At 36.2% G+C, this 72,089-nt stretch overlaps 2 protein-coding genes and 2 pseudogenes across 2 annotated transcripts; all 4 read left to right on the top strand.

Annotated features, from left to right (window-relative positions):
• The window catches only part of LOC122731940, a 26,129-nt pseudogene extending 7,420 nt beyond the window's left edge, over positions 1 to 18,709 (top strand).
• Positions 18,710 to 18,716: 7 nt separating this feature from the next.
• Positions 18,717 to 19,658, top strand: LOC122731939 (vomeronasal type-1 receptor 4-like). Its single transcript, XM_043972179.1, has one exon. It carries the CDS (start codon positions 18,717 to 18,719, stop codon positions 19,656 to 19,658), a length of 942 nt encoding a protein of 313 aa, XP_043828114.1.
• Positions 19,659 to 44,514: 24,856 nt separating this feature from the next.
• LOC122731938 (vomeronasal type-1 receptor 4-like) lies at positions 44,515 to 45,498 on the top strand. Its single transcript, XM_043972178.1, has one exon. The coding sequence runs from the start codon at positions 44,515 to 44,517 to the stop codon at positions 45,496 to 45,498; it is 984 nt and encodes a 327-aa protein (XP_043828113.1).
• An 11,924-nt stretch (positions 45,499 to 57,422) lies between these two features.
• On the top strand, positions 57,423 to 62,210 carry LOC122731936 (annotated as a pseudogene).
• The last annotated feature ends 9,879 nt before the right edge of the window (positions 62,211 to 72,089 follow it).

Raw genomic sequence — 72,089 nt, 5'->3', positions numbered from 1 at the left:
TCTTCTCTCACAATATGAATAATGTGAAAATATGTTTAACATATTATAATACATAAACTATATTAGATTGCTTCCTGCCTTTGGGAGTGGGGAGGAAAGTGAGGGTGGGAGAAAAATTTGGAACTGAAAATCTTACCAAAATGAATGTTGAAAAACTATCTTTACATGTAGTTGGAAAAATGAAATACAAGCCTATAAAAATATCTTGTTCTTTAAAAAACATTGATATAGGTTGAACATGTACAACAAAAACAAAACAAAACAAAACAACCTCATCTTAAGGAATAAAACTTAGAGAAATGAAAGAAAAGTCAGACAATTATTAAAAATGTCCAATATAATTGGTACATCTCTTAAAAAGGATACAAATTTCAAACTATTTAAGGTCTAAGAAATAAATATAGCTGAAATCATTAATGATAAAGGGTGTGTTTTTCTGCAGTTTAAATTTTGGGAAATTACTTTCCTCCTAATGATATATATATTTTTTTAGCTATTTTGAAAGTGGCAGACAGTGAAACTATGAAATGGGAAATATATATAAAGGACTATTCCTGATTCTACACTTTGTAACAGAAAATTACTGGTATTGCTCAGGGTATAATCAGTCTTTGATTATGAAAACTCTACATAATGGTCTTGGATATATGGATCAAATAACAATCTAGAATTAGTAATGACCTAAAAGCTTCCACAGTTGCAGAAATATTATGGGAAATGTAAAATGGAATTCATTTCAAGATCTATTCAGAACAAGATAAAGATTCTCAAAGAACAATGTTCCAAGAGAATATTATTGGCTCTTGCTGGAATTCAAAAGTGTTCAAATGCACTCTATAATCTGAAAGATGATCTATAACTGAAAAGCTTTAACCTAAGTCTGGAAAATATATTAGGGATACAGAAACTAGAAGAAGAATCTCACTGATACCAGCATAAGGCTTTTCTGGTACATTTGTAGAAATTTGATGGGAATGATGCCAATGGTTTTCTAATCTACCTACTCATGGTTGAACTAAAGTCACCATGATCCTTTCACCTATTTTTTTTTTTTGCTTTTTGAGGGAAGAGTGACTGTAGATATGACCAGTATGTCTATTAGTTGAGAAAAATTGAAAGAAACTTACTAACCAGTCATTTCATCACCAAAGACGGATTCTAAAAGAACTGCTTTTCAATTCATATACATTATCAGATATTTTGATAAGATGATAAAGTGCTCTTAAGAAATCTTAACATTCATAAGACATATAAGATGGCAGAAAGATGTAAAGTGACTACATACCTAGTTGCCAAGAGGCTAAGGAATTTGCCTATTTACAAAATAATCCTTAAAACTGGTTGGGCCCAATAAAAACAATTCAACAGAATCACATCCTGACAGTAAATAAATTAGTTAACCTCTGTAGTCAAGACATCATAAAATTATTAGAGAAAGTTCTTCCCTTGGTCCTCCTTATAACATTTTAAATGTAGGTCAAATCAAAACCCAAAACCAATTAAAAGAAAGCAATATATATATACAGAAGGATTAAGTTTTTAGCTATCACCTGAGAGTCCCATCTGCCTTAAATATTATCTATAACAAAATATAATTATTCTTCAAAATTGAGAATATCATGACCAATCTCTGACACATACACAGATATTTAGACAGATCTATATCAATAGATATATCCATAGATGAATACCTACATAAATATCTATTTCTATAAAGATCAACATAGTTGCAAATCCTAGATAAAGAAAAGAAGGAAAGAGAACCCAAGATCTACTTTACAAATAAAAATTTTTAATGAAACCATGGCAAAAAGCAATTTGTACATGAAGAAATCCACATATGCAGAAACATATACATGTATACATGAGCTGGTGTGACATTATATAGGTTGCTAGGCCTGGAATTAGGAACACCAGAGGTCAAATCTGAACTCAGAGACTTACTAGCTCTCCACCATGATTATGTTTCTCAACCTCTGCTTCAATTTCATCAACTATAATATGGATATGAAAATACCTATTTTGGTGATTGTAATAAGTATTAAATTTGATAATATTTGAAAATAGCATTTACCATAGTTCCTAGCACATTGGAGGTACTGAGAGAAATAATTATATCTCTCTTATATTAATGACCATGTACTTTTTGGGAGGTACAAGGTTTTCTCCTTTCTATCCCATGGTGATTAAAAAGGTTCAAGGGACAAAATCTTTGCATAATAATTAAAAGGTACTCATTTAGCTATCTCCCTTAGACCAAAAACAGTCATGGTGGCAGGCTCGAACTTATATGCACTTTCAAAAAGACATCTTCCCAAGGTGGTAATCAACTCTGATTTGTTAATAATTAATGAGAATGAATATTAAATAGATGGGCGAAACTTGAAATTTGATTATGTCACTTAGTTTTGAAGTTACCTCAAGCTAAGTTGACAGCTTGGTGGCACAGTAGATGAAGCACTGGTCTTGGAGTCAGGAGGACAGGAGTTCCAAACTAACCTCAGACATTTGACACTTATCAGCTATATGACCCTAGGTAAGACACTTAATCCCAATAGTTTCAAACACACAGGGCTATCTGCAGTCCTCCTGATGTACAACCTGCCACTGGAGCCATATGGCTATAGGGGAGAGAATGAGGCTGGTGACTTTACATAGCCCTCCCTTCCCCAAATCCAACTGAATACAAGTCATGAAATCACCCTGATGTCATGGTCCTCTTGGAACAAGGACAAACAACTACAACCACAATCACAACTACAATAACAACAGCAGTATCCAAGCTATGGTCAATCAATTCAGTGAATTTATCCCAAGCAAACCTGAGTAGAACACAATGGCTGCTCCACCTAGTTGGGGTCTGGATAGAGGAGAAGGTTAGCTCCACCTTTATACACAGAGGTCTTGAAATGGAGTTAAAAGAGAGGGGAAATTGAATCTCTGAAATCACTGGTTATTAATAATCATTTCTCAGTTTCTTCACTCATCAATCCACCTCTTGTAGGTAACTCAGCAACATGTGAAGGACATTGCTGATAATGAGATTAGATTAACTTTCTCCACAGTCTTGTTCAGAGTCCATCCAAGTTTGCATCCTCTTCCTCTTCTTTTTCCTCCTCTAACTCTTCCTTTGTCTATGTTAGGAAAAATATCCTTACATGTGGGTGCCCTTTTCAAAGGAAAGTAAATATTGATCTTTTATACTTTTCAATTTATCTTGGGGTTCAGAGACTAAATTTTTTCCTTTGCTGCTTATTATATAATTGTGATGTTTTTTTAACTGTGACAATTAAATCTTTTGTATCATGTAGGGTGTTATAAAAATATTTCTTGAAATATAACTATGAAAAACCAGGCTTTGATAAAGACCATTGTGATTCAAGTGGCGCACTGTGACTATACCTTTAAACCAAATCACTGGGGATCTCACTGACTGGCCAATAATAGACATCAGCCCAAACCTCACTTGATTCTTCCTTCCTGCTTGATTCTTTTGTGAAGGCAAATTAGACCATCTTTTACCTCAACTCTCACCTAGCCTTTGACTACTAAGTGTGAAGATGAGAACAATTTGTTCCAATGGCCATGAAGGAAACTAAAGAAGGTACTGTGGAGGACTGAGAGCTTGGTTAGACATTGAAATGCCAAACTTGTTTGTCACATCCTGAGCCATCACCGGTCATTTTGACTTTATCTTACCACTGGACTCTGATGAATTTGGAAGAGAAAGTGAGGCCAACAACTTCACTCCTCTGTGCCTCACTGAAATCCAATATATGCGTGAATCAAACCTATCTGGAAGTCCTGTGGTAACAGTCAAGTAATGAAAAAATCAGTATGGATATGCTGAGAGTCATAATTACAACCATACACACTGGTGATCCAGGGCATAATGTCATCTTCTCACTACATAGAAGCAACAGTGGAATTCAGCAGCTCCCTAGATGTCTGAATAGATTTTTTTTCACATAATAGTATTTCATTTTTCACAATTACTTGTAAAGATATTTTTCAACATTCATTGTTGTAAGGTATTGAGTTTTGGATTTTTGTCCCTCTCACCCTTCCATCCCCCATTCCCTAGACAACAAACAGTTTGATATAGGTTATAGAGTGCAATCATGTTAAACATATCTCCATGTTACTCAAGTTGTGAAAGAAAAACTAGGACAGAAGGGAAAAACAGCAAAAAAGTGAAAATAGTATACTTCAATCTTCATCCAGACTCCAAAGTTCTTTCTCTTGATAACATTTTCCATTTTGAGTGTTTTAGCCATTGTCTTGGATCATCTTATTACTGAGAAATTCTAAGTCCATCATAGCTGACGAATTGATTCAACTATTCTTGATAGCAAATTGGAACTTTGCTCAAAGGGCAATAAAATACTGCATCCCCTTTGATCCTGATGTACCACTCCTAGGTTTATATCCCAAAGACATCCTCAAAAAAGAGAAAAATGCCTATTTGTATAAATACATTTATAACAGCTCTTTTTTTGGTGGCTAAGAATTGGAAATCACAGGAATGTCCATAAGTTGGGGAATGGCTAAAAAAAACTGTGGTATATGATTGTGATGAAATATTACTGTGTTATAAGAAATGGTATGGGGGGCAGCTAGGTGGCTCAGTGGATAAAGCACCGGCCCTGGATTCAGGGGTACCTGAGTTCAAATCCGGCCTCAGACACTTGACACTTACTAGCTGTGTGACCCTGGGCAAGTCACTTAACCCCCACTGCCCTGCAAAAACAAAAACCAAAACAAAAAACCAAAACAAAAAAATAAATGGTATGCAGCATGATTTCAAATAGTCCTGGAAAGACTTGTATGAATTAATCTTAAGAAAAGTGAACAGGGGCAGCTAGGTGTCACAGTGGATAGAGCACCATCCCTGGAGTCAAGAGTACCTGAGCTCAAATCCGGCCTCAGACACTTAACACTTGCTAGCTGTATGACCCTGGGCAAGTCACTTAACTACAATTGCCTAACTAAAAAAAAAAGAAAAAAGAAAAAAGAAAAGTGAACAGAATGCTCCATACAGTGACAGCATTGTTATTTGATGAACTGTGAATGACTTAACTTTACTCAGCAATACGATGATCCGATACAATCTCAAGGAACGAATGATGGAGTAAACTATCCACCTCCAAATAAAGAAATGTTATTGAATGAACACAGACTGATTCATGCTATATTTTCATTTTCTTTCATTTTTAAAAATTTTATTCTTATACAAAATGACTAATATGCTAATATTTTACATAATTGCACATGTATTACATATATCTCACTGCTTACCTTTTCAGGAAGGGGGAAAGGCAGAGAGGGAGGAAGGGATAAAATTTGGAAATCAAAACTCTAAATAAAAATGTTTATTATGAAAAAAGTACAATTTACTAATTCTTACAATCTTTCTATGTAGAAGCTGCTATATCTTGTGAAATCCTAACTGTATTTCTTCAGTACATATTTTTTCCTTATTGTTTACAATATTTTCTCCTTAATCTTGGAATTTTGATATGTGAATATAATATTCCTATAAGTTCCCTTCCTACAGATTTTTTATTTCTATTTCTACACTTTCTTGTTCTAAAATTTCAGGGCAATTTTCCATAATAATGGTTTTTAATGTTATTTTTATATCAAGATCTTTTAAAAAAATAATTCAAATATTTCAATAATTCTCAAATTGTCTCTCCTTGATCTGTTCTCCAGATGAATTGTTTTTCTAATGATATGTTACAGATCTTGCATTTTTTCTAGTTGTATTATTTCTTGGTTCTTATGATTTAATTTTAATTGTCCACTTTTAGTTTTCAAGGATTTATTTTCTTCCTTAAGATTTCCTATCTCTTTTTTCCAATTGTTAACTTTCTTTTCATAGTTTTCCTGAATTTAAAATTTTTTTCTAATTCATTCTCTTTCCCCATTATTTAATTTTTATTTTCTTTTTAAGTTCTTCAAAGAGCTCTTTTTGGGCTTGTGACCATTTATTATTATTTGGGGTAGGAATAGGTTTTTTTAAAAAACCTTATGATCTTCTGAATATGAACCCAGATCTTCTTCAACATTAAAGTAGCTTTGTATGGTCAGGTACTTTTTACTTACTCATTTTTATTTTTTCTTATTTTATTTTTAATGGCTTGATATGATTATTGTTAATTTTTTAATTGTTTGATTCAGAGTTGTGGAAAATATTGTCCTAGGCCTCAGGTCCTCCTTTCCCTTTTTTATGAATTCTGTCCAGGGGATCAACTTCAGGGACTTTTCTCCTCCTCTTTTCTGTCACAGGGACCCAGGCAAGCAATCCGTAAAATATTCTTGGTCCCTGTCGTAATGCATTTACTTGACATGAACTCATTTCTCATTGTTCACAGTCTCAGCCCAGGTGACATCTGGTCAGCACAGCTAGCACTGTCTTCTGGAAACAGCAGGGGGTTTCTCAATCTTCACGCACTCAGCCATCTGATGTTTTCCATCTGAAAGTTTGTGGGATAAAGGTTCATGAATTTAAAGTTCCTGAGACTATGACATATAAGTTACTGAGGTACAATTTCTTGACGTCATGAATGACGAGAAAGTTAAGATGACATTTCTTGGAGCCTAGTCAAGATTCATTTGTTAATTCAGTGCAATTTGCTTAGAGGTATTTGTATTTCCCCCAGACCAAGCCATAGTCCCCAGAGTGTTCTCTTAGGTCCTTTCAAGATGTTTTAAGAGGACAACTGTTTTATACCTTTCTTTTTTGTTGGTCTATACTCATTTCATTGTGATGTTCTGTTTGTGGAGGACATCTGGAGAGCCTGAAAATTTCTGACCTACTCTACCATCTTCTCCTTTTTTTGGGGGGGGTGTTTGTTTTGATTTTTGTTAAACTTTCTGTCTTTCCCAAGGGCAATGAGTCAATCTCTCTTTACTTCTCCCATACTTTCCCCATCATGTTAAGTAAGGGATTCATTAAAAAAAAATGGTATTTTCTCAAGAGATTCAGGGTGGGGGGAGAGTAATGACAGGAATTTAACCTTAATATTGTGAACATAAAATGTGATATTAATAGTTCATCACTTTGAATAATGCAAATAATGTCATAATTCTAGTAATGTCCTGGCATTCCTACTCTTGAGACCTTTAATCTCAATTAGATTGGCTCCTCAACCCAAGACCTTCACCACAAACAAAGGCAGATCGAGTAAGATCAGCTAACAAAATTATTTTAATTGTTCTTGCAACTTTCCTTAATATTTTAGCCATGGATATGATGAAGATAGGAAACAGAATGTGCTAGTTTTCCTTGCTTGGATTGCCAGGAACAGCTGGTATATTATCACCAGGCCTCACTCCCCATTTGACACTAAACCCCTAATTTCCTTAATGAAAGTACAAAAAAGTCTTTAAGTTCTCTGGCTGGACATATCTGTCCCAAGACATGGGTAATCCAGGGTTGCATGGTGAACCATGAAGATTCTTATCTTGATAAAACATCCCTTTACCCCATACTATGAGTTATAATTATTTGAGAACTAATACTTATATAAATTAGGAACCCCAAAGCCAACCAGGTGGGAGAGTGGATTTAATGCGTTACTTTAAATCAAAAAATGAGAGTCAAAATAATAATTTGGTCATTTATGATCTCTAAATCCTAGACCAAATCACTTAACCCCCCTCATTCATCTTTTTCTTTCTATGCAATAGAGTTGTACATAGTAGATGGACTAATTAACTTAATTCAGTTTAGCCTTCAATTATATCCTTATTTATCTACTACTTGTTGTCAACTACTTGCATGTGCCCACTTCTTAAAAACAAAGTAAATGAAAAGAAAAACAAGCCATATACATCCATAGAGAAATATACACAATTAATATAGCCTGCCTATTCCTACGATGTGTTATCCTGTTTTTGTAAACAGCTAAAATCAAGACGAACATCCCAAATTTCATATAGAACCATTGCAAAAATAATGCATTAAGTAATTATTAATAGTAAAAAGAGATTCAATAATATTTTTTGGTGGAAAATTTACTAGGAACCACAGATTGTAAGAATTGGGGGCTCCACATATCAATGTTCAGACATCTCTATCTCCTTTTTTATTACATCCTTGAAAAGATTTTATTTCCTCCTTGCCCACTGTCAGGCAGAGGGGATGTTTTTTCCCTCACCCAATGTCAGGAGTTGCTCCTTTAAAGATTTTAATTGTTCATGTGTGATTGCTGATGGCAATTTTGCCTGAGACAAAGAGTTGCTCCTTCTTCAGACACATCCCATATTAACTCTTGCTGACTTTTGTTTTTGAAGTGACATGATAATTACAGCTCTGGGGAGAGCTGAGCTCAATAAAAGCTTCCTCTATAACTCCAGGCTTGGCCATCCCCAGAAATCACATGCATACACACATGCACACACAGACACACTTACTCCCACATACACACTCATACTCCCACATACAATACTATAGAAGCTATAGAAGCACAGATCAGACTATTGAGTGATTTCATGGATCACTCAGAGATCATTGGTCCTTAGAAAACTCATTTAGGAGAAAGGAATTACTTTTCTCAGTCCTTGAGATAAAGAAGAAATCTTGTAGATGAATACTCAATAGGTATGATTCTGTCCTTAAAATGCAGCAGAATATTCCCTTTACTAGGTACTTGTCTGGTGTCTCTGCCTCTGTTTCTCTCTCTACTGTGCTACCCAAACTGGTAAAGGAAGGGTAGGTATTTAGGTGCAGCACTCAGCAGGTTATGATTCTGATGCTGAGGGCATCTGCATCATAACATGTCTCCTGGGAGAAAACCGGGTCCTGATTGTTCCCTTTCTGACCAGATCAGGGAAGGGTACTTTAACTTTTGAGTCTGAGCTTATACAAAGACAGAGAAAAAGGCTTTGATCTCTGATTCAGTCTCTTAGTATCAGGAAAAACTGGGAAATGTCTAATAACCTTACTGTGCAAGCTCAGAGTTCAGACAGATTTTTGGGATTAGGAGTTCACTATGGACTTTATGACCCCTCGTAGCTACTCTCAATGCCTTGAGACACTTCAACTTGGTATGTCACCTCCTTCCTGGTCCAGGATTCAGGGTTTTGAGAGAATGTGGATGAGAGGCTGAGTTCCTGTGGGTATTGTTGAAGCAAATGCTCCACAGCCTAATCTCTCTTCCTCTGCCAAAGTCATATACACCCAGAGATTCAGACTAGAAGGAAGTCATCGCAGTTGATTTAAAGCCCTTATTTTACAGGTGAAGTAACTAAGGACTGGAGGGAGTCAGTGAATTGTCACTATTTCACTATTATGGAAAGTAGGTATTGAAAGAACTGTAGCCCAAGGATGCTTCCAGCAGTAGTTTTGCTATTAAATTGTGTCAAAGGCACAGATAGGATTCTGCCCTGACTTGGTCCCCAAGTTCTTCGGAAAATTTGTGGGATGCTACTAGTAATAAATGCCTGCCAAGAATTCTCTCAGGTAAAGTAGTGGAAGAAGAATGATCATAAAACTGTGATTGTGAAGTATGTAAGTATTTTCTCAGCTTTTATTTAAAGTCTGATTGCAAGGCCCATGGGAGGTGGCATTCAACCAGCCTTTTTTGCTTGAAAAATGGAAAATGAGTGGGCTCTGCCTGAAATAGAATATTGACATAGTTTTTACCACTACATTTTAAAGTAAAGTTGCAACAGATTTTGAAACTTTTCCCTACCTTCTCTTCAAAGCACAGGGCACCAAAAAATGGCTTACAAAAATAGAGGCTAGAGATGCTTTCTTAGTTTCCTTTATTAGACTATTCTGTTTAATTTATTTGAAGAAATCTTCAGTGTTTAAAGGGATGTAGGCAAGAGTGAGATAATTAGCAATATTTATTTTTGAATAAAAAATTAGTAACCTCAGCTCTTCATCTGACAAAAGTGGGGCACACATCTTGTAGGACAAAAAAGTCAGATCATGTGTAGGTTGTTATCCTGGTATAAAAGGTGATTTGAAAACTGACATTCCTTATATCTAGTAGGCATGATCATTTATCTCTCCACTTTCTCACAGATATTTTTAACTTTTGATTCTCATATCATTATATAAGGCAATAAAGGAATGTATTTTGATATTTCCCAAATATTTTTATCATTATGACATCTTTATAATTCATTACTGAATTGGTCGTTGGTTCTGCCCATTACTATGGGCAGACATTAAATATAATTTGACATTTAATATAATTCATTTCTTATGTTACTACTATTTATTATTTTTATAATTTAATAACAATAATAGTAGTAACAATGACAATAATAGTAATTTAGAAACTTCTATTTTTAAAAGTTCTTTTTTTCAACAAAATTATTATGTAAAATTGTTATTTTCTTTTTTTCCCCATATCCCCCCATGTTCTAGCAATGGCTATCATTAGACAGAAAGATTTAAATGTAAAATTATTTTATAATAGATTTCTATTTATCAGATCTTTCCCTGGATATAGATGGTATCTTCATATGTCCTTTGTAGTTAATATCATACACACACACACACACACACACACACACACACATATATATATATATATATGTACATACACACACACACATACACACATATATACAGTTTCCAGTTCTTTACCAACAGAAAGTGAGTGACTAAGGCATTATAACTTGGCACTTTTACATTTCTCTTAATCTTATTTGGAATTAGAACTAGTAGCTGGATTGCTGGGTCAAAGGGTATAGATAAGTTTAATAACTTCTGGTGCACAATTTCAGATTGCTCTCCAAAATGGTGGGATCAGTTCACAATTCTACAAACAATGAATTAGTGTCCCATTTTTTTCCATATACTCTCCAATGTTTGCCACTTTCCCCTTCAAACATTTTAGCTAATTTCTTAGGTATAAAATAATATCTCAAAATTGTTTTAAGTTGCATTTCTGTACTCAATAATGACAGAGCATTTTTTGCACCTAAAATTCTTTTGATTTCTTCATTAGTATACTGCCTTTTCATACCCTTTGGCAATTTATCAATTGGGTAATGATTGTTACAGATTAGGCAAAGTTACTTGGATATTTTGATATGAAACCTTTCTTTGATGACTGTCTATAAGCCCCCCAATTTTATGTATTATTGGGTGCATTTGTTTTATTTTAATGAAATTGTACTTATCTATTTTGTACTTAACTTTGCTTTCTATCTCTTATTCATTTATACTTTGTCTATTCATAAGTCTGATAAGTAATAGTCCACATAATTCTATTTTTTTTGTAATTTATCTCTTTATATCTATGTTATGTATGCATTTTAACTCTATCTGGTTAAATAGTAAAAGATATTGGTCTATGCTAGTTTCTTCCATACTGCTTTCTAATTTTCCCAACTTTTGGGGGATCAAATCATGAATTCTAATTACAAAATCTTGCCTTGACATTTTAAAAATATAAGGTTATTATGTTTATGTGTGCTGTAATTTGTATATCTATTCAATTGATCTACCTTTCTGTTTCTTAGCTAATACCAGATAAGTGGGATCATTATTGTCTTAAAATATAATTTAAGGTCTGCTACTGTTAACCCTCTTTTCCTTTAGATTATTTCATCATTTCCTTTCATAATTTTGACTTCTGGTCTTTCCAAATGAATTTTGTTATTATTGTTCTAATTCAGTAAAAAGAATGGTAATTTAATTGTCTGCAATTCTAAAATCAGTTTAGCATTTTCTATTTTCTTTTTTTTTTCTTTTTGGTCATTCTCTGTTCTGATTGGGTAGCAATCAGGACTTCAAGATTAATGAATTATCTTATTAGACTGGCTTCTCTTGATTAAGATGTAAAAATATTTTATATGTTCTTGATGCCTACCTTCACTGTCTTTCTTTTTATCAACAATTTGAATGTGTTTGCAACTTCAGTCTTTTGCTATATTTCACATTGTAAATCCTTCATTGAAGAAAACTTATGTTTCTCTTGTCTTTCTGGTTATCATTCTTCTAACACAGTCATCTTGTTTATATACTTTACAGCCAACTCATTTTGCATACTAATGATTCATTATCTATTCATTTTACTTGGATATCAATTTTTTCCAAATGAAAAGTTAATTCTCCTGTCAAATGAACTTGACAGATTTATCTTCATCACTCATTTGTCCTGCTAGGTCAGAGTTGTAACAGAATGTAATTCTGATCTTTTTTATTCTGTTGCTATAAATTTTCATCAAAATCTTATTAAATCTGTTTTCTTGGTCTTTTTGCTTTATTCAATAGTTTGCCTTTTTATATAGTATCATATGGCAATAACATGTCTCAGGGCTTTGGGTCTCAGAACTACATCTGAAAGTTTGTTGAGACTTATTTAATTTTATGTCAAATGGAGAACCTTTCACCTAAAGTTAATAGACAATGATATTTTATAATTGTTCCTTTCTAAAATAATCTGCCATTTTTCTCAATCTCACTGCCTTTTGTTGTGGTACTCTCTTCAATTAAATATTTTCACAAAAGATAATGTCAGTAGACTCTCTTTATACTCAACTTTCATCTCTCTATATATCTATCTGTAGATATATATATATGTATGTTTATATAGATTTACATACATATATATTTCTATACATACAAACATACATAATACATACATATATGCATGCATATTTGTTACTTATACTCAATCACTGATTGGGTTTTCCCTCAGACAAAGCAAGACCCAGGAAAATCCTTAGTTTAAAAAGTCACCCACTGCATGCAAAGCCATCTCTAATCATCCAAAAATATGTCTAGTCACTGCTCCCAGATGGCTCTGGAAGAGAGAGGGAGGCTGGTGACTTTGTATAGCCTGGCTTCACTTAAATCCTATTTATTTTCAAGTCAAGACATCACCTTCCTAATGTTTTAAGTTCTCTTCAAGAATGAAGCAAAAGCCACAACAAGAACATACATGCATGCACATGAACACACATACATAAATACACACATACATTTGTGTATATGTTTGTTTCCAATTACATGTAAAAACATTTTAACATTCATTAAAAAAATTTGAATTCTAAATTCTTTCCTTTCCTTGCTTCCCTCCCCACTACTTGACAGTTAAGCAACATGTACAGTGATGCAAAATATATTACCTTATTAGTAACTTTGTGAAAAATATACAAAAATAAAAAGTCCATAAACAAAATATACTAAAAAAACAGTATGTTTCCATCTGTCTTCAGACTCTATCAGTTCTTTATTACAGCACTGATAGCATTTTTCATCTTTAAGTACTTTAGAAATCTCTTGGATCTTTGTATTGGCAAGAATAGCTATCTTTCACAGTTGATCTTTGTAAAATGCTGTAATTTCCATATCCAATTTTCTTTCAGTTCTGCTCACTGCCTTTTGCATGAGTTCATGGAAGTCTTTCAATGTTTTATTGAGAGCATCTTGCTTATCATTTTCTGTAGCACAATAGTATTCCATCATAATCATATACCACAACATGTTTAGGTATTGCCCAATTAACTGCCATGCCTATAATTTCTATTTCTTTGCCCTTTGGGCATAGTTCAAAATTGCTCTTCACAATGTTTGGATTAATTCACAACTTGAACAATGGTACTTTAATGTCACAATTTTCTTAGATCTCCTATAATACTTTTCATTTTCATTTTCTGTCATCTTTGCCAATTTGATTTGTATGAGGTGGTGCATTAGAGTTTTGTTATTCGTATTTCTCTAATCAGTAATAATGTGCAAATAGTCATAGTTTTGTTTCCTCATTGTCTATTCTAATTCCTTCAACTTTCCTCTATTATTGCAATAGCTGGAAATTGTATGTTCTAAATATTGAATAATAGTGGTGCTAATGAATAACCTTGCTTCAACTCTGATCATTTTGAAAAGACTTCTAATTTATTGTCATTACATATCATGCTTACTGATGGTTTTAAATAACTTTTAAGGAGAGCTTCATATAGTCCTATGCTTTCTCATGTTTTTAAGGAGAATGCTGTTTTCCCCAAAGCTTTTATTGCTTCCATTGAGATAATTATATGATTTTGTTTGTTTTGTTTTTAATATAGTTACTTATACTAAATCCTTTCCTAATATTAAACCAGCCCTGCATTCCTGGTTAAATCCCAGCTAGTCATAGTGTATGATCCTTGGAATATATTGAAATAATTCTCTTTTTTGTATTTTATTACATTTTTGTAATAATGTTCATTAGGGAAATTGGCCTATACTCTTATTTTTCTGTTTCCTTTCCTTTTGGCTTAGTTATCTGCACCATATTTGTGTTGTAAATGGAATTTGGTAGAACTCCATTACCTATTTCTGTAAGAAATTCATGTTACTTTTTTTAAAATTAATGATGATGCTCTTATGAATCATTCCTGGGTATCTTATCTTTAAAAAGTTCATTGATGTCTTTTTCAATGTCTTTTTCTAAAATGCTATTATTTAAGTATTCTATTTCATTTTCTGTTATTCTGAGCAATTTATATTTTGTAATTATTGTTTTATTTTACTTTATCTAGCAAATATGTTGGCCTAGCATTGCATAAAATGTATCCAAATAATTACCATAATTTCCTCTTTATTGGTGGTGAATTCATCCATTTCTTTTTTGATATTGAACTTAGAACCAGAAAGACACTTTTCTTCATGTGGTTAAAGATCACCTCATAGACTTAAAATCCATGGGACCCAGGGAAAGTCACTTAATCCTCTTTGCCTTGGGATCTCATTGGTAAAATGAGTTGGAGAAGGAAATGATAAACTGCTTCAGTATTGTTGCCAAGCAAATTCTGAAATCAAGTCACAGAGAGGAATATGTGATTGACCACCAAGACCACAAAGATAAATTTCTTTCTATTTTAATCAGGTTGGACAGTTGTTTATCTATTTTATTTTTTTAAACTAGGTTTTCCTTTAATGTATTAACTCATCAAAGTTCTTGCAATTTTATTAAACACTTCTTTCTTTATCAGGATTTCCAAATTCTTTTTAAATTGGGGATTCTTATTTGTTCTTTTTTTCTAAATTACTTTTTAAGTTTCATGCCAATTCACTGTTCTATCTCAATTTTATTTATGTAAGCATTCAGAGACAATTTCCCAAAAGGATTATTTTAGCTAATCCTATAAATTCTGATACATTGACTCATTCTTATAATTTTCTTTTAGGAAATTACTGATTGTATTGTTCTCTGACCAACTCATTCTTTAGCATTCATTTTTTTTTTTAGTTTCTAATTAATTTTAATCAACCTTCCCTTGGCCTTTTATTGATTGTAATCTTATTGCCTTATGGTCTGAAAAGTATGTATTTAACATTTCTACATTTTTGCATTAGCTTATGATGTTTCTATGCTCTAATACATTGTCAATTTTTGTGTAGGTGTCATGTACCACTGAGAAAAAAGCCTTATTCCTTTCTTTTCCTATTGAATTTTTTCTAGAGGTTGATTATATCTCACTTTAATAAAATCATATTCATCTTCTGAACTTACTTCTTGTTATTTTGTTGCTTAAATCTAGTTCTGTGAAGATGCAACAGTAGTATAATTTGACAATTTTCTCCTCTAATGAACTTACCTCCTTCTTTACGAATTTGGATGCATGCCATTTGCAGCATATCTGATTAGTATTTATATTACTTCACTGATGCCTTTTATCAAGATGCAGTTCCTTGCTTATGTCTTTCAATTAGCTCTTTTCTTTGCTTTTCCTATGAGATTGTGATTGATACCCCTGCTTTTTCTTTCCTTTTTTAACTTTAGCTGAAGCATAATATATTCTGCTTTAACACATTCTTTTTTTGTTTTTGTTTTTTTTTTGGGTGAGGCAATTGGGGTTAAGTGTCTTGCCCAGGGTCACACAGCTAGTAAATGTCAAGTGTCTGAGGCCAGATTTGAACTCACATCATCCTGAATCCAGGGCTGGTGCTCTATCCACTGAGCCACCTAGCTGCCCCCAACGCATTCTTTATACTCGATGTCTCACTCTGCTTCAACTGCGTTTCTTATAAGCAATGTAATTTAGGATTCTGTTTTTTATTCCATCCTAACCAGTTCTATTATATGGATAAGTTCATCATTCATCACAGTCCCAATTTCATTCCCAGCTGCCCCCCTCCTCTTTACCTTTTTATGGTTCTCCATGGTCTTATATTTGAATGTCAAGTTTTCCATTCAGTTCAGATCTTTCATCACAAATACCTGAAAATCCTCTTTTTCATTGAAGTTCCATTTTTTCTTCAGAAAGATTAGTTTTGTCAGATAGGTGATTCTTGGTTATAATCCCAATTCCTTTGTCCTCTGGAATATCATATTCCATGCCCTCCAATTCCTTTAATGTGGAAACTGCTAGATCTTGTGATATCCTGTCTGTGACTTCATAGTACTTGAATTCTTTCTTCTTGGCAGCTTGCAATATTTTCTCCTTGACCTGGGAGCTCTGGAATTTGGTTTTAATATTCCTGGTAGTTTTCTATTTGGGATCAATTTCAGGAGGAAATTGGTAGATTCATTTAACTTCTATTTTACTTTCTGGTTCTAAAATATCAGGGAAATTTTCCTTGACAATTTCTTTGAAGATGATGTTTAAGCTCTTTTCTTGGTTATGGTTTTCAGATAGTTCAATAATTTCGATTTATCTCTCCTGGATCTATTTTATAGGTCAGCAGTTTCTCCAAGAAGATAGGTCACATTAACCTCTATTTTTTAATTCATTTGGATTTGCTTTATTATGTCTTGGTTTCTCATAAAGTCACTAGCTTCTGTTTGTTCAATCTTAATTCTTAGGCAATTATTTTCATCAGAGAGCTTTTCCATTTGGCTTTTCAAGCTGTTAACTTATTTTTCATTTCTTTCCTGCATCACCCTTATTTCTCTTTGTATTTTTCCTCTACTTCTCTGACTGTGTCTTCAAAATCCTTTTGAGCACCTCTATCACCTAAGACAAAATCATATTTTTCTTGGAATCTTTACACATAGGGGCCCTGATGTTGCTATACTCTTCTGAGGGTGCACCTCGATCTTCCTTGTCACTAAAGAAGCTTTCTATGGTTCACAATTTTTTCTGCTTGGTCATCCTGCACATCTTTCACCTGACTTTTATCTCCTTCTTAGTGTGGGGTCCTGCTTCCATGATGTACTGATCCAAGTTTCAGGGGCCTCCAGATATTATGATTTAATGGTGGGTAGTTGCCTCAATTGCCTGGCCCTTTCTCTGGTCTATCGATAACCCCAGGCCAACTTGCCAATCAACCAGAGAACAAAACTTTATGTGCCATGGTTGCTAGCTCCAACTAGCCTGGACCCCTCCCCAACCTGGTGTGTCAGTGGTCAAGGTTTCTTCCTAGTTCCCCACTGGAGTAGTACACCCAAATCCCCCCTTAGCTCCTGCATACACCTCTGTAGACTCCCCCTCACCCCTGCCAGCCATTCAGCCCTCTTATCAGGATGTGAGCTTAGTTCCAGAAAAATGCTGGCTCTGCAGCTGATTCTGAGGCTTGGGGATAAGTTTCTATGGGGCAGCCTGCCTGGGGCCGTATCTGTGTTGGCATGATTGTGGGGCTGGACTCCACTCCCAGCCCAGCTCCCCCTTCTGCTGAACATCCAAGGTGTTTTTAGCTGGAAAATAATCACAGCCATCTTTTTGTGGGTTCTGATGCTCCAGGAGTGGTTTTCTAGCTGTGTTTGGAGTCTTTTGGGGGGTAATTATGTAAGGAAGTCTGAGTAGTTACTGCTTTTCCTTTACCATCTTGGCTCTGCCCCCCAGAGATTCATAATAAAATTCTTAAGAGTTAAAATATTATCTTACCATATAGAAATATAAACAGTTTAACCATATTGAATCTCTTATGTTTTCTCTTTCTTATTTTTTATGTTTAACTCACATCTTGTATTTGGAGATCCATTTGAATTTTCATATATATTTCTGTACACTGGGCTTCAGTGCCTAACCACTGGCTTGCACTGTGTGGGAGACCTTTCTGCTGTTTATTTATTTATTTTTTAACTGGGGATAGGGTGCCTCCTCCTTGGCCTCCCCTCTGTGTGGGATTTAGCTGCTGGCCTGCCCCAGGGGAAGGACCATGATGTTGTTTTATTTGGAAACAAGGCCTCTCTGATGACTGCTCCGGGGTGAGGGATCTTTCTTCTGGTTAACCCCAATGGTTTGGGGTTATGCAGGTAGCTAGCCCATAGATTCTTTCTTACTAAATGTGGGCAAGAGCTAGCTAATAGTCTGTGCAAGGGCTATGGCCACTGGGATGATGATGGGGTGCTACAGACTGCTGGGTTGCCTTGAGGATTGCTGGTTTTCAGGGGTATAGGGCCTCATTGTTGGATCCTTCTGAGTTTAGACTCTTGCTATAGGCCCCTGTTGTGAGTGTAACTGCTGCTACTACTCTAGGACCTTGCTCCCTCCCATTCTAGTGAGTGATACCTTGCCTGCTATGTTGGCAAGTTGCTTCCCTGACTTTAAATACGTTCTGAAGCAGTTGTGAAGTTTTTGGGGCAGGATTTGGAAGGGTTATAGGCCTAACTCCACTATCATGGCACTAGAAATTAATAATGCATTTTCTATAATTATATATATCCATAGCAACCAAAATTGATAGAAGCTCATTCTCTTTGTCAGGAAACCACCAAATTTCATTTGCCATACTTGGTTTTATAACAGAATCTTTTCTCTTCCATCCCAGGTCATTTTGGATCTGAATAACAATTTTCTGTCCAATTGAAAAAGGAATGCAATCTCATGAGGATATCCTCTGTGTTTTCTACACTCTTCAGATTATAACTGGAATTGTTGGCAATCTTTTACTCCTTTACCTATATGTCTCCAATTTATTTACTAGTCAAAGGATAAGATCTATTGATGTGATCTTTATTAATTTGTCCTTTTCCCACATTTTGATAATCCTCTTCAAGGGAGTTATATTTGGTATCCAGATTTGCATCCAGACAGTTTTCATGGGTGAAACTAAATGTAAAATAATACTTTATCTGCAGAGAGTGTCCCGGAGTCTTTGCCTTTGCACCACCTGCCTTCTGAGCATCTATCAAGCCATCACCATCAGTTCTGGCAGACCCCTATGGGCAGAGCTGAAAGCCAAAGCCCAAAAGTACATTGTTCCATCCTGTGCCTTCATATGGGTACTCAGTCTATTGATAGATGTGGATGTCCCTTGGTATGTGAATGGTCCTAGGAACAGCACAAACCGTACGCTGCTTGAGAATGTAGGTCACTGTTCTTTAGATAGGCCTGCCATGGCTGCCTCAAAACTTGTAATCAGGAAGGCACTTTATGATGCAGTGTTTGTTGGAATCATGGCCATTACCAGTTGCTACATGGTGATTATTTTGTACAGACACCACTGGCAAGTGCAACACATTCATACTACCAACCTCAACTCCAATTCTTCCCTAGAGATCAGGGCCACCAAAGTCATCCTATTGCTCATGATCCTCTTCATATGTTTTTATTCACTCAGTTCTATTTTTATTGTTGTGATGGAGAATGCTAAAGTTGTAAAAAATTGGGTGATATATATCTCTGTTTTTTTAAACTTGTGTTACCCAATAATCAGTCCCTTCATTTTAATAAGCAGTGACTCACAGATCCACATCTGTTGCAATACATTCAAAAAAGTCTTATTCCTATTCATTATTATTAATAACCCACATTAAACATCTTTAAAGCATAGAGTCGTGGAATTTTTAAGCTAAAAAGAGAAAAAGTTCTAGAATCTCTTTTAGCCTAAATATTTTATTATTCTATAAAAGAGGACATGAGAAAAGGATCAAGTTTTCATCAATCAGAAAATTATTATAATACTTTCTCAGAACTGAACTTTTTAATATATTTCTTTTTTATCCATAACAACAACAAATTTGATGACAAATAGAAAGAATAGTAATGTTCACTGAAGTTTCTTATTAATTCCAAATTGTGGTTTCCTTCTTCACAGAAGAAATGTATCTCATTGGTGACCAAGTATAATATGCTTATATTTTTATTTTTCATCATTAATAGTATTTTAAAATATTTATTCTTAAATTTATTTTTATTTTTTTAAATAAACGTATTTTATTATTTTCCAGTTACATTTAGAAATAATTTTCAACATTTGTTTTTATAAGATTTCCAGTTTCAAATTTTTCTCCCTCTCCCCCCTCCCCCCCTCTCCTAGACAACAGGTAATCTGATATATACACACACACACACACACACATATACATAATAACATTAAACATATTTCTGCATTAGTCATGTTATAAGAGAAGAATCAGAGCAAAAAGGAAAAACCTCAAAAAAGAAAAACAACAGCACCAAAACCAAAAGAAATAGTATGGTCCATTCAGCATCCATATTCCACAGTTCTTTTTTTTTTATTTTTTTGGATTTGGAAATCCTTTTCCATCATGAGTCCTTTGGTTGGACTTGTACCATTGGATTGGTGAGAAGAATCTAGTATATCACAGTTGATCAACACATAATGTTGATGATACTGTGTACAATGTTCTGGTTCTGCTCATCTCACTCATCATCAATTCATGCAGGTCCTCGCAGGTTTCTCTGAACCCTTTCTGCTCATCATTTCTTACAGCACAATAGAATTCCATTATATTCATATACCACAACTTGTTCAGCCATTCCCCAATTAATGGATAGCCCCTCAATTTCCAATTCCTTGCCACCACAAAAAGAGCAGCTATAAATATTTTTGTACATGTAGGTTGTGGGGGCCAAATTTAATATATGAAGAGTTAATTGGGTGGCTCGCCTAAATATTGGGGTCATGGAGATAATGAGGGACCTCTAGGTTTAAAGCTCCCTCCCCTAAGAAACTGCCTTTTTAGATATTTCTCCCAGGCCAATAAGAAAGGAACCTTATAGCCTCTGTTCCACAGATGTTTTATTAGGGAAAATACATTAAACAGCAAAGGTGAAATTAATAAAATCAAAGACAAGGAAATAGGGAAAAAGAAATACAGATAATCCACCTAGCTCTTACCTAAGTCTATTCAAAAGATCAGAGTACCTTACCACCTGGAGCTTGTAGCTTCAATGGAAAGCACAACTTAAAACCAGGCTTGAATGACTTGGCTGCTGCTCCTCCTGCTCACACTACTGGGACGGAGGAAGACGGAAGAAGAGAGCAAGCTCTGGAAGAGACTCAGACTCCCCTCAGCAAGTGTCTAATTTTCCTCTCCCAAAAGGGGAGGTCCTTCAAAAACTGCCTATGGAGAGAGGTTTCTCCTTCTGACCTCAGTAGCATACTAACTTCAGGGAAGGTCAAGTGTGGCCCTTCCCAAGTGAATCAGCCAAATTCTAATTTTACCACAGTGTCCTTTTCCCTTTCTTATGATCTCTTTGGGAAAAAGACCCAAAAGTGATATTGCTGGGTCAAAGGGTATGCATAGCTTTATAGTCCTTTGGGCATAACTCCAAATTGTTCTCCAGAATGGTTGAATCAGTTCACAGCTCCACCAACAATGCATTAGTGTTCCAATTTTTCCACAGTTTCCCCAACACTTATTTCCTTTTTTTGTCATATTAGCCAATCTGATAGATGTCAGGTGGTACCTCAGAGTTGCTTTATTTTGCATTTCTCAAATCAATAGTGATTAAGAGCATTTTTTCATGTGGGAATAGATAGCTTTGATTTCTTCACCAGAAAACTGCCTGTTCATATCCTTTGACCATTTTTCAAATGGGGAATGACTTGGATTCCCATCCCCCCTTCCCTAGGTGGCAAACAATCTGATATGGGTTATACATAGATGATCATTCAAAACCTCGCCATACTTGTGACTTAATGAAAGAATGTGAAAAATAGCATGCTACAGTCTGTTCCATCAATATCAGTTCTTTTTTCGGAGGTGAATAGTATGTTTCATCAATATTCTTTTGGGATTGTCTTGGATTATTGTTTTGTTGAGAAAAGTCAAGTCATTCACAGTTCTTCATTGAATAATATGGCTGTCTCTGTGTACAGTGTTCTCTTGGTTCTGTTAAAGTATTTTTTAGTTGATTCAATTAGGATTCCTAAGTATACCATCATATCATCATTGAAGAGTGATATTTTTGTTTTTTCCTGGCCTATTCTAAGTACTCCTTTGGAGGTTATAATGGGAGATTTAACAATAAAAACAAATGAATTTTGTATATACATATATTAACTTTAAGCTATAAAGAGGGCAAGTATTGGCTACAAGGATACAAAACAGAGGAGAGTTGCAGAACTCTGGTCATAATAAAAACAACTATAATGACAGAGGCTATTGGGGTTAAGTGATTTGTCCATGATCACACAGCTAGTAAGTGTCAAATGTCTGCGGCTGGATTTGACCTCAGGTCCTCATGACTCCAGGGCTGGTGCTCTATCCACTGTGCCACCTAGCTGCCTGGAAGCATAACTTTTAAATGAGAAGAATAGAATGAGAATTATTTCAGAAATAAGTCATCAAAGCAGTAAAAACTGAGGCACATAAAACATAAATACTGGGAACATGTGATGAATTTCTCCAAAATAGTAGAAGCTCAGATAAATGCAATGGAAATTTTTGTTGTTGTTGTTCAGTCATTTTTCAATTATATCCAACTTTCCATGATTCCATTTTAGGTTTTGTTTGTAAAGATACTGTAGTGCTTTGCCATTTCCTTTTCCAGATCATTTTATCAGTGAGAAAACTGGGACATACAGAATTAAGTTATCTGTAGAGGGTCATACAGATAGTAAATATCTGAAGATAGATTTGAACTCATGAACATGAGTCTTTCTGACTCCAAGTCTGGCACTCTATCCACTGAGCAACATAGCTTCTCTATATGAAAAATTTATAGGGCAACTAGGTGGCCCAGTGGATAGACCACTGGCCCTGGAGTCAGGAGGACCTGAGTTCAAATCTGGTCTCAGACACTTAACACTTACTAGCTGTGTGACCCTGGGCAAGTCACTTAACCCCAATTGCCTCACCAAAAGAAAAAGAAAAAGAAAAGAAAAATTTATAACTCAAAAAATGAAGAAAAAGAAGAATTTTGGACTGAAAAGAAATTGAATAAAAGTGATATGAAAAGGCAGAGCATAGTTTCAAAACTAGAAACTATATTCAAGCTGAAATCTCACATAATGCACACAAAATTTTAATGTGAAGTAAATCATAATCTGGAGCAACACAGCAACCAACAGTTTGGAGCAAGATGTTTTTTCCAGGCCAAGATAACATAGATCTTCAGCAGGAGAAACCTGTGGCATTGGGGTTGGGGCTGGCCTGCCCAGGAGCACTGGCAATGCCAAATGTTGGACTTACAGGAAGTAGCAGTAGCAGCAGCAGCAGCAGCAGTAGCAGCTGTTTCCAGAGTTCTCAAAGCCCAGAAAAGGTAAAAGTATTGGACAATTAAAAGGAGATTAACTTCTTCTTCTGAGGTTGTATTGTGGTCTACCTTACCCCCAAAGAAGTTTTCGATAGTCTTCTGCTTTCTCTGCCTACTCATCCTGGCTTACTATTTCTTGGCTTTTAAATCCTTCTTTTTTCTTTTTTTTTGTTTTTGGTGAGGCAATTGGGGTTAAGTGACTTGAAGTGTGGCGCTGTTTCCAGGACACACTGTTCAAGCTACATCATGGCCCGGTGGGATGGTTGGGCTTCTTCTCAGCCTGCGTGGCTTCTATTCCATTTGATTTTAAACTCTCCACTGAGGGGTGGGGGTGGGGCTGCTTTACTGCACCAGTATGACATATTGAATTGCTTGATCTCAGAGAGAGGGTTGAGGAGGGAGGGAGGAAGAACAATTTAGAACACAGAATTAGCTCAGGGACCCTGATCTCATTGGAGTAGGCTCATGGAAGGAATAGATTTCATACCCAATTGGGAGGAATAATCTATTTAACCCTGCAGGAAAGTAGGAGGGGAAGAGGATAAGGAAGGAAGGGTGAAAAAAGGGAGTGCAGAGCGAGGGAGAGTATAGTCAGAAATAAAACACTTGAGGAGGAATAGGTAAAAAGAAGATAGAGTAAATGTCATGGGAAGGGAGTGGGATGGAGGCAAAGAGTTATGATGATTGATTGTAATGGCAAAACATATGGTACCTACTTTGCTGGGCTTTTATGAAGAAAATTCTCTGTCAAGCTTAAGGTACTATATACAGGTTTAATGAATAGGATACTATCAGAAAAACCTGGAAAGACTTACATGAACTGAAGCAGAGTGAAATATACTGTATAAAAAATAACAGCAATGGTGGGGGATGATCTGCTGGGAAGCATGTTGTTATTTTCAGCAAGGCAATGATCCAATATAACCCTGAAGGACTTATGAAGATTGCAGCCCATCTGCAGAGAAAGAACTGATAGTATCTGAAAACAGATGGAAACACATTTAAACATTTTTTTTTCTTTTCCTCTTTGACAATTCCTTAATCTGAAGTTTTGGTATTTTTGACTGTTTGCTCTCACAACTAGCTAATATGGGAATTTTCCCATGACTACTTATGCATAACTTATTTTGAATTGTTGAGTTCTTGTGGGTAGGGGGTGGGAATGAAGGGGGGAAGAGAAATTGGAACACAAAGTTTTTTAAAAAATTGATGTTAAAATTTTGTTTTTACATATATTTTGGAAAATAAAATTCTATTAAAATCCAAAAAAAAAGATTAAAAGCAGTTATTAACTGCTTGCAGTTATTAGTGAGCAACTTGCATTCCTGGCTAAGGACCACAGCTCAAACCAGGAGAAATGTGACCTTACCTTCCCCCACTATAAGTTGGGCACAATCACAGAATTAACATCTCACACAAAGTTGCCTCTGAGATTAGAACCACCAAAACCACCCTACTGATGGTGGGTACCTTTTTTTTAACACAATCAAAAGTCATTTTATTCTTTCTTTGGAAAGTTCTAATAGGACCTGTTCTTAGGCAGATCATGTCACTGCCTTTCTGTCCATATATTTCCAATGTATCAGCCCAATTGTGTGGGTCACCAGTGACACCCAAATGCATAGTTGCTGCTCTGTGCTCTAAAGGATCATATACTCCTAAAATGCATGTTTTCCTACCATTATTTCAGATCAAATCCTTCTAGACAAAATTCTATTAACCAGATGTACATGAACTTACTTATATGTCTTTCTATCTAGCTTATCTTTCAATCACCTTCCTTTGTAAATCTCTTCTCTCTCTACACAAAGACACATACACTTACATATATAAACATTTCTAAATGTCTACATTTATACACACACATACATACACATATATATAAGGATATACACATATATATGTGTTGTAAGGAATTGGTTGTGATTTGGGGTTTCTGTGACCCCATCTTTGGCTGGGGTTGGAGGCCCCAGTACACCTGTAGGCACTGGCTTGCATCAGACACCCATATGCCTGCATAGGGCTAGCCAAATTATAATGATGGGAAGCCAGTGAGGGCAGTCAGGTGATCTTCAGCATTCAGAAGCAGGGGGTGCTGGCATTTGTAGAGCAGCTTGTTAGTTCTCTCAGTCAGGGCTGCCAGCCAATTAGCTTGTGGGTGTGGTTTCTGGGAGAGAGAAGGGAGGAGAGCTGACTCTGGCATGAGTGGTGGAAGGAGCAAGACACTGGAACATTGAGCAGCTGATCCTTTTTGGAATGGTTGATTTCTGGGTGGTGGTGAGTTGCGGATTGTATATTTTTCCTTCCCACATTCCCTTTTTTTTTTGTCCCTAGTGAGAGTCTGAATAACGCCCCCTGCTGGGAGGAACATTTCGTGAGCTCTGGCCTGAGGACATAGCCATGTGGTCTTGGCATCAGGAAGTGATGTTTGCTCATAGGTACTGTTGATCAAAGCTATCAGCCAATTAGCTTGGAGATGTGTGTGTGGACAGCCCTTTTTCCTGTTTCATGAGAGGTTTCTGGGAGGAGGAGGAGGGAGTGAGGGGTCTCTTTTTTTTTCACCCGGGACCTCAGTTTGGCTGGAGCAGAGATGTTGGCTTCCTTGGATAAATAGATGAAGGAACCTTGGCCTCTTTCTCTCTCCTCACCAAAATGCTTATGCTTCTTAAAAAATACTTAAAAGTCTAACTCATTAGATTTTTAGACATTCTAGCTAGAATTTTAGCCCCATACAGATAGCAACTTTATAGATGGCTGACCATGAAGAGGAAAGCTAAACCTCGATCATGTGATCTTCTGGTTTGATAAGAAATTTTCCTCTAGCCTGTCCCTTTAAATACTGAAGCAGTGCTAATTACCAGCTGTTTTCCCTTTAAATTTTCAAATGTTTTTTTTTATTTTTATTTTAACTCCCTAAGTACCCTGTTTCTGATTTTAGTCTGTTTAACCAGACAAATGGGGGATAAGATCATGTTAATGCTTTGTTTTTGTAGATTTTCTATTTCTATTTTTATTTTTGTTAGAAGAATGAGCAAGGTGCTCACACAAGAGAACATAAACATCCCTCTCTCTCCCAACCATGCCTTTGCAGAGATACCTCTGACTCCTGCATTTTTTTCAAATTCTAACACTAAGAGTTACTCTTCTTTTGAATGCCTGTAGGCAACGACCTAGTGTCTAGAAGCCTTTTTTCCCCCTGGTGGTGGGAGGGGAACCCAGGCCTGAGTTCAAAACCAAGCCTGATTCAAATTGACCTAGTCCCTCCCCAGCTGAGCCAACATGTTTGAGTGTGGGCAAAGAGGCTGTATAGCATATGAGAGAGATGGTCCTGCTCCCTCCTCTCAGGACCCCACCTCCTCCACCTCCTCTGGTGCCAACTCCTATTCCTCCCATGGCCATGCCCCTTGATCCTTCTGCCAGGGAGGTCAAGGGATCTAATCCACCCTCCTCAGGTCCTGAGATTGTGCATGCACAGCCTTCTCTACCTACACTTGCAGCTTCTACTCAGTTGCCTGAACAGCTAGCCCCTGACCCCATGCAAACAGCCTCAGCCCTACCCTAGCCAAGCCATGCTTCTGACTCGACCTGCTGTAGTTCTTCCAAACCAACTTTGAAAAACCCTTTGAATTCCAGATATGCTCATTTTGTTCATAATCATTTTGTTAAAATGCTTTTGTCTTTAATTAGTAATCTTATAAAGCATTTGTATTCGGAAAGGACCGACAGAGAAAATAAAGGGGTTAAAGATAAAGAAGAGAAACTTAAGCTGAATAAAAATGTAAAATATGATCATCAACATATTTCATGATTTCACTTCTTTTGTCATGGAGGGGGACATATTTTGCAGAAATGTAAAAGTAAACAGCAAGGTATTCATATGAGCATTGGGGATTTTAGATATCAGAATGCAAAAGATTCTAAATTCACTCAGAGAAATAATGTCAGTTCAGAGGTTACATAAAGATTTCTATGCTACTATATCTACATTTTGGAATTAACAGTATGGGTTTATTTTCATGCTTTTAAGATTGTGCTTTATTCTTCACTTTAAAAAGGGAGGAATATGGGGCAGCTAGGTGGCGCAGTGGATAGAGCACCGACCCTGGAGTCAGGAGTACCTGAGTTCAAAATCGGCCTCAGACACTTGACACTTACTAGGTGTGTGACCCTCGGCAAGTCACTTAACCCCAAGTGTCTCACTTAACCCCAAGTGTCTCACTTAAAAAAAGGGGGGGGGAAATTTGTAAAAGCTTTTTATAGTCATGTGGTCAAATTTATATTTTGTAGTACTCATTAATATTCAGTTCATATTCCTTTAGATTTCTCTAGTTTGAATTTCATTGCCTCTTATTCTTCCATATATATTTTGTTCTATTCATTTATCTCCAATTTTGAAACAATGCAAGATTGTTTTGATTTCATAATACAATGTTAACTCTGGGAGTATTTTGCTCCCATATTCTAAATTGTTTGATTCTTTTTTTAACTGATTATTTGATCAAAGTCTATAAAGCATTTCCCTAGCAAATTGGTTGCCATGCCAAGTGTTAATTGATTTTACAAATATTATTTTAGATAAGCATATATTTTTTTAAAAGAGGGGAACATTTGAAAAAGATTTTTTTCATATTTATTATTCTCATAAGTCAGGATATATTCTGTAATAGAGTGATATGCTATTTGAGTATTTTAGATATTAATTTTTTAAAAAATTAATTAAAATGTTTAATGTTTAAATGTTACTTAAGGGTTTCTTTTTTATGCTATTGCAACTACATTTTGAAATCAATAATATGAGCTTATTTCTGTAGAGATTCTTATTCTTTCAAGATTGTGGTTTTGTTGTTGTTGTTGTTGTTATTATTGTTGTTGTTGTTGTTGTTGTTTTGGTGAGGCAGTTGCGGTTAAGTGACTTACCCAGGGTCAAACAGCTAGTAAGTGTCAAGTGTCTGAGGCCAGATTTGAACTCAGGTCCTCCTGAATCCAGGGCTGGTGCTTTATCCACTGGACCACCTAGCTGCCCTCAAGATTGTGTATTAACTTGTATTAAAATATGTTCTGAGTTTTCACAAAAGTAATTGTATACAAATTATTGAAAAATTGCATATTATATTCTTAGTCTAGGCACATTCACAATTTTTGCAATCATTATTATCCTCAATTTTTAAATCCATATGAAACTTGTATTTTGGGAATTTACCATTTGAGACATTAATTGCCTTCATCCATGAGAGGAACACATGCAAGAGCAGTCATTGAACTCTCACAGAAGGGGAGACACATATGAAGTCCAGCTACTACACTCACTTGGGAAAGACTGAGAGAACAGCTATTGGCAAGAGCTGAGGTTGGCTTCTTTTGGCTCCATTTCCCCACAACATTGTACAGATGGCTGGAAGTTTTCATCCCACCCATCTCATTCTACTCCAGGCTTCTATTCCCCCTCCAATATGCCTGATCTCATGGACGTCTCAATCCCATGCATATGATTAAACCTGAATCAGTTTCCTCCAAGATGTTCAGTGCAATGGACGTATATCCCATCTACCTATATTAAGCCTGACATACTGCATGGGCTGTATATATTGTTCAAGTGTGTGAATGCTCATCTCCCATCATTTCTCTGTACTTTTATGGTAACCCCCATAATTATCTCAGGTGTCATGATAAATACAATGTTGGATTTGGCCTTGACATCTGCTACCAATTATATTAGATTCTTTAATTTCTCATAATCGCATGATGATAATTAGGCAGATCATGCAAAAAAGTGATGAAACAAAGATAAAAATTATGCTCTAAATTAATATCACCATTGTCTTCTCAATTTATCTTCCACAGGGGGGACTATAAAAATATTAAGTTTTAGAGAATGTTTCAATTTTTGTTTTTATTATAAGTTTTATGTGTAACAACTAAGATTCTGACTTTCCTTAGACATGTTAATTATTAGCAAAGCTATTCAAAGTTTTTTTAAGCTCAATTTTGTAGGAAATTTTCCTGGCTGATTACCAGCATCCACACATAAACACCTGAAAAGACTTCCATTCCACTATACCCAGAGGACATCCCAAGAATCATCTGAGAAAAGACTTCCAAAGATTTAAATGGACATTTTTTCTGTTTTCTTTTTCCACATTGTTTCCACTATTTATAATGTCCACTTACTAAAGGGGAGTACCCCTTTTAGCCTTTTCATTGCATCACCCAATTTCTTTTTCTCTCTTTTCATTCCCTTTACTTAGTCATAAGCATCTGTTACGTTATTGCTTCAGGTGAGGAAACGTTGTTTCTTCACCCGAAGCACAGGGGAGAACGTGAGAGTTGGAATAACGCCCCCTGCTGGGAGGAACATTTTGTGAACTCTGGCCTGAGGACATAGCAATGTGGCCTTGGCATCATGGGTACTTTCAATCAAAGTTATCAGCCAATTAGCAATGAGAGTTAAGTGATTTGCCTAGGTTCACACAGCTTGTAAGTGTCTGAGGCCAGATTTGAACTCAGGTCCTTCTGAATCCAGGTCCAGTGCTTTATCCACTGTGCTACCTAGCAGCCCCAGAAGCTCATTTTCTTTGTCAGGAAGCAATCAAATTTCATTTACAAGACCTGATTTTATAACAGAATCTTTTGTCTTCCTTTTCAGGTCACTTTGGTTCTGAATAACAATTTTCTGTCCAATAGAAAAAGGAGTGCAATCTCTTGAGGATATCCTGTGCATTTTCTACTCCCTCCAGATTATAAGTGGAATCATTGGCAATTTTTTACTCCTTTACATATATGTCTCCAATTTACTTACTAATCAAAGGATAAGATCCATTGATGTGATCTTCATTAATTTGTCCTTTTCCCACATTTTGGGTCTCTCAATCTCCCCCCGACTTAGCCATCTGATAATTCCTATCTAAAAGATTGTGTGATAAATGTTCATGAATTTAAGGTTTCTGAGACTAGGGCATATAAGTTCCTGAGGTGGAATTACTTGAGGTCATGAATGACAGGAAAGTTAAGATGATGTTTCTTGAGGCCTAGTCAATATTTGTTTGTTGATTCAGTGGAGTTTGCTTTAAGGTATTTATATTTCCCACAGACCAAGCCATAGTCCCTGGAGTCTCCTATTAGGTGCTTTCAAAATGACTTAAGAGGACAACTGTTTCATAACTTTCTTTTTGCTGGTCTATACTCATTTCATGGTGATGTTCTGTTTGTGGAGGACATCTAGAGAGAATGAAAATTTCTAACCTATTCCAGCATCTTTTCAGAATGCAGTCCTATTTTGCAAAAGAATTTAACAATAAGGGGGATCTTGGCAAATGACTTGAACTGGAGGAGCAGATGAGATAAAAGAAATTTTCCTGGAACCTTGCATATTCTATAATGGATTAGGAGAGAGATTACCTGAGGACTCCGTTAAAAGATGTTTTCATTAAAGAGAGAGCTTTATGAGACCAATAAGCCTTAAGAAATGATGGCTTAATGAATGGACAATGGGAGCATGTTATTGGATCCTTTTCACTGGTTTCCTATGTGCTTTTGGTTTTTTGTTTGTTTGTTTTCATTTTCTTTGTGTATTTTTTGTTTGTTTGTTTGTTTTGATTTTTGTTAAACTTGCTATCTGTCCCAAAGAGCTCCTGTCAATGCAACAGTCAATCTCCTTCCACTCCTCCCATACTATCCCCATCATTTTAAGTAAGCCAGTAAGGGACTAATTGAAAAAAAAAAGTATTTTCTCAAGATATTCGGGGTGAGGGGAGAGCAATGACAGGAAATTTACCTTAATATTTTGAATATCAAATGTGATATTAATAGTTCTTCCCTAAAAATAATGCAAATAATGTCCTTGCATTCCTACTTTAAAGACCTTTAATCTCAATTAGGTTGAGCTAAGCGATAACTTGGCTCTTTCCTAATATGTGGACAACAAAATAAAATTCTAGCTAAACTGTCTAAAATATCTAATGAGTGGTTGCCAATAAATTATAAGCTTTAGCAAGAGTTAGACTTTTAAGCATTTATTAAGGAGAATAAGAATTTGGTAAAGAGAGAGAAAGGCCTAGATTCCTATCTATTAAAGGGAGAGCACATTTCTAGCTCCGCTCTCCACCAGAGTCCAGAGGAAAGAGCGTCAGAGCGAGCGCCAGTCTCTTCCTTCCTCCTCCCACTAGCCCACGTCACTTCCTGACACCAAAGAAAAGACTCCTGGTCTTTCCCTCAAAGACCTTCGCTTCATGGGTGGAACTCTTCTACAGTAAGTCTCCAGCAGGTGACATCATTCCAATCATTACACAAGCCCTTAACTACAGCCAAAGGCAGGTTGCATAAGATCAGCTACCAAAATTATTTTAAATGTTCTTGATCCTTTCATTAAAAATTTTACCCATTTTGATCATGGAGATAAGACACACAAAGTGCTGGCTTTTCTTACTTGGATTGCCAGGAATAGTTGTATATTATCACCAGGACTCACTCCCCAAATGACACTTTACTCCCTAATTTTTTTCATGAAAGTACAAAAAAATCTTATTTCTTTAAGTTCTCTAGGTGAACATATCTGTGCCAAGACATTTGTGACCCATGAAGATTCTTATTTTGATTAAACATCCCTTTATCCATACTATAAGTTATAATTATTGGAAAACGAATACTTTTATACCTTGGGAAGCCCTAAGCCATGCAGGTGGAAGAGGGGATATATTTCTTTACTTTATGTCAAGAAATGAGAGTAAAAATAAGAATTTAGTCCTTTATGATCTTTAAATCCTAGACTATGTCACTTAACTTCTCTCATTCATCTTCTTCTTTCCATGCAATAGAGTTTTACATAGTAGATGAATTAATTGGCTTAATTTATTTTAGCCTTCAATTTTCTCTTTATTTACCTACATGTTGTCAACTACTTGCTTGTGCCCACTTCTTAAAAACAAAATAAATGCAAATAAAAACAAACCAAGTACACCCATAGAGAAATATACACAATTTATATAGTCTGCCTATTCCTAAGATGTGTTCTCCTATTTTTGTAAACAACTAAAAACAATCTGCACATACAAAATTTCATATGGAAACATTGCAAAAATAACACACTAAGTAATTATCTGTAGTAAAAAGATTCAATATTATTTTTTTGGTAGAAAAATTTACCAGGAACCATAGATTGTAAGAAGTGGGGGCTCCACATATCAATGCTCAGAGATCTTTATCTTCTTTATTCTTAAGTCCTTGAAAAGATTTTATTCTCTCCTTTTTCACTATCAGGCAGAGGGGAATTTTTTTTTTCTCCTAGATGTTAGGAGTTGCCCCTTTAGAGATTTTAATTTTTCACTTGTAATTGCTGATAACAATTTTTCCCTGAGACAAAGAGTTGCTTCTTCTTCAGACACATCCCATATTACTTCTGCTGACTTTTGTTTTTGGAGTGACATGTAATTACAGCTCTGGGGAGAACTGAGCTCAATAAAAGCTTTGCCTGTAACTCCAGGCTTGGGCATCTCCAGAAATCACATGCATACACACATGCACACACATATACTCCCACATACACATATATGCTCCCACATACAACACTAGACACTGCTATAGAAGCACAGATCAGACTGGTGAGTGATTTCATGCATGAATCACAGAGATCCCAGGTCCTTAGAAATCTCCTTTAGGAGAAAGGAATTCCTTCTCTCAGTCCTTGAGATACAGAAGGAATCTTGTAGAAGAAACCTCGATAGGTATGATTCTGTCCTTAAATTACAGCAAGGACATATTCCCTTTACTAGGTACTTGTCTGGTGTCTATGTCTCCATTTCTCTCCCTACTGTGGTACCCAACCTGGTAAAGGAAAGGTAGGTATGTAGGTGCAGCACTCAGCAGGTTATGATTCTAATGCTGAGGGCATCTGCATTATAACAATGTCTCCTGGGAGAAAACTGGGTCCTGATTGTTCCCCTTCTGACCAGATCAGGGAAAGGTGCTTTTACTCTTGGGTTTGAGCTTATCCAAAGACAGAGCAAAAGGCTTTGATCTCTGAGTCAGGCTCTTATTATCAGGAAAAACCGGGAAATGTCTAATAACCTCACTGTGCAAGCTCAGAGTTCAGACAGATTTTTGGAATTGGGATCTCACTATGGACTTTATGACCCCTCGTAGCTGCTCTCAATGCCTTGAGACACTTCAGCTTGTTATGTCACCTCCTTTCTGATGCAAGATTCAGGGTTTTGAGAGAATCTGGATGAGAGGCTGAGTTCCTGTGGGTATTGTTGAAGCAAACGCTCCACAGCCTAATCTCTCTTCCTCTGCCAAAGTCACATAGACCCAGAGATTCAGACTAGAAACAAGTCAGAACAGTTGAATTAAAACCCTTATTTTACAGGTGAAGTAACTAAGGACTGAAGGGAGTCAGTGAATTTTCACTCTTACAGAAAGTAGGTATTGAAAGAGCTATAGCCCAAGAATACTTTCAGCAGTAATTTCACTATTAAATTGTGTCACAGGCCTGAGATAGTATTTTGTCCTGACGTGGTCCCCAAGTTCTTTGGAAAATTTGTGGGATGTTACTAGTAATGAATGTGTGCCAAAAATTCTCTCAGGCAAATTAGTGGAAGGAGAATGATCATAAACTGTTCTTGTGAAGCATGTAAATATTTTCTCTGCTTTTATTTAAACCTTTCTTGCAAGGCCCATTGGTAGGTGGCATTCAACCAGCCTTTTTTGCTTGAAAAATGGAAAATGAGTGAGCTCCAGGGAGGGCACTCTATCTGAAATAGAATATGGGCATGGTCTTTTCCACTGCAATTTAAAGTAAATTTGCAACAGATTTTGATATTTTGCCCTACCTTCTCTTCAAAGCACAGGGCACAGAAAAATGGCTTACAAAAATAGAGGCCAGAGATGCTTTCTCAGTTTCCTTTATTAGATGACTATTTTATGTAATTTATTTGAAGAAATCTTCGGTGTTTAAAGGGATGTAGGCAAGAGTGAGATAATTGGCAAGATGTTTCTTTGAAAAAAATATTTGGAACCTCAGCTCTTCATCTGAGAAAAGTGGGGCACACATCTTGTAGGACAAAAAAGTTATATCATGTGCAGGTTGTTTCCTGATATAAAGGGGGATTTGAAAACTGACTTTCCTTACATCTAGGAGGCATGATCACTTATCTCTCCACTTCCTTATAGCTATTTTTTTAACTTTTGATCCTCATGTCAGAATATAAGGTAATAAAGGGATGTATTTTGATATTTCTCATTTGTTTTTATCATTATAACATCTTTCTAATTCACTAATGAATTGCTCATGGGTTCTGCCCATTAATATGGGCAGATATTAAATATAATTTGACATAAATACAGTTCATTTCTTAAGTTACTCATATTTTTATTTGTTATATTTTAATAACAATTATAGTAGGAACAATGACAATAACAGTAATTTAGGAACTTCCAGTATTAAAAGTTGTGGGTTTTTTTTGGTCTCTTCTCTTCTGCTGTATACTTTCTATCTTCTCTTCCCCCACTGCAATATGTGAATCAGTGAAGAGAGGTTTGAATTTAAAGTCAAGAGATTGAACTGGGCTCCAACATCAGATGCTTCACAGATGCTTCCATCTCTTTTTTCTTCATTCCTTTATTCCTTTCCTTAAATTTTTTTTTCTCTATGCTATACCTAGTTGTACATTATATATAAAATCAATTATTTTGTTGTCCAGTCTATTCATTCATATCCAGTTCTTTGTGACCCCCATTTGGGATTTTCTTGTTAAAACTCCTGGTGTGCTTTGCAATTTCCTTCTCCAACTTTTCCTGACTTAAGTCCTGACACATTATCCACTGTGCCACCTAGCTGCCCCCAAAATATACCTGTACCGATATGTACTAAGCAGCTAGGTGGCATAATTCATAGAACAAAAGGCTTGGAATCCAGAAGACTCATGTTTGTGGGCTGTGTGACCCTGGGTAACTATTATTGCACTTTTTGCCTTAATTTCTCATCTATAAATTGAGGAGGAAAAAAGAAAGAACAGCAAACCACTCCATGAGCTTTGCCAAGAAAACCTCAAATAGGGATGCAAAGAATTTCACATGAGTGAAATTACTAAAACACACAAAATATGCATGCATGATATAGTCATATGCATAGAAATTGTATAAACACACATACATATCACATATATGTAGGTATTTGTATATGCACGTGTGTATACATATATTATTCATAATATTTTTATATGGTCTGGTGATGTCTCTAAAGTTTATACTTTTTCTCTTTAATAGGCTCCATGGGTTATGTTATAGAGAGCAATGATATTGCCTCTGTAATTGGTTCAATTCTATGTGAAAGAAATCCTACTTATATTTACTATAGTATTATTTTAAAATTTATTTTATTTTTCAATTTGTACAAATTGTTTAAAGGTTATTTATGCAACAAAATATATGTACAATCTTATAACTCTTTGGACATAGTTCAAAGTTGCCTTACAGAAATTTTGGATTAATTCACTACTTGAACAATGGTACTTTAATGTCCCAATTTCCTAGATCCCCTAAAATATTTTTCATTTTCATTTTCTCTCATCTTAGCCAATCTGATCCATATGAGGTGGTGCTTATAGTTGTGTTCTTTGTATTTCTCTAATCAGTAATAATGTGCAAAGAGTGAGTTTTGTTTCCCCATTGTCTATTCTAATCCCTTCACCTTTCCCTCATTACAATAGCTGGACATTGTATAATCTAAATATTGAATAATAGTGGTTATAATGAATAACCTTGCTTCAACTCTGATCTTTTTACAAAGATTTCTAGTTAGTTATCATTACATATCAGCTTACTGATGGTTTTAGATAGATACTAATTATTTTAAGGAGAGCTTCATATATCCCTATGCTTTCTAATGTTTTTAAGGAGAATGCTGTTTTTTTTCCAAAGTTTTTATTGTTTCTATTGAGATAATTAAGGGGCAGCTAGGTGGCCCAGTGGATAGAGCACTGGCCCTGGATTCAGGAGTACCTGAGTTCAAATCCGGCCTCAGACACTTGACACTTACTAGCTGTGTGACCCTGGGCAAGTCACTTAACCCCAATTGCCTCACTAAAAAAAAAAAAAGAGGATGAGATAATTATAGGATTTTATTTGTTTTGTTACTAATATAGTCAATTATACTGAATCCTTTCCTAATATTAAAGCAGTCCTGCATTTCTGGTATAAATCCCACCTAATCATAGTGTATGATCCTTGGAAAGCATTGAAATAATTCTTTTTTTCAATTTTATTAAATTATTTTGTAATAATATTCCTTAGGGAAATTGGCCTATACTTTTCTTTCCCTGATTTCTTTCCTTTTGGCTTAGTTATTTGTACTATATATGTGTTGTAAATGGAATTTGGTAGAACTCCTTCATTACCTATTTTTCTAAGAAATTCATATAGTATTGGTATTAATTATTCTTTACATTAATAATAGCCTTGTGAATCACTCCTTGGGATTTTATCTTTAAAAAGTTCATTGATGTCCTTTTTTTTTATAAAATGCTATTATTTAAGTATTCTATTTCATTTTCTGTTATTCCAAGCAATTTATATTTTGTAATTATTGTTTTATGTTACTTGATTTGTCAAATATGTTTGCCTACCATTGAGTAAAATAGAACCAAATACTTACTGTAATTTCCTCTTTGTTGTTGGTGAATTCATCCCTTTCTTTTTGGATGTTGAGCTTGAAAACAGAAAGACACTCACCTGAGTTTAAAGGTGGCCTCATACATTTAAAATCCATGGGACAAAGGGCAATTCAATTCACCCTGTTTGCCTAAGTATCTCATTGGTAAAATGAGTTGGAGAAGGAAATGATAAACTGCTTCAGTATTGTTGCCTAGAAAACACTGAAATAAAATCACAGAGTAGGATGTGATTCACACCACTGAGAGACCACCATAATAAAATTCTTTCTTTTTTAATTTAGTTAGATAATTGTTTATCTATTTTGTTGTTATTTTAAAAGTAGTTTTACCATTAATTTATTAACTCCACTAAATTCTTGCAATTTTATTAAACACTTCTTTATCAGGATTTCCAAATGCTTTTTTAATTGGGGACTATTGATGTGTTCTTTTTTTTTTTCCTAAATTACTTTTAAAGTTTCATGCTCATTCACTCTTTTGCTATTTCTCTATTTTCTTTATGTAAGCATTCAGAGATAATGTCCCATAAGGATTATTTGAGCTCATCCCATAAATCCTGATACATTGGCTCATTCTTGTAATTTTCTTTTATGAAATTATTGATTGTATTGTTCTCTGACCAACTCATTCATTAGCATTCTTTTTTTTTTAGTTTCTAATGATTTTTAATCAACCTTCCCATGGCCTTTTATTGATTGTAATTTTATTGCATTATGGTCTGAAAAGTATGTATTTAATATTTCTACATATTTGCATTAGCTTATGATGTTTCTATGCTCTAATACATTGTCAATTTTGTATAGGTGTCATGTACCACTGAGGAAAAAAAGCTTTATTCATTTCTTTTCCTATTTAATTTTTTCTAGAGGTTTATCATATCTAACTTTAATAAAATCATATTCATCTTCTGAACTTATTTCTTGTCTTTTTTTTTTGTTAAATCTAGTTCTGTGAAGATGCAACAGTAGTATAATTTTATAATTTTCTCACCCCCCAGATGGTAAGCAGTCTGAAATCGGTTATATATGTTCAGTAATATAAAACATTTCAATTTTAGTCCTTTTGTAGAATAAAATAATAGAAACCAAGAAGGAAAGGAAGGAAGGAAGGAAGGAGGGAGGGAAGGAAGGAAGGAAGGGAGTAAGAGAGAGGTGGAGAGGGGGAAGGAAGGGAGGAAAGAAGGAAGGAAGGAAAGAATGAATGATGGATGAAAGTGAAAAATAGCATGCTTCAGTCTATATTCAGACTATATTAATTCTATCTCTGGAGGTAGATAGCATGCTTCATCATGAATTATTTGGGATTGTCTTGGATCACTGTAATGCTGATAATAGTGAAGTCATTCAAAGTTCATCATTTTTGTGTATTGTTATTTCTGTGTGACAATGGTGCTGCTAATTTTATGCTTTTTCAGTTCATAGACAACTTTTCAGGTTTTCCTGAAATGAGCCTGCTTGTCTTTTCTTTTTTTATTTAGAATTTTTATTTTCCCAAATTACATGTAAAAACAAATTTTGGCATTAATTTTTAAAAATTTTATTTTCTAAATTCTCTTCCTCTCCCTCTTCCCAACCACTACTATGAATTCAAGCAATGTGATATAAGTTATACATGTTTAGTCATGCAAAATAATTACACATTAGCCAGGTTGTGAAGGAAAACAGACAAAAACAAAACTTCAGATAAAGGAACTAACAAAAAAAATATCCTTCAATCTGCATTCAGATACCATCAGTTGTTTCTCTGGAGATGGATTAAATTTTTCATAAGTCCTTCAGAGTTGTATTGGATCGTTGCATTACTAAAAATAACCAAGTCATTCACAGTAGATCGTCTTACAATATTCCTGTTATTTTGTATACAGTACATTTCACTATGTATCAGCTCATGTAGGTCTTTTCAGGTTTTTCTGATACCATCCTGGTCATCATTTTTTTTAATAGTAAAGTACATTTATATAGTACTTTAAAGAGATATTTCCTTAAAATAAACCAAAGAGGTTGATTATTGCAACAACAGTAATAGATAACATTTTTCTAGTATCTCATACCTGACAGAGAATTTTCTTCACAATAGCCCAGCAAAGTACCATATATTTTATCTTCATTATAAGAATCATCAGTCAATCCTCATTTTCATCAAATTATCATCAGTCTGTCCATCCATCAATCATCATCATCATTATCATGTTAAATTGCTCTTGCCTCTGCTTCAAAATGTGCTGTTTCCCTCAATCCTATTCACTTACCAATTATTTACTCTGCTTTCTATCTTCTTTCTCCCTATGCCTCCTCAAAAGTGTTTTGCTTTGGATTCCCCCTCACCCAATCTGCCCTCCCTTCTTTCACCCCCTCCCCCATTTTCCCCTTCTCCTACTTTCCTGCACTGTTAGATAGATTACTCTACCCAGTTGATTGTGTATGTTATTCCCTCTTTGAGCCAATTCTATCATTTCTACAACACAATGATATGCCATCACAATCATAGACAACAGGTTGTTTAGCAATTTCCCGGTTAATGGACACCCTTTCAATATACAATTTTTGCCACCCTAAAAATAGCTCCTCTTAATATTTTAAAACAAACAGGTCCTTTCTTCCTTTTTAAAAGATATCATAGGGATATAGACCTAGGAGTACTGTTGCTGGATCAAATGGTATGCACACTTTTATATCCCTTTTATCATAGTGTTTTGCTTCTGACTAACTCCTTCCCCAATTTTCCCTTCCTTCAATCACCCACACCTCCTTGCCCTTCTACTTTCCTGCTTGCTAAGATAGATTATTGCACCCAATTGAATGTGTATTCCCTTTTTTGAGCCAATTCTGGTGAGAGTAAGGTTCCCTCACTACACAACACTTTCCCCATCTTCCCCTACAAAAAAATAAAAGTTTTTTCTTGTTTCTTTTTTGTGAGATACTTTACCCTATTCCATCTCTCCCTTCCCTTTTCTCCTAGTGCATTCTCTCAAAATTGAATTTATTTTTTTAAAAAATACCATCCCTTCCTATTCAACTCACACCTGTGCTCTCTGTCTAACTATACTCCATCCACTTGCTCTTATAATGAAAAAATTCTCATGAATTACAAGTATCATCTTCCCATGTAGGAATGTAAACAGTTTAACCTTTTAATATGCTTTATGATTGCTTTTTCCTGTTTACCTTTTTTTTTTTTTTAGTGAGGCAATTGGGGTTAAGTGACTTGCCCAGGGTCACACAGCTATTAAGTGTTAAGTGTCTAAGGCTGGATTTGAACTCAGGTACTCCTGACTCCAGGGCCGGTGCTCTATCCACTGCACCACCTAGCTGCCCCCCTGTTTACCTTTTTATGCTTGTCTAGGGTCTTGTATTTGAAAGTTAAATTTTACAGCTCAGGTCTTTCCCTCAAGAATGCCTGAAAGTTCTCTCTTTCATTGATATCCCGTTTTCCCCCTGAAGGATTGTAATGGAATGTATTAAATTTGATCATTGACAACACTATGCTAAGGTTTAGTAAAAATCCAGCAATTCAAACAGTTAAAGAAGAAGATCCAGCTTCCTCCTGATGAGCCAAGTGAGCATCTGCTCGTGTCCCAGCCCAGGAACCAGCCTATCTTTTTCTTTTCTTTACTTTTTTTTTTTTTTTTGATGAGGCAATTGGGGTTAAGTGCCTTGCCCCGGGTGAAACAGCCAGTAAGTGTCAAGTGTCAGAGGCTGGATTTGAACTCAGATCCTCCTGAATCCAGGGCCGGTGCTCTATCCACTGTGCCACCTAGCTGCCCCATGCTTGTCATTTCTAACAGCACAATAATATTCCATTACAACCATATACCACAGCTTGTTCAGTCAATCTCTAATTGATGAACATTCCTTTGATTTCTAATTCTTAGCCAACACAAATAGATGCTATACATATTTTTGTACATTTTTTCACTTTTAATCTTTTTCACAATTACTATTGTCAACTATTTCCCTCCATCCAATTCCCTTCCCCATGATATTTACTCTATTTTCTATCTTCTTTCACATTGTCCCTCCTCAAAAAGGATTTGCGTCTTACTTCCCCCTCACTAATCTATCCTCCCTTCTTTTGCCCCTCCTTCCTTATCCCCTTCCCCTCCTATTTCCTTACAGGGTTAGATAGATTACTCCACTAAATTGAGTGCGTATGTTATTTGCTCCTTGAGCAACTTCTGAATGAGATTAAGGTCTTTGAGCCAATTCTGATGAATTTTAGACTCATTCACTACCCATCTTAAATAGATTACCCCCACCCAATTGGGTGTGACCCAACTCTGATGAGATTAAAATCTTTGAGCCTATTCTGACAACTACAAAGTTAATTTATTGCCCTGCTTCTCCATCATCTCTCCCCCATTCCATAAGACCTTTCCTGTTTATTTCATGTTGAATTTCACCCCATTTTACTTCTCCTCTTCCCCTTACCACAGTGCATTCTACTCACCCTTTACTTTTACCCTAAAGATGTCATCATGGGACAGCTAGGTGACTTAGTGGACAAAGCACCTACCCTGGACCCAGGAGGACCCAAGTCTAAATCTGGCCTTCAGACACAAGGTACTCACCCACTGCATGACCTCAGGTATGTCACCCAACTCCAACCAGCCCACAAAATGAGGTAAACGAAAACTAAATACTTTGCCAATATCCCTTCATAATCAATTCCTGCCTGTTCCCTCTGTCTAAATTTATTTCTATCATCTTGGAGTTAGATGTATCATCTTCCTGTATAGAAATTTAAACAGTTTAACCTTTTAGCATCCCTTTTAATTTCTTTTTCCTGTCTACCTTTTTATGGTTTTCTAGGGTCTTGTATTTGAAAGTCACATTGTCTATTTGGTTCAGGTCTTTTCATTACAAATACGTGAAAGCCCTCTTTTTAATTGAAGTCCCATTTTTTCCTCTGAAATTTTATACTCAGTTGCGTTGGATAGGTGATTCTTCATTGTAATCCCAATTCCTTTCCCCTCTGGAATATCATATTCCATGCCCTCCCATTCCTTTAATGCAGAAGCTGCTAGATCTTATGCTATCCTGACTGTGGCTCCACAGCATGGGAATTCTTTTTTTTGTCAGCTTGCAATATTTTCTACTTGACCTGGAAGTTCTGGCATTTGGTTATGATATTCCTGGGAGTTTTCCTTTTGGGATCTCCTTCAGGAGGTGATCAGTGGATTCATTCAACTTCTTTTTTACCTTCTGGTTTTAGAATATCAGGACAATTTTCCCTGACAATTTCCTGGAAGATGATGTCTAAACTCTTTCCTTGATTATAGTTTTCAGGTAGTCCAATAATTTTCAAATTATCTCTCCTGGATCTAATTTCAAGGTCAGCAGTTTTTCCAAGAATATATTTCACATTGCCCTCTATTTTTAAAAATTCATTTGGATTTGCTTTATTGTGTCTTGGTTTCTCATAAAACCACTAGCTTCCATTTGTTCAATCCTAATTCTTAGGCAATTATTTTCATCAGAGAGTGATTCCATTTGGCTTTTCAAACTGTTGAATTTTTTCTCATGTCTTTTCTGCATCACCCTCATTTCTCTTTCCATTTTTTCCTCTACTTCTCTGACTTTATCTTCAACATACTTTTTGAGTGCCTCTATAGCCTAAGACCAATTCATATTTTTCTTGGAAGCTTTAGGTGTAGGGGCCCTGATGTTGCTATCCTCTACTGAGGATGCACCTAGATCTTCCTTGTCACTAAAGAAGCTTTCTATGGTTCACAATTTATTATGCCTGGTCATCCTGCCCATCTTTCGCTTGACTTTTATCTCCTTCTTTGTGTTGGTTCCTGCTTCCAGGATATCCTGTTCCATGTTTCAGGTGGTCCCAGTTGTTATCATTGAATGAGGGGGATTGCTTCACTTAATTCACCCTTTCCCTGGTCTGTAGATAATCCCAGGACAACTTTCCAATCAAACAGACAGCAAAACTTTATGTGCCATGGTTGCTAGCTCCAACCAGCCTGCACCCCTCCCCCACCTGGGCCACAAGTGGTCAAGGTTTCTTCCTGGTTCCCTACTGAAGTAGTACATCTAAATCCCTCCTTAGCTCCTGGATACACCATTGTAGACTTCCCCCCAGCCCCCACCCCCACCAGGCATTCAGCCTTCTCACTAGAACACGAGCATATTTCCAGAAGATGCTGGCTCTACAGCTAATTCTGAAGCTTGTGTGTAAGTTTCTCTGGTGCAGTCTGCCTGGGGCTGTATCTGTGTTGGCATGATTGTGGGGCAGGACTCCACTCCCAGCCCTGAACTTCCAAGGTGTCTTTAGCTGGAAAATAATCACAGCCATCTTTTTCTTGTTTCTGCTGCTCCAGGAGTAGTTTTCTGGCTCTGTTTGGAGTTTTTTTGGGGGATAATTGTGTCAGGAAGTCTCAGTGGTTACTGCCTTTCCTTCACCGTCTTGGCTCTGCCCCCTGGATATGAATAATAAAATTCTTTTTTTTTTTTTTTTTTGGTGAGGCAATTGGGGGTAAGTGACTTGCCCAGGGTCACACAGCTAGTAAGTGTTAAGTGTCTGAGGCCAGATTTGAACTCAGGTACTCCTGAATCCAGGGCCAGTGCTCTATCCACTGCGCCACCTAGCTGCCCCAATAAAATTCTTAAGAGTTAAAATATTATCTTACCATATAGAACTATAAACAGTTTATCCTTATTGAATCTCTTATGTTTTCTCTTTCTTATTTTTTATATTTAACTCATGTCTTGTATTTGGAGATCAATTTGAATTTTCATATATCTTTTTCTACACTGGGCTGCAGTGCCTACCCACTGGCTTGAACTAAATGGGTGGCCTTTTAGCTGTTTATTTTTTTAATTGGGTATGGGGTCCCTCCTTCTTGGACTCTCCTCTGTTTGTGATTTTGCTCTTGGTCTGCCCCAGAGGCAGGATGATGATGTTGTGTTATTTGGAAATAAGGCCTCTCTGATATCTTCTGCTGTGTGAGGGATCTTTCTGCTGGTTAACCTCAAAAGTTTGGGGTTATGCAGGTGAGTAGCCCATAGATTGTGTGGGCAAGACCTGGCTGATGGTCTGTGCTGCTAAATGCTGGGTTGCCTTGAGGATTGCTGGTTTCCAGGGCTGGGGGGGTAGGGTCTAATTTTTGGATTCTTTTGAGCTTTGTTCTGAGTCTAACTGCTGTTACTACTCTAGGACCTTGCTCCCCTCCCATTCCAGTGAGAGAAATCTTGCCTGCTATGTTGGCAAGCTACTTCCTTCCTTTTAAATCAGTTCTGAAGCAGTTTTTATGGTTTTTGGATCAGAAAGTAGAAGGTTAATAGTTCTAACTCAACCATTTTGGCACTAAAAATTAATAATGCATTTTGTATAATTCTATATCTCCATAGCAACCAACATTTATAGAAGCTTATTCTCTTTGTCAGAAAACCCTCAAATTTCATTTGCAATAATTGGTTTTATAACAGAATCTTTTCTCTTCCTTCCAAGGTCACTTTGCATCTGAATTCCAATTTTCTGTCCAATAGAAAAAGGAATGCAATCTCATGAGGATATCCTATGTATTTTCTACACTCTCCAGATTATAACTGGAATCATTAGCAATCTTTTACTCCTTTACCTGTATGGCTCCAATTTACTTACTAGTCAAAGGATGAGATCCATTGTTGTGATCTTCATTAATTTGTCCTTTTCCCACATTTTGTTGATCCTCTTCAAGGGAGTTATATTTGCTGTCCAGATTTGCATCCAGACATTTGTTCTGGGTGACACTGAATGTAAAATAATAATTTATCTACAGAGAGTGTCCCGGAGTCTTTGCCTTTGCACCACCTGCCACCTAAGCATCTATCAAGCTGTCACCATCAGTTCTGGCAGACCCCTATGGGCAGAGCTGAAAGCCAAAGCCCAAAAGTACATTGTTTCATCCTGTGCCTTCATATGGGTATTCAGTCTATTGATAGATGTGGATGTCCCTTGGTATGTGAATGGTCCTAGGAACAGCACAAACAGTAAGCTGCTTGAGAATGTTGGACACTGCTCTTTAGATAGGCATGCCATGGCTGCCTCAAAACTTGTAATCAGGAAGTTACTTTATGATGCAGTGTTTCTTGGAATCATGGCCATTACCAGTGGGTACATGGTGCTTATTTTGTACAGACATGACTGGCAAGTGCAACACATTCATACTACCAACCTCAACTCCAATTCTTCCCTAGAGATCAGGGCCACCAAAGTCATCCTGTTGCTCATGAGCCTCTTCATATGTTTTTATTCACTCAGTTCTATTTTTATTGTTGTGATGGAGAATTCTAAAGTTGCAAACCATTGGGTGATACATATCTCTGGTTTTTTTAACTTGTGTTACCCAATATTCAGTCCATTTGTTTTAATAAGTAGTGACTCACAGATCCACATCTGTTGCAATGCTTTCAAAGATATAAAAATGTCTTATTCCCACTCATTAATATTGACATCTCACATGAAACATGTTTTAAAGCATAGAATCATGGAATTTTAAAGCTAAAAAGAGAAAAAGTTCTAGAATCTCTTTTAGCCTAAATATTTTATTCTATAAAAGAGGACATGAGAAAAGGATCAAGTTTTCATCAATCAGAAAATTATTATAATACTTTCTCAGAACTCAGCTTTTTAATATTTTGCTTTTATATCCATGAGTATCACAGATTTGGTGACAAATAGAAAGGTTAGAAATGTTCACTGAATTTTCTTAATAATTTCAAATTGTGGTTTCCTTCTTCATAGAAGAAATTTATCTCATTGGTGACCAAGTATAATATGCTATTATTTTTTAATTTTTTCCCACCTGAACAGTATTTTATATTTCAGTTATATGTAAACATAATTTTCACATTCATTTTTGTAAGAATTTTGTTCCAAATTTTTCTCCTACTCTCCCTTCCCTTCGTCTTCCCTAACACCACAAGTAATCTGATATAGGTTATCCAGTATAATCAAGTTAAACATATTTCCACATTAGTTTTGCTATGAAAGAAGAATCATAATAAAATGGAATAACCATGGTAAAGAAAAAATGTGAAAACAATAAGCTTAAAACTGCATTTAGTATACATTGTTCTTTTTCTTCGTGTTCTTTTTTCGTCATGAGACTTTTGGAATTCTCTTGGACCATTGCATTACTGAGATGAGCTAAGTTCTTCATAGCTCTTCACTGAACAGTGTAGCTGTTATTGTTTACAATTTCATCTTGGTTCTATTCACTTCATTGAACATAACATGGAATTCCTATTGTTGTTTTGTTTTCTCCTGAAGTCCACATGATCAGCATTCTTTAATGCATAATTGAATTTCATTACATTTATATTCTGCATCTTATTCAGTCATTCCCGAATTGATGGACTTCCCCCAATTTCCAATTCTTTGATTCACAAAAAAGGATCTATTATATTTTTGAACATGTAGGTCCTTTTCCCTCTTTTGTGATGCTTTTAGAATACAGTCCTACTATTGCTATTTCTGGGTCTGAGGGTATGCACAGTTTTATAGCTTCTTGGGAATAGTTGCAAATTGTTCTCCAGAAAGGTTGGATCAGTTCACAACTCCACCAATAAATCATCTTTTCCAACATTTATCATTTTCTTTTTCGGCCATATTAACCAATCTGATAGGAACAAGGTGGGATATCAGAGTTATTTTGATTTGCATTTTTATAATAGAGAATGAGTTAAAGCATTTTTCATATGACTATGGATAGCTTTAAATTCTTCACCTACAAACTGCCTATTCATGTAATTTGAAAATTTATCAATTGGAAAATGACTAGTATTCTTACAAAACTGACTTAAGGGCAGCTAGGTGGTACAGTGGATAAAGCACTGGCATTGGATTCAGGAGGACCTGAGTTCAAATCTGACCTCATATAATTGACACTAGCTATTTGACCCTGGGCAAGTCACTTAACCCTCATTGCCCTGCAAAAAACAAACAAACAAACAAAAATTGTATATCCAATATTTCAGCATGCAACTTTGGGGGCAGCTAGGTGGTGCAGTGGATGAAGCACTGTCCCTGGATTCAGGAGGACCTGAGTTCAAATCTGACCTCATATAATTGACACTAGCTGTTTGACCCTGGGCAAGTCACTTAACCCTCATTGCCCTGCAAAAAACAAAAAAACAAAAATTGTATATCCAATATTTCAGCATGAAACTTTGGGGGCAGCTAGGTGGTGCAGTGGATGAAGCACTGTCCCTGGATTCAGGAGGACCAGAGTTCAAGTCCGATCTCAAACACTTAACACTTACTGGCTGTGTGACCCTGGGCAAGTCACTTAACTGTCATTGCCCTGCAAACCCCCCCCCCCAAAACAAAAAACAAACAAAAAATCTGACTTAGATCTCTATATATTTAAGATCAGAAATAGTGGTTGTAAAACTATTTCACATTTTTCTACTTTCTTTCTAATCTTGGCCACATTGGTTGTGTTTGTCCAAAAAACTTCTTAATTTAATGTAATCAAAATTATCCATTTAGAATCTCATAATGTTTTCTTTTTTCTTTTCTTTTTCTTTAGAGTATTTAGACTTTTATTTTTCTTTAATTACATATAAAACTAAATTTAATGTCCATTTTTAATACTTTGTAAATCAGGGGCAGCTAGGTCGTGCAGTGGATAAGGAACTGGCCAGGATTCAGGAGGACCTGATTTCAAATCTGTCGTCAGACACTAGACACTTGCTAGCTGTGTGACCGACCCTGGGCAAGTCACTTAAAACAAAAACAAAAACAAAAAGCCTTTGTAAATCCACTTACTCACTCCCTGCCTTAAGAATACAAGTAATTCAATATAAGTTATACATGAGTAGTCATACAAAACATTTCCACATTAGGTTGTGAAAGTAAACAGATTAAAAGCATACAAGAAAAACATTAAAAATATGCATCAACCTGTATTGAGTCACCATCACTTCTTTCTCTGGATAGGGATCACATTTTTCATTAAGTACTTAACAGTTGTCTCGGATCAATGCATTGCTGAGTATAGCCAAGTCATAAACAGCTGATCATCTTACAGCATTGCTTTTACTTTGTATACTGTACACATCACTTTGCATCACCTCCTGTAAGTCTTTCCAGGTTTTTCTGAGAGCATCCTGCTCATCATTTCTTACAACATGATAATCCATCCTGCAATGCCATTGCCAAACTGATGGGCATCTCCTCTATTTGGAATTCTTTTCACCAGAAAAGCGCTTCCATAAATATTTTTGTACATATAGGTCCTTTCACTATTTGTTTTTATCTCTTTTGGATACCAACCTAGTAGTGTATATTTCTAGGTCACAGCATATGAATTGTTTTTTAGTCCTTTGGCCATAGTTCCAAATTACTCTACAGAATGTTTGAATCAGTTTAAAACTTCACCAATGGTGTGTTATTCTCTCATTTCCCCAATATTCCCTATAACATTTGTCATTTTCCTCTGCTATCCTATTATTCAATCCAATAGATATAATACCCCAGAATTGCTTTGACTTGCATCTCTCTAATCAATAATGAATAGAGTGGCTTTTTAAATTTGGGTAAAGATGGCTTTGCTTATTATAACTGTAAACTTTTCATATCATTTAACAACTGGGGAATGGCTTTTATTTCAATAAATTTGACTCAGTTCTCTATGTGTTTGAGAAATGAGGCCTTTGTCAAACAAACTTGCTTCAAATTATTTCACAGTTTCTATTGGTAACTGAATTTCCTTTCATCCTACTCCCTCCTCATGTCCTTTACTCTATCTCTATCTTTTTCACCCTTACTCTCCTCAAAGGTATTTTTCTTCTGACTGCCCCATCCCCCATTCCTGCCCTCCCTTCTTTCACTTTCTCCCCTTTTCCCCTTCCTTTACTACTTTCCTGCAGGGTAGGATAGATTAGTATAAGTAATTGAATGTGTATCCCCTCTGAGCCAATTCTGATGAGAGTAAGGTTCCCTTACTCTCCAACACCTTCTCAATTTTCCCCCCCACTGTATAATCTTTGTCTTGCTTTTTTAGTGCGCTATTCCACCTATTCCTTTCCCTTTCATCCAGTGCATTCCTCTCCCACCCCTTATTTTTTTAAAAAGATATCATCCCTTCATATTCAACACAGTCCTGTGCCCCCTATCAAATTATACTACATCTACCAGCCCTAATAATGAGAAAGTTCTTATGAGTTACAAGTATCATCTTCCCATGTAGAGTGTAAACAGTTTAACTTTTTAATATGTCTTATGATTTATTTTTCTTATTTACCTTTTTATGCTTCTCTAGGGTCCAGTATTTGAAAGTCAAATTTTCTATTCACCTCAGGTCTTTTCCTGAAGAATGCCTGATTTAGGTTATTCTTTAGGAAAGTAAAAGGGTAAGGGGAAAAGGGGGGGTGATAGAAGGGAGGGAAGAAGCAGTGGAGAACATGGTAATGAAAAGGGAAGGGGACTGATAAAAGGGATGGCAGATTGGGGAAGGCAAGTGTAAGAAGCAAATTATTGGTGAGGAGGAATAGGATGAAAAAAGGGGGGGAAAGTACAAAGAGGGTAAATAGAATGGAGGGAAATTGACAGTTAGGAATAATAACTGCGAATGTGAAAGGGATAAACTCTGCCATAAAATGGAAGTGAATAGCAGAGTGGATTAAAAAAGCAGAATCCAGCAATATGCTGTTTAGAAAAAACACATTTGAAGCAGAAAGATACACATAGAGTAAAAGTAAAAAGTTGGAGCAGAAAATCTTATGCTTAAACTGAAGTAAAAAAAGCAGGGGTAATAATCCTTATCTCAGACAAAGCAAAGGCAAAAATTCATCTAATTAAAAGAGATAAGGAAGGAAACTACATCTTGCTAAAAGGTGCTATAGATAATGAAGTAATATCAACACTAAGCATGTATGCGCAAAGTGGTATTGCATCCAAATTCTTAGAGGAAAAGTTAAATGAGCTATAAGAGGAAAAAGACAGCAAAATTATACTAGTTGGGAATCTGTATCTTTCCCTCTCAGAATTAGATAATTCTAGCCACAAAAGAAATGAGAAAGAAATTAAAGTGGTTAATAGAATGTTAGAAATGATAGATTTCTGGAGAAAATTGAATGGGGATAGAAAGGAATATACAATTTTCTCAGACATGACACATATTCAAAAATTGAACATGTATTAGGGCAAAAAAAACCTCATAGTCAAATGTTGAAGGGCAGAAATAGTAAATGTCTCCTTCTAAGATCATGATGCAATAAAAATTACATGTAATAAAGAGTCATGGAAAGGTAGACTGAAAATTAATTGGTAACTAAATAATTTCATTCTAAAGAATGAGTGGGTCAAACAACAAATCATAGAAAAAGGCAATAACTTAATCCAGGAAAATGACAATAATGAGACAACATACTAAAATCTTTGGGATGCAGCCAAAGCAGTGCTTGGGGGAAATTTTATAGCTCTAACTGCTTACATGAATAAAAAAGAGAAAGAGGAGATCAATGAATTGTGCATACAACTTCAAAAGCTAGAAAAAGTACAAACTAACACCCCCAATTAAATGCTAAATTAGAAATCCTGAAAATTAAAGGAGAAATTAATAAAATTGAAAGCAAGAAAATTATCGAATTAATCAATAAAACTAAGCTGGTTTTATAAAAAAAAACCACAATAAAATAGATAAACCATTGGTTAATTTGATTTATAAAAAAGAAAAAAACAAATTACCAGTATCAAAAATGAAAGGGAAGGGGCAGCTAGGTGGCACAGTGGATAGAGCACTGGCCCTGGAGTCAGGAGGACCTGAGTTCAAATCTGATCTCAGACACTTAACACTTACTAGCTGTGTGACCCTGGGCAAGTCACTTAACCCCATTTGTCTCACTAAAAAAAAAAAAATGAAAGGGATGCTCTCACCACCAATGAAGTAGAAATTAAAGCAATAGATAGGAACTATTTTGCCCAACTGTATGCCAATAATTTTCACAATCTAAATGAAATGGATAAATATTTACAAAAATACAAACTGACCAGGTTAACTGAAGAGGAAATAAAATCCTTAAAGAAGCCAATATAAGAAAAAGGAATTGAAAATGCCAGTAATGAACTCCCTAAGAAAAAATCTCCAGGATCAGATGGGTTTACAAATGAATTCTCCCAAACATTTAAAGAACAAATAATTCCAATATTATGCAGATTATATGGAAAAATAGGTGAAGAAGGAGTGCTACCAAATTCCTTTTATGGTATAAATATGGTGTTGATATTCAAACCAGGCAAAGCCAAATCAAAGAAAGAAAATTATATACCAATTTCCCTAATGAATATTGATGCAACAATCTTAAATAAGATATTAGCAAGTAATCACCAGGATAATACACTATGGCCAGGTGGGATTTATACCAGGAATGCAGGGCTGGTTCAACATTAGGAAAACCATCAACATAATAAACCACATCAATAAGAAAACTAATCAAAATCATATGATTATCTCAATAGATGCAGAGAAAGCTTTTGACAAAATATAGCATCCATTCCTATTAAAAACACTAGAAAGTTAGGGGCAGCTAGGTGTCATAGTGGATACAACACCGGCCCTGGATTCAGGAGGGCCTGAGTTCAAATCTGGCCTCAGAAAGTCACTTAACCTCACTAAAAACAAAACAAAACAAAACAAAAACAAAACCAACCAAACAAACAAACAAAAACACTAGAAAGCTTAGGAATAGGTGGAGCTTTCCTTAAAATAATAAGCACTAACTATCTAAAACCAGCGGCAAGCATTATATATAATGATAAGATAAGTTAGAGACCTTCCCAATAAGGTCAGGGGCGAAACAGTGATGTCCATTATCACCTCTATTATTTTGTATTGTACGAGAAATGTTAGCTTTAGCAATCAGAGAAGAAAAAGGAATTAAAGGAATTAGAATAGCCAAGGAGGAAACAAAACTATCACTCTTTGCAGATGATATGATGGTATACTTAAGGAATCCTAGAGAATCAACTCAAAAATTACTTGAAACAATTAACAACTTTAGCAAAGTAGCAGGATATAAAGTAAATCCACATAAATCATCAGTTCTATACATTACCAACAAAGTCCAGCAGCAAGAGCTAGAAAGAAAAATTCCATTTAAAGGAATGGTAGACAATATAAAATACTTGGGAATCTACATGCCAAGACAAACCCAGGAACTCTATGAACACAATTACAAAACACTTTTCACACAAATCAAATAAGATCTAAATAACTGGAAAAATATCAATTGCTCATGGATAGGCTGAACTAATATAAAAATGGCAATTCTACATAAATTAATTTACATATTCAGTGCCATAGCAATCAGACTACCTAAAAATATTTTACAAAGCTAGAAGAAATAATAACAAAAGTCATCTGAAAAACAAAAGGTCAAGAATATAAATGGAATTAATGAAAAAAAATGTACAGGAAGGCAGGATAGCTGTACCAAATCTGAAACTTTACTATAAAGCGGCAGTCATCAAAACTATTTGGTACTGTCTAAGAAATAGAGTGGTGGATTAATGGAATCAGTTAGGCAGAGGAGAAACAGTAGTAAATGACTTTAGAAATGTACTATTTGATAAACCTAAAGACTCCACAGCTTCTGGGATAAGAACTCAGTATTTGACAAAAATGCTGGGAAAACTGGAAGATATTATGGCAGAAACTAGACATAGACCAACATCTTATACATTATACTAAAATAAAGACAAAATGGGTACATAATTTAGATATAAAAGGTGATACCATAGGTAAATTAGGAGAGGAAGGGATAGTTTAGCTCTCAGATTTATGGGAAGGAGAGAAGTTTATGACCAAACAAGAGGTAGAGAATATTATGAAATGCAAAATGAATTATTTTGATTACATTAAATTAAAAAGGTTTTGTACAAACAGAAGCAATGCATCCAAAATTAGAAGGGAGGAAGAAAACTGGGAAACAATTTTTATAGCCAATACGTCTGATAAAGGTCTCATTTCTAAATTATATTGAGAACTAAATCAAATTTATAAGAATACAAATCATTCCCCATTTGAGAAATGGTCAAAGGATATGAACAGGCAGTTTTCTGATGAAGAAATCGAAGCCATCTATTGCCATATGAAAAAAATGCTCTAAATCACTATTGATTAGAGAGATGCAAATCAGAACAACTCTGAAGTACCACCTGACACCTGTCAGATTGGCTAATATAACATAAAACTAAAATAATAAATGTTGGAGAAGCTGTGGAAAAATTGAAACAATAATGCATTGTTGATGGAGTTGTGAAGTGATCCAACCATTCTGGAAAGCAATTTGGAATTATGCCAAAAGGGCTATAAAGCTGCACATACCCTTTAAACCAGCAATATCACTATTAGTTCTTTTTCCCAAAGAGATCTGTAAGGGGCTAGTCTGTCTAAAATATCTGAGTGGTCGCCAATGAATGCTTTAGCAAGAGTTAGACTTTTAAGCATTTATTAAGGAGAATAAGAATTTGGTGAAAACAAAGAGAAAGGCCTAGATTCATCTATCTATTAAAGGGAGAGTGCATTTCTAGCTCCCTTCTCCACCCGAGTTCTAAGGAAAGAGAGTGATAGCGCCAGTCTTCACCCCTCTTCCTCCCACAAGCAAACCTCACTTCCTGATGCCAAAGGGCCAGATGTCTTGCCCTCAGATGCCTTCTCCTCATGACAAAGCTTTGCCACAGTAAGTCTCCAGCAGGTGGCATCATTCCAATCATTACAGATCATAAGAAAGGGAAAAGGACCCACATGTAAAAAATATTTATAGCTGTTCTTTTTGTGGTGGCAAGGAATTGGGGAATGGCTGAAAAAGTTGTGGTATATTAATGTAATGAAATACTATTGTGCTATAAGAAATGAGAATCAGGTAGATTTCAGAGAAACCTGGAAGTACTTCTATGAATTGATGATGAGTGAGATGAGCAAAACCAGGAGAACATTGTACACAGTATGAACAACATTATGTGTTCATCAACTGTGATAGACTTGATTCTTCTCAGCAATACCATGGTCCAAGATATTTCCAAAGGGCTCATGATGGAAAATGCTCTCCAAATCCAGAAAAAAAACAAACCCAAAACTATGTAATCTAGATACAGATAGAGCCATACTATTTGTATTTCTTTTTTGAGGTATTTCCTTTTTGCTCTGATCCTTCTCTAATAACATGATTAATGCAGAAATATATTTATTATGATTGTACATATATAACCTATATCAAATTACTCGCTGTCTTGGGGAGGTGTGAGGGAGGGCAGGGAGGGAGAAAAATTTGAAACTAGAAATCTTATAAAAACAAATATTGGAAACTATCTCTAAATGTAACTGGAAAATAATAAAATGTTTATATGGGGGAAAAGGGCATTAAAACCCTCAGAAGAAGACACCATTAGAGATTCCTTGAGGTTTAGATACTCTTGCTCTTTTGCAAAAATAATTATTAATAATTAATTTCTAGGAGAAACTCAAAAGCTGCTCTGTCCCCCTCCCCAGGCTAGGAAGAGCCTTCAGTTTAACAAAAGGAATGCAGATCAACCTTTCTGACTAGCTACAGAAGGAAACATACCTTGACCACTCCTCTGGTCTCATCAACCAATGGTATTAGATGATTCTAGCCAATTAACTTTGAGTAGTGTGTAAGAGCTGCTTCTATTGAAGGAGAAAAGGGCCTGGACCTCAGGACGTTTTATCTCTCTTGAGCCAGAGATTCTCTTGAACTAGGCATGAACCTTCTCTTCTCCTTCCTGGGACTTTTACTTAGGCCTGAAACTAATGGGGAAGGCAGTCAGGAATATGTGATCTTAATCAATAATAAATGCTTACTGCCAACACTGGTGTAATAACCATTAATTATTTTTTTAAATTATAGAAGTATTTTATTATTTTCCAGTTACATGTAGAGATAGTTTTCAACATTTGTTTTTATAAGATTTCTAGTTTCAAATTTTTTCTCCTTCCATCCTCTCCCTTCCCCTCCCCAAGACAGGAAGTAATCTGAGATATATATACACACACACACACACACACACACACACACACACACACACACACAAAAATATTTATTGCTGCTCTTTTTGTGGTGGCAAAATATTAGAAATTGAAGGAATGTCCATCAATTGGGGAATGAATAAATAAGTTGTGGTATATGAATGTAGTAGTAGTAGGCTTCCACCAGTCTCGGACGATCATGGATAAGTGCCTTGAAGAGCCACAGGCCACAGTATGGCTGTGTAGTCTGATATATATATATATATATATATTATTGTGCTATAAGAAACAATAAGCAGGCATATTTCAGAAGAAATCTTTGAAGACATATGAATTTATGCTGAGTGAAATGAGCAGAAGCATGAGAACTTTGAACACAGCACCAGCAACATTATGTGATGATAGACTGTGATAGACTTAGCTCTTCTCTGCAATACAATGATACAGGACTCATGATGGAAAATGCTCTCCACATCTAGAAGAAACAACAAAACTGTGGAATCATGATGGAGATTGAACCATATCATTTCTACTTTTTTTTGTTTTTCCCTTTTGTTCTGAGTCTTCTTTTACAACATGACTAATGCAGAAATATGTGTAATATGATTGTAGATATTTAATCTACATCAAATGGCCTTCTGTCTTGGGGAGGGGGGAAGGAAAGGAGGGAGGAAGAAAAATTTGGAACCAGAAATCTTATAAAAACAAATATGAGGGAAGGATATTAAAGTTATGAAGAAATTGTGTATACCTTATTTTTATATCCTTTTCCTTCATAAAAGAAAAAGGAAAAAAAAAAAAGATGGGAAACTAATGCTGCTAACTACTATGGCGCATGTACATATGGACATTTGACTACCTAATGGATTTTAATAGATAAACCATCAGATATGTTGAGGACATTGTGTTGTTGTTGTTTTTTGTTGTTAGGTTTTTTTTTTTTTGTTGTTGTTTTTGTGGGGCAATGAGGGTTAAGTGACTTGCCCAAGGTCACACAGCTAGTAAGTGGCAAGTGTCTGAGGACTGATTTGAACTCAGGTCCTCCTGAATCCAGGGCTAGTACTTTATCCACTGTGCCCCCTAGCTGCCCCTGTTGTTGTTTCTTAATTTGATGCTGCGTTGCCTTATCTAGCTTTAGCTAGGATTTCAGTGGCCATTTACAGGTCCAACTCTCCCACCTATCCACATGGTATCTTAGATTTGTCCTTTTTCCGACCTATGCCAATTTTCCCTTCCTTAGTGAGCCTAGTGGCACTCTCGAGGGATCAACACATTGGTTTCAGGCCTAGGGTACATACTTTATCTACATTATCAACTGTTTCTCAGAGCTGTTCTATTAAAACAATCCACCAAACTCAGTCTACCCAGAGGCAGAGGTTATAAGGAAATAAATGCATGCCTAGCACTGAAGACATTCGAAAGGAGCAATGAGGCTTTCAGAATCAACATTCTGCATTAGTCAATATATTTATTAACTTCCCTATAAATATTTTTGTATAAATATGTCCTTTTCCTTTATCACTTTGGAAATAGGGTTGACCGCTCATTGTTGAAGAAGAGCAAAAACATCACACAGTGATGCCTTCACTAGAATATGAAATGGATTTAATTGAAGCAGAGCTGCACAAAATCATCAGTCTAATCCTCTCTTTTCTGAGACATCAAAGGCCAGTAGAAAGACAATCAGGATAACTGAAGATGTCCCAGGATGCAGTCAATGACCTTGCCATCTTCCATGTCTGACAGATCTCTAAGCTCTTCACAGCACCCACTGCAGCAGCTTTCATAGGCACTGGAACAAACAGTTTTTATTGGCTAATTCTACTTTAGGGAATTTTTCACATACTTGGGATAGACATCCGCCTAACTCACCCAGGGATTTGTGGTCTCTTGGTTACTAACAAGTGCTTTAGCCTTTCTACTGAGATGGTTTTATTGGGATTGACTTGCTGTTTATATTATAGCTTCTCAGAGCCACAGGTGGACAACAATAGTGAATGAGAAGCCCTGAACAAGGCTAGTCAATTGCTCATGTAAGGTGTGCTAGAATATGGGTGTTTAGAGTCCAGTGTACCAAAGTAAAAGAAAATGGGGCAGCTAGGTGGCACAGTGGATAGAGCACTGGCCCTGGAGTCAGGAGTACCTGAGTTCAAATCGAGACACTTAACACTAGCTGTGTGACCCTGGGCAAGTCACTTAACCCCAATTGCCTCACTAAAAAAAGTAAAAGAGAAATCAAGAAGGATAGGAACTGAGAAGCTACATTTGACCATAAGATATCACAGGTAACATTAGAAAGGACTTTTTGATGAGAGTGAGCAAACCAGAAGCAAAATTGTAAAGGGATTAGAAGTGTGTGAGACAAATGAAGCAGGTTTTGAAAATTGATGGTTGCATACTTTTTTCATTTTGCTTAAAAATTTGAGTGACCCATGGAAAGACTAGTAGGACCAAGTAGATTGCCAGGATGTATGTTTAAAATTGAATATGTTTTCTTTTTTTTAAAGATGTGGCCAGAAACTGGATGAAGAAAAAAAACAACCTATTTCTGCATATTTATGAAAATAACCATGAAAAAACAAGCAGCACAAGAGAAAAGAGAGTCACTTTTTTGTCTTGTAGAGAATGGAGAGAAGTTTTGTTCTCTTGTTCAATATGAAGGAAAGAGAAAAAAGGTCAAGGAACAGCGAGCTCTGTGACATATTTTGCAATGATGTGACTACTTGTACTCAAGTAAGTTTGCAAATTAGTGGTTACCTCACTTCCAGCTTGTTGTTCAGAGTCAATTTCTTCTTCATTCCATGTTCTACTATGCCTGAACATCAGTGAAAATGACTACAACATTTCCAGTACAAGTGTCAATTTTAATCAAGCAGATCCTGCTTTCCTAAAAGTTCAAACTTTTTTTTTACATCCTGCTTTAATGTGGTACATTGGGAAACAATCATTCTTGAAACCTTTTACGGTGAATGGACTTCACACTTAGCTTCAACTTTCCATCCTTCAATTGAAGAAGTAGTATGATAGATGCTCTTATGCATGGAGCTTCCTATATCAGAGATAGGAAATTTTGGTAGACTTTCATTATTCTCCAGCCTTTTGCATCAGGTAAAACAAGCCTCAGCAAAGACAGGAGTAATTCACTGAATAATATGGAAACATATGGACCCCAGGAATCCAATACTTAGCAAGGTGGTAGAGGGGATAGAGTGTTTTGCTTTGACCAGAAACTTGATTTCCAGTATCATGGAAATAATGTATTATTTTCAAATCCTGGACCAAGTCACCTCTATTCTCTCAGTCTTTTTTTGGTATCTAGTGAATAGATACACCTGTACAAGCTCCAGGATAGATAAACTGATTGCTCTATTTCAGTTTCATCTTCACTCTATCCTCATTTATCTGGTACATATTGTTGCCAAATAGCATGTCTGAAATCTTAAAAAGAAAATAATAATAAAAAGTATAGATACACTGGCAAACACATGCAAATACAAATATATGCCTGGTGCTACTTTTGTCATCCAGTTTAAAAAAAAAAACCTCCTAAAATATGAGCATCATTTTCTATCTACAGACAGTAAAAGCACAGATATCATATGATTGTTTTAACTATCAAATTGGATTCCATAAAATGCATTGCAAAATAAAGCACTAAATAAATGTTACGAGCAAGAATGGATTTAATTGTATTTGCAGTAGAAAAAAGTCACGAGGATTTCTAGTTTTCAGAGATTAGACCCCTCACATATCAGTGTGCAGCCATCACTGTCTCCTCCATTCCAAAGGCTTGAAAGGGATTTCGGTTCTTCCTTTTCTCTTATCAGGCAGAGGAAAAAAATTCTCTCCCAAATGTTAGCAGTTGCTTCTTTGGAGAATCTAATTAATCACTTTTAATTGCTGCTAGGTATTTTCACCTGACAACAAAGGTTGTTTCTTCCTCAGACTCATCCCAGATTCCTTCTGCTGACTTTGCTTGTTGAGGTGACATGAGCTCTTGAGGGAGATGAATTCAGTAAAGGCTGTGTCTATAAATCCATCCCTAATCATCCCCACAAAACACATACATACACCCATGCATGCACATATACTAACACACTTACATACCCACATGCAGCTGTAGCCACTGCTTTGGCAGCACAGATCTGAATGGTGAGTAACTGTATGCCTTGGCCACAGAGAGGGAGATTCATAGGAATCTCATCTTTGAGAATAGAACTTAACTTCTCTTGGTGCTTGGGATAAAGAAAGCACCTTGTAGATAAAGCCTAAATAGGTATTCATTCTTCTTTCCTCAAATTGCAGCAAGGGCATATTTTCTGTCCTAGGTCCTTGTCAGGTGTCTCTGACTCTGCCCATTCCCTACTCTGGTCCCCAACAAGGCTAAGGGGAACACTTGTTGGTGCAGCACTCAGCAGGTTATGATTCAGATGCTGGGAGATTCTGGACTGTAACATTCCTGGGAGGAAACTGGGTTCTTGTCATTTCCTCTCTCAATAGATCACAGGAAGGAGCTGTAACTTTTCAGTCTGAGCTCAACCCAAGGCACAGAACAAAGCTCTGATTAATCACTGATCTAAGCTCAATGTGTTAAAAAAAAAAAGTCACTGGGAGCTGTCTAACAACCTCAGTGGGTGAGATCAGAGTCCCGATAGCCTTCCTGCATCAGCAGAGCAGTATGGGGCTTAGACACCTGGCTGCTGCTCTCAATGACTTCAGGCCCTTCAGCTTGAGCCTAACCCTGCTTCCCCTGCACCAGGTGCAGGGATTTGAAAGAATTTGGATGACAGGCTGAGTGTTCCTGTGGGGATTGTTAAAGCAGATGCTCCACAGCCTAATCTCTTTTCTTGTGCCAGTCATGTATACTCAGAGATTCAGAGCAGAAAAGATATCAGAGTAGTTACCTAAAGCCTCATTTTACAAGTGAGGGTACCGAGGCCCAGAGAGACTCAATATCTCTTTCAAAGTAACAGACAGTCAGGATCAATGGGCATTATATTTGAATGCATGTGCTGCCTGACTCTTCATGACATCTTTATTTTATTGCCCTATTCTCCTTCCTGGATGGCATGAGATGACTGATGTCAATGTAGCTTTCATTGGGAAGCTGGAAAGTCTTTGGATACAGTCTGAAACCTTATTCCTCTCCCCTTCATCCTTTCTTCTGCCCTTTTCTTTATTCTTTTCCATCATCCTTACAGATGCCACCCTTATAATCCTGGCAAACCTTACATTTAGTGATTTTCTGCCTTTCCAACATTGCTTGTGAGAAATTGGGAAAAGTCTTTGTTTTCCATGCCATGGATGCCCATGCACCATGGTGAAATGGGAAGGACACTCAAATTAGAAGCACAGGACATGGGTTCCAATCCTGACTGTGCTCCTTACTTCTTGTGCTGCCTGGGAGAGATCACTTCATTTTTGTGGGTGTCTGGTTCTTGATTTTAATGATAATTGGCATAACAAAACTGACAAAGAGGCCACTGACTCAGCCATAGCCTCAGCATCCTTACAGCAGTAGCTTCCATATTGAAGTAACTCCTTGGCTGACACAGCCCTCTGTCCTCATTTGCTTCCCTTATTCTTTGCAGAATAGAGTGCCTAATACTAAGCAATTCACATCAGCCAAGAACTCTCTTAGGGAGAACAGTGGAAAAAGAAGTTGAAAAAGGGTGGCTGACAGAAAATTATGCATGGGAATCTTGTGTGTGTTTTCTCAGCTTTTGTTTAAAATTTTATTGCAAAGACTATATGAGGCTTCATTCAACTACAATCCCTTGCTTTGGAAAGGGAAAAGGAGAGAGATCCAGTAAGCGAGTATTATACTTATTTTACCATATCGATTGCATTTTCCACTGTATTTTTTTGAGAAAATAGGTGTTAAATGACATACCCAGGTTAACACTGCTAGCTAGTGTCTGAAATCAGGTTTGAACTCATCCCCTCCTGATTCTAGGTCCACTGTATTTTAATGCAAAGTTGTAACAGGGTTTGGATAATTGCCCTGTCATTTTTTCAAAGTCCAGAGCACAGTCCTTAAGTATAAGTGCAACCATTTTTTAATGCCAGAGGATAAGAATGCTTGCTTCCTCAATGTCAAAAGTATTGGTATGAATAAATCATTTTTCTAAAACTATATATTTCAAAAAAAGAAGGATTACCAAAACTAATCTTATTAGTGAGCAATGTGTAGAATCCTATTTGGAATACCTAGTATCATAACAGAATTCTTTCTTTTCATTCCCAGGTAACTTCGGATCTGACAATCTTTTTTCTATACAAGACAATACTTAAGGGATACATTCTAATGATGGTATCCTGTGCCTTATGTACATGCTTCAGATTGTTGTTGGAGTATTTGGGAATGGTTTGCTCCTTTATTCATATACTTCTAATATAAACTCTTGTCAAAGGATAAGATCCATTTATGTGATATTCATTCATTTGGCCTTTTCCAATATTGTGATGATTTTCTCCAGGGGCCTTCCATGGGCAATCCATTATTGCATTAAGAAAATATTTCTAAGTGACATTGGTTGTAAAATCACAGTTTGTATGCAAGGAGTGTCCTGAGGTCTTTCCCTTTGTACTACCTGCCTAATGAGTGTCTTCCTGGCCATCAGCATCAGTTCTGGTGGTCCCATATAGGCAAAGCTCAAAGTCAGAGCCCAAAAGTGCATTGTTCCATCCTGTGTCTTCATATGGGTACTCAATCTGTTGATAGATGGGGTTGTGCCTCTGTTAGTGACTGGCACTAGGAATAACACAAATAGTAACCTGAATAGAAACATGGGGCTTTGTTCTATGGAGAGGTCTGCCACGACTATCTCAAAACTTCTCATTTGGAAGTCATTTTATGATGCAGTGTTTGTGGGATTGATGGCCATTACCAGTGGCTACATGGTGCTTGTTTGTATAGACACCACTGGCAAGTTAAACACATTCAGAATGCCAGCGTAGCCTTCAGTTCTTCCCCAGAGACCAGAGCCACCAAAGTCATCATTTTTCTCATGAGCATCTTTGTATGTTCTTATTCAGTTAGTTCTATATTTGTTATTGTGATGGATAATTCTAAAAACACAAACCCAAGGGTGTTACATATTTCTATTGTTTTTGCCTCCTTTTACCCAACTATCAGTCCATTTCTTTTAATCAGTAGTTACTCTTGGAACCCCAATTGTTTTAAGGATTTCAAAAAGGTGAAAATTTCTTATCATTGAGGTCTCAGAAGAAAATGATTAAATTTTAGAAATGTGGAATTTTAAAGCAACTCAAAGCAACAGCAACAACGAAAAACATAAAGCCTTCCCAAATTTCACTCCAAACATACTATTCTCTAAGAGAAGACATCAGAGCAAAGGATTATGGTTTTTTTAAATATCCTTTTTGTTTTGTTTTGTTTTTTTTTAGTGAGGCAATTGGTTTTAAGTGACTTGCCCAGGGTCACACGGCTAGTAAGTGTTAAGTGTCTGAGGCTGGATTTGAACTCAGGTACTCCTGAATCCAGGGCCGGTGCTCTATCCACTGCGCCACCTAGCTGCCCCAAGGATTATGTTTTGATAAATCAAAAATGATTTTGTTTTCTGAATGTTAGGCTCCTTGATATATGTCACTGTATCTAGAACAACAAGAAATCTGGGGGTCTTCAGAAAAAACGGAAATGTCTACTGAATGTTGGTAATATATACAACCTGTGGCCTCATCATTCATAGAAGGAAGGGGCCTTAACTGTTACCATACTTGAAGTACTTATATTAAAACTGAAAAATAAATGGCTGGAGAGGTTAATGTTTGTCCAGAGCTACACAGATAGTGATTATCTGAGGAAAATTAAAATTTTTTTCTTTTCTTTTTTTTTTTTTTTGTGGGGCAATGAGGATTAAGTGACTCTCCCAGGGTCACACTGCTAGTAAGTATCAAATATCTGAGACCAGATTTGAACTCAGGTCCTCCTTAATCCAGGATCAATACTCTATCCACTGTGCCACCTAGCTGACCCAATTTTGTTTTTTCTTAATGAAAAATGCATTCCTACCCATTGGGACATCCTGACACATCTTTTTTAGATATAGGTAATAACCTTTCATTTTTCTCATCTTTTATTGCTTAGAAGTAATAATTTTGTTCAAATGGGTAATTTCATTATTAATATATACAAATTCTAACTACATTTGTTAAAATAAATGATGAGGGGGTAGGGATTGGAAGAGGAAAGAGACAGAGAAATAGAGAGATAGAGAGTCAATACAGCAAAAATAGTCAACATTTCATGGGAATTTAATTGTATATATGCTTTTGCTCTCTATGTCCCCTGATCAAATAGGGAGAATACTTGATTTTGAAGCAAAGATTCATGGACCAAATTCTGATTATGCCACTTACTTTTCTTTTTTGATCAATGGTTTGTTCCTAACATTCTGGTCATTTCTGACCTAGGTCTGAAAAGAAACCAAAATACAAAGTCATAATAAAAAAAACAATCCGAGTTTCTATCCAAGTCTACATTATACATTTATGTGTAAAGCAGTCCAAAGTAATTCTCTGTACTTACTGTATTTTCCATACCTTGAAATTAGTAATAGCTCTCATAAACTCATATATTAAAATGCCATCTCTCTTATATTGTATATAATAGTGTTTTTTTCCATTTATTTGTTTTATTTATTAATATTTAAGTCATGTTATTAAAAACATTAGGACATCATTCTGCAAAACTTTTGAGGAGTTCCTCTTCCTAAAACAATGCATGTATTATTTCTCAAAAGCAACAATTGCATTTTTAAAACTATATTATGAAAAGCAATGAAGCTGAGTGCTTCGTGATACTGAAATCTAGGGGTATAAATATACCTAATAATTATTTGGCAGGGAGAAAACCTGAGCTTTATATGGAATCTAGGAAGTGTACTTTGTTTTCACATTTTCCCTCCAATACTATTCTGACAGATAAAACTAAAGGTGTGGTCACCTTAAATTAGAAGCTTTTAGCACTAGTCTTTGGGCATTAAGCATTTATTAAAGTGTAGTAAAGAGAGAACATGTGGAGCTCACAAAGTTTAAGAAGAAGTCTATCTACCCTAGGGTTCAGCCTCGCCTCTGGCCTCTTTCTTCTCCTTCCCGTCCACTACCAAATGTTCCAGCCACAGGAAAAAAAAAAAAAAAGCATGTTACCTCACATGGGAGTGAAGGAAATGACAGTAGCAGCAGCTATGGGAACAATTGGATGTCTACGTATAACATAGGAGTACATTACTTTTAGATCTTGTACAAAATGATAAACCGGATGGCCATCTGGCCCAGGCTTGGGCTTCTTAACTGACAAAATGGGAATATTACATGGGGAATGATGGCATGAGACAATGATACCTTGCTTTGTTAAAGCATCAATTATAGGAGCAATTCCCTCATTGGCTTTTCTAAATAAGGGATATTGTGGAATGGTTGCTGGTGGGCCACCTTTGGCCTTGATGGTAACAGACAATAGCAGATTGAAGATGACCTGCTTCAAAGGGAAGAATCAAGATGCCAGAAGAAAGGCTGTGACTCTCCTAGCTCTAGAACACCTGTCCACATATGTCCAAAAATAATGTGCTAAGACACTCTTGGAGCAGCACGACCCACATAAGAACAGAGTGAGACTCTTTTCCAGCCAAAGACAGCTTAATTAGGTGACTGGGATCACCTGCTGCTCTGGCTAAGAGAGAAGCACAGCACAAGGAGCATTACCAGCCTAGAGCAGGCAGTGCCTCCAACCTAAGCCTCAGAATCTTCAGCTTCTTCTTCTGAAGCTTGGCTCACAGACTGGTGAGGGGATCCAGTGGTTGGGGAGAATAGCTGTGGTCCCTGCTGTAACTGGGGTGGGGAGCCCACATTCTGAACCAGTCAGCAAAGTTGAAGGATAGCCACCCAGAGGGGGAGGGGCACTGGCTTGCCAAGCTACTGACCATAGAGAATCGGATTTCAATCAGACTTCTCTTTCCAGGCAAAAGAGAAAGCAGGCTGTGGCTACTCACAGGGCAGGCAGACTGAGAAAAAGCCCAATCACCACCTGGGACAAGCTGGAGCTCGAAAGAGTGTGTCCTATAAGCAATGCTACACTTTAAGAAGTAGTTAAAAGCCATGAAACAGGGGATCAAGATAAGTAAGCAGACAAAACAGCAGACCATAGAAAGATGCTTTGGGGGCAAGCTAGACCAGAATACACACTTAGAAGAAGATAATAACAAAGTTAAAGCTCCTGTATCCAAAGGTTCCAGAAAAAATATTAATTGGCCTCAGGCCTAGGAAGCACTTAAAAGGGACCTCAAAGAGAAAGTAGGAGAGATAGAGGGAAGATTTAGAGAGGTGAAGGAAAGAATGGAAAGAGAAATGAGAGTGATGCAGGAAAGTTATGAGGAAGAAGTCAACAGCTTGAAAAGTAAAATGGAAAAGGAGATTAAAAAGTTCTCTGAAGAAAATAATTGAGTAAGAATTAGGATTGAGCAAATGGAAGCTAGTTACCTTATGAGAAAGCAAGACACAGTAAAGGAAATCCAAATGGATAGAAAAATAGAGGACAATATGAAATATCTCCTTGGTAAAACAGCTCACCTGGCAAATAGATCCATGAGAGATAATTTGAAAATCATGGAACTACCTGAAAACCATGACCAAAATAGGAGCTTAGGCATCATCTTCCAAGAGATTGTCAGGGAAAATTGTCCTGATATTCTAGAAGCAGAAGGTAAAATAGAGATTGAAAGAATACACCCATCACATCCTGAAAGAGACCCAAAATGGAAAAAAAAAAGATTTAAAGAGGCCTACATCAGAAGAGAAAGAAGACCACAGGGACTCAGGAATGTCAGAAGGGATTTCAAATGTATCCCTCACTGTTTCCTGAGTGTCAGAGATCAAAATTGACAGCAAGTGGACTAGTATCCTCTGGCAATTTCAGGGAGATGCCACCATCTGGCAAATAAGATATGGTTGCTCTAAGTTTACAAAGGAGGTCATGACCTTATAGATTTGCAGAAGAGTCAGGAATAACTAGAAATGAATGTTCTGCTGTTAACGAGCCCATAAATACCAATGCAAGGTGTTAACTTTGCAAGTGTTAGAGTTTTCTCTGAGACCCAGACTACATTTAGAGATCCAATAGATGTACATTCACAGTCAGCTTTGCTCACTATGACTGATCTTGAGGCTCCTGTATTTAATAAATGATTTCAATAAGTGTCCCCAACCCTAATGGTTATGTGGGGTTCATTACTATGGGGAGGTGAATGGACTGGCACAAGAGGGCTAAAGATCTCGGGGTCTGGAAAGGTGAAGTCTTCAGATTCCTTTGTCCTTTCCCCTCCCCTGCATCATCAGTCTTCTATGTCTGTCTGAAAAGATCCTTAAATGTTTTGGTTCTGTTCCTCTGTATCTCTCTGAGAGGGTCTATTGTTTTGATTTTGCCCCAGAAAGGGTTTCTAAATTCACCAGTCATTATCTGTCTGAGTTCTCTTTACCTAATCCTACAGTATTGCATTGTGTGGCCCTGTCTATTATAGTAATAACAAAATCTAGGGGGTTGATAGTGATTCTCAAGTGACTGAACTCCCTGCCTCATGGTTCCTTGTAATGGAGCTAAAATGCTCTGTCTGTTCCTTTCTTCCCTCTCATTTCCTTCATAAATATATGTTGCTATTTCTTTAATTCTGTCAGAACTTTGGGAATTCCAACCTGGACACTGCCTTTCAAAATATTTCCATATTTCTGGCAAGGATTGGTGCACAAAAATGGCTAGAGATAAAGTGTGCATCTTTAGATTCTAATAGGTCTAGTCTTGTGTATTGTTTGGCATTCTTACAGTCTGTCATAGAATCTATTAGGTCTTTAATTACGTTCTTGAATGGTAACAATACCTTATTTCCAGGCATCAGTCTTGCTGGCACAGGATTACATTGCTTTTAACCATGTTTCCCTTGCTTCCTTAAATTGATTAAAATGCTCAGGTATATTGGGGGTCCCAGTTAGGGTATTCTAAAAGCCATCAAATAGCAATTTTTCCTGATGTTTTTAAGGAGTTCTCTGTGGCTATTATATCAGCTCTTTGCCTGGGGATAATATCATTTCCACAAGTTCAGCAACATCACACCCAGTGGGCTGATATCCTCTGAAAATTTCCCTAAATTGGCTGATAACTGCTGTGGTATCCTCATAAAATTTAGGAATATTTCATCTCCATGAATTCAAATCTTTGGGTCCAAAAGGTGTGTATTGTCTGAACTTTAGTACAGCACCATTTTGACCAAGTGTGAGGATCCCTTGAAGGAGAAGAAATTTGAGCTTCTCTGTCTCCTCTAAAGGTGAATTTTCTCTCTTTTCTCTTTTTGGTTGACAGAGAGGAAATAGAGGGAGAGGGAATAGGAGTTGGGTCCTCTAAAGGCGAATTTTCACTTCTTCTTCTTCCTCTTTGTGTGTGTGTGTGTGTGTGTGTGTGTTGGGTTATTTGTCATTTCAGCCAGAGGAACAAGCAAAAGACTTGCATTCAAGCTCTGGCTTGGATTCCCCTTCTCTTGCATCCCCTTGGGTCAGTTCCTTGCTCACCATATTCCAGAGATCCCAGTAAGTTAAATATTTGGGGGAATTTAAGTGCAAGATTAATTGCAAATTTCTTAATGTTAGCAAATCAAAATATCCATTCTCTGGCCACTGATTTTATAGTAAGCTAAAATATTTTTCATGCCACTTAAAACACAGTTTGATAAGCTTTGTTTTTTTTCATGCCTGGCTGAATCAGTAGCTTATAAGAATCCTGTGCAAATGAGTATCCTTAATAGGGAAGATTCCTGTATTATATGGTAGATTTCAGTATTTTTAGTCCCCTCATCATAATTCGATTATTTCCTCACTATAACACAAAGAAAAGTACAAATAAAAATAAAAAATAGGAATAGAATATTCAAATTCAAAAGGATCCATTGTAAACATGATCTTAACCTCTGCTTGTCTGGTTAAACAGACTAAAGTACTTAGGAGGTTGAAGAGATCCATTTGAAAATTTAAAGGGACAGACACTTGGAAATAGGAGAAAATTTCTTACCCAACATGAAGATCAGAAGACTGAGGTATTCAGCCCTCCCTCTTGAGGGCTGCCAACTGTGAGGAGTAAAACTAAATGTGTGGTTCCCTGTAATTAGAATCTTTTAGCACCAGTCTTTGGCCAATAAGCATGCATTAAAACATAGTAAAGAGAGAACATGTGGAGTTCAGAAAGTTTAATGAGAAGCCTATCTACCCTAGGATTCAGTCTGGCCTCCTTCTTCCCCTTCCCTTCTGCCACCACCAGGTTCCAGCCATGGGAAATCAAACAAACAAACAAACAATCCAAGCCAAGGAGTCAGCCTTACTTACTATTTCCTGTTTCCCTCCCCCAGAAGAGGCCATCTTTCAAGCTGATTGGTTAGATTGTTCATTGGACTTGAGGGTGGTCTCATTGTTAAGTTCAAAGTCCTTAGCTTCTGAGAACAATACTTTCTTGAGAGCCATCCGGGTGTGGTTACAACCTAATTAGCTTTAAGTGGGTTAATCAGCAGAGTCATTCAGTCTCACTTAATTCAATCTGTCTAGATTTGTATCCTCTGGTTGGGGCCTTTGGGTGTTGACAAAAAGCCCATTATATATTTTTAAAGCCCATTGTATCTTACACTATCATATTATTAAAGTTGGTAATTGTCCCAGTTGACAATTGTTACAGTTCAGCAACAATTCCACAATTTCCTAGTGGAGAACTGATTAGGATATTGGTGTCTGTTAAATGTTTTGCTCACAATGGTTCAGGCAGTAGATTTCACATTTATGGCTCTCTTTCTGCATTTGTCTCCTTCTGTATCTATCTCTATTTCTTTCTGTCTTTCGGTCTCTCCCTGTCATTTTCTCTATCTTTCATTACCTCTTTAATCTGCTTGTCATAATGGCTCATGTATTGTGTACCTTGATCTGTTTCCAATGATTGTTAGTCATGACTCTTTTTAAAGGTCCTATTCTCCCTTTGACCCAGAAATATCACTACTAGGTCTACATCCCAAAGCAATCATAAAAAGGGGAAAAGGACGCATACGTACATAAATATTTATTGCTGCCCTTTTGCGTGTGTGTGGTGGCAAGTAATTGGAACTTGAGAGGCTGCCCATCATTTGGAGAATGGCTAAACAAGTTGTGATATAAGAATGTAATGGAAACTTTCTGAAGCTGAAAACAGGAAGATGTCTCAGGAAGAGGAAGACAAAAGAATCCTGTGGAAATAAAATAAAGTGGCCGACTATAAAGCTACAACCTTCTCCATCTTCTAATATAACTCCCTTTTCCTGGTCTTGGTCATTGCTGCTTCTTTCTTTATCCTGAAGAACTTCAAACTGACTGTGAACTTGATCTTGTCCATCAGTACTTCATCAGGCCTGATTACCCTGCTGTCTACCAGCTCCAAATAGATGCAGAGACAGATCCTTCCTTGTAGGGCAGGGCTGTGGTAACAGAAGGGGAGGAGAAAGGCTAGGGATGAAGACATGGAAGACCTGTTTTTGATAGGCAAATATAACAGATTTTGTGTGTGTTTTTTTAAACTAAGAAGATGTAATATAACCTTTGTTTTTTGGGCTCCTTTTGGTAGATTGTTGAAATAAAATAAATTTGTCAGAAAAAAAGAAATTTACTGGGAATGATACCAATGTTTTTCTAATCTACCTATGCATGGTTGAACTAAAGTCACCATCATCCTTTTACCAATATTTTTGGGTTTTTCAGGGAAGAGCGACTGTACATACCCATGACTAGTATGTCTGTTAGTTGAGAAAAATTGAAAGAAACTTACCAACCAGTCATTTCCTCAACAAAGAGGGATTCTTAAAGAACTGCTTTTCAATTCCTGTCCATTGTCAGACATTTTCATAAGACGATAGAATCCTCTTAAGAAATCTTGCATTCATAAGACATATACGATGACAGAAAGATTTAAAGTGACTACATACCTCGTTGTCAAGAGGCTAAGGAATTTGCCTATTTACAAAATAATCCCTAAGACAGTTAGGGCCCAAGAAAGACAATTGAACAAAATCACATTTTGACATTGGATGAATTAGTTAGCCTCTTAGATCAACACCTCATAAAATTATTAGAGAAAGTTCTTCCCTCAGTCCTCCTTAAAACAGTGTAAATGCAGGTCAAATAAAAACCCAAAATTAGCCCAAAAAATGGATATACAGAAGCATTAAGTTTAAACTCTCACCTGAGAGTCCCATCTGCCTTAAATATTACCTATAACAGAAATAGAATTATTCTTCAAAATTGAGAATATCATGACCAATCTCTGATACATACACAGATATGTAGAGAGATCTATATTTATCAATAGATACATTTACATATGGAATACCTACATAAGTATCTATATAAAGATGAACATAGTTGTAAATGCTAGATCAGGAAAAGAAGGAAAAATAACCCAAGATCTACTTCACAAATACAGATGTTTAATGAAACACTAGAAAAAAACAATTTGTACATGAACAAATACACATATACAGAAACATATACATGCATACATGAGCTGGTGGGACATTAGATAGGTTGCTAGGCCTGGATTTAGTAAAACCAGAGTTCAAATCTGAACTCAGATACTTACTCGTTCTCTGACCATGATCAAGTTTTTCAACCTCTGTTTCAATTTCATGAACTATAATATAGGTATAAAATAGCTATTGTGCTGATTGTTGTGAGCATTAAATGTGATAATATTTGCAAATAGCATTTACCATAGTTCCTAGCACATTGGAGGTACGGAGAGAAATGATTATATCTCTCTTATATTAATGACCATGTACAATTTGTGAGGTACGAGATTTTCCCCCTTTCTATTCTGTGGTGATTAAAAAGGTTCAAGGGGGAGGCAGCTAGGTGGTGCAGTGGATAGAGCACCGGCTTTGGATTCAGGATGATCTGAGTTCAAATCCAGCCTCAGACACTTGACACTTACTAGCTTTGTGAACCTGGGCAAGTCACTTAACCCCACTTACGTCACCCCCCAAAAAATTATGGACAGAGAAAGAATTTAGGATGGAAGAATTTATAGAGAACATTACAAAATATAAAACAAATATTATGCATGCTATAACATTTAAAAAATTGTACAAACAAATCTTATGTAACCAAGATTTTAAGGCAAGCATTAAAATGGGAAAGGATTTTTGAAACAAGTATCTCTGATAAAGGCCTCATTTCTCAAATATATAGAGAATTTTGACAAATTTATAAAAGTGCAAATTATTGCCCAAAGGATAAATAGTCAGAGGATATAAAGAAGCTGTTTTCAGACAAAAAAGTCAAAGCTATTCATAGTCATGTGAAAAAATACTCTTGATCACTATAGATCAGAGAAAGGCAAATTTAAAAAATTCTGAAGTATTACCTCAAACCTATCAGAATGGCAAATATAATAAAAAAGAAATATTTAGTATTGGAGGGGAGTTGGGGAAATTGGGAAACTAATCCACTGTTGGGGGAGTTGTGAATTGATTCAACTATTCTGGAGAGCTAATTGGAACTATAGCCAAAGGTAAAACAATGTTGCATGTCCTTTGATCCTGCAGTACCACAAATAGGTTTATATTCCAAAGACCTCCCAAAAGAGAGAAAAAATTCCTATTTGTATAAATACAATTATAACAGCTCTTTTTTTGTTGGCTAAGCATTGGAAATCAAGGGAATGTCTATCATTTGTGAGTCAAAATAAGAACTAAGTCTTTTATGATCTCCAAATCCTAGAACAAATCACCTAATTCCTCTCATTCCTCTTTGTCTTTCTATGGAATAGATAGAGTTGTATGTAGTAGATGGGTTATTAGCTTAATTCACTTTATCCTCATTTATCTACTACATGTTGTAAAATACTTTCATGTTCCCACTTCTTACAAACAAATAAATGAACAGAAACACAAACCCATATACTCTCATAAATATGCAAAATTGGTATAGCCTCCCTATTCCTGTTTTTGTAAACAAACAAATAAAACCAATATGAACATCCCAAATTTCATATAGAATCATTGCAAAAATAACACATTAAGTAATTAATA

Source organism: Dromiciops gliroides, chromosome 6, assembly GCF_019393635.1.
Source record: "Dromiciops gliroides isolate mDroGli1 chromosome 6, mDroGli1.pri, whole genome shotgun sequence".
NCBI lineage: Eukaryota > Metazoa > Chordata > Mammalia > Microbiotheria > Microbiotheriidae > Dromiciops > Dromiciops gliroides.
Note: the sequence above shows the minus strand (reverse complement) of the source record. Positions and strands in the feature narration are given on the sequence as shown.

Bases quoted from the DNA above. Each gene is read 5' to 3' on its own strand.
- LOC122731939 (XM_043972179.1), top strand. From the start codon at position 18,717: ATGCAATCTCATGAGGATATCCTCTGTGTTTTCTACACTCTTCAGATT.
- LOC122731938 (XM_043972178.1), top strand. From the start codon at position 44,515: ATGCAATCTCATGAGGATATCCTATGTATTTTCTACACTCTCCAGATT.